Source organism: Loxodonta africana, chromosome 15 (assembly GCF_030014295.1).
Source record: "Loxodonta africana isolate mLoxAfr1 chromosome 15, mLoxAfr1.hap2, whole genome shotgun sequence".
NCBI classification, from domain to species: Eukaryota; Metazoa; Chordata; class Mammalia; order Proboscidea; family Elephantidae; genus Loxodonta; species Loxodonta africana.
In genome coordinates, this window is record NC_087356.1 from 48,562,583 (window position 1) to 48,623,530 (window position 60,948).

The 60,948-nt window shown below is 48.8% G+C and overlaps 2 protein-coding genes across 2 annotated transcripts; one reads left to right on the forward strand and one right to left on the reverse strand.

The window, feature by feature from the left end:
- The first annotated feature begins 8,344 nt into the window (after positions 1-8,344).
- Positions 8,345-17,429, forward strand: B3GAT1 (beta-1,3-glucuronyltransferase 1). The gene is made up of 4 exons (XM_064268341.1): positions 8,345-8,456; positions 14,690-15,195; positions 15,893-16,189; positions 17,036-17,429. The coding sequence occupies exons 1-4, from the start codon at positions 8,345-8,347 to the stop codon at positions 17,120-17,122; spliced, it is 1,002 nt and encodes a 333-aa protein (XP_064124411.1). The 3' UTR covers positions 17,123-17,429.
- A 4,797-nt stretch (positions 17,430-22,226) lies between these two features.
- On the reverse strand, positions 22,227-52,042 carry GLB1L2 (galactosidase beta 1 like 2). Its single transcript, XM_023557007.2, has 20 exons — positions 51,966-52,042; positions 50,782-50,869; positions 50,381-50,613; positions 47,894-47,962; positions 47,115-47,210; positions 45,129-45,237; positions 43,840-43,932; positions 39,683-39,764; positions 35,797-35,867; positions 31,719-31,803; positions 30,273-30,410; positions 29,611-29,691; positions 29,104-29,210; positions 28,240-28,380; positions 27,867-27,938; positions 27,469-27,547; positions 25,230-25,317; positions 24,809-24,920; positions 24,273-24,389; positions 22,227-23,696 (listed from the first exon to the last, which is right to left on the reverse strand). The coding sequence occupies exons 1-20, from the start codon at positions 52,040-52,042 to the stop codon at positions 23,610-23,612; spliced, it is 2,025 nt and encodes a 674-aa protein (XP_023412775.1). The 3' UTR covers positions 22,227-23,609.
- Positions 52,043-60,948: the final 8,906 nt, after the last annotated feature.

The window sequence follows — 60,948 nt, forward strand, 5'->3', positions numbered from 1 at the left end:
TTGACTGCAGTCTGTAAGAGCCCAAGCCAAGCACCAGCTCAGCCGTGCCCGGACCCCTGACCCACAGAAGCTGAGATGATAAGTGTTTGTGGTTTGAAGCTACTAAGCATGTGGTGATTTGTTACACAGTGATAAAAGCTAACCCATTTACTTGTCTTGGGAGCTAGGTAATCTAATCCAAAGGTTGGTTTTTTCTTTTTTTTTTTTCTGGAAAGATACTACCTACCTAGAAAATCAATGAATTATGTTTTTCTGATGCTATTGAGCTGGAACAAAACCAAAGCATCACAATATTCAAGCCTGCACTGAACAAGTATCTCCTTCCCAAGTCTTTGGCTTGGTTTTCCTGCTCAAGAGACAAGATGGGGTGAGATCTAGCCCTCCTGTCAGAAGTAACCAGATGTGAAAGCCAGAGTGTCCAGGCCTGGAGGAGGAAACAGCCATCTGGAGGGACAAGGCTTTTCCTGGGAAGCACCTCAACATCTGGAGCCTCAGGGGCCCCTCCTGGGTGTATTCCAGGCCAAGCAAGATGAGGGAGCTCCACTGGGGCCTCAGTGCCCTGAGTGGGCCTGTGCAGGCTGGGGCAGGACACCAGAGGATGGTGTGAGCAGCGGTGAGGGAGGGAGGCAGTGTAGACAGACGGGATGCTGGACTTGGAGGCCCTAGTCCTGAGTCTGAGTGGCTTTCCATGACTCTGTGACCTTGAGTCCATCACACAACTCCCCCTAAGCCTCAGTGTCCTCGTACGTGAAATAGGGATGAAATCTCCGTCTGCTTCACAGGGCTGCTGTGGAGATCAAAGGAGGGAGTGGACATGACAGGCTTCATAAAAATGAATCCCGCTGCCCTTATGCAGGGATGGCGGTTCAGTAGTAGAATTTTCTCCTTCCATGTGGGAGACCTGGGTTCAGTTCCAGCCAACACACTTCATGCACAGCCACCTCTCACCTGTCAGTGGAGGCTTGCATGTTGTTACAATGCTGAAAAGGTTTCAGTAGAGCTTCTAGACTAAAACTAGGAAGAAAGGCCTGGTGATCTATGCCAAAATTTAGCCAATGAAAACCCTGTGGATTACAACAGTCCACTTCACAGTTGATCACGGGGATGGCACGGGACCTGGCAGGGTTTCATTCTATTTTGCATGGGGTCCCCATGAGTAGGGAGGGACCCATTCAGCAGCTGCTAATAACAACAGTACCGGGGTTTCCAATTCCAACCAACAAATGTCCCTCGAGTCCCTCATTTCCCTTCCGAGTAGAATCTGCTGTGGGACCTACCCTAGGTCACATGGTACAGGGGAGGTGCCTGGACAGAGCCAGCCCCTTGGCCCCAAGCCCTGTGCGCTGTGTCCTCCCCTCCAGCAGGAGAGCACGTTCATGGAGGAGCCCTGTGGGGGCTGGGAGCCAGAGCCAAGTGGGGGGCAGCAGCCAGCAGTGTAGGGGTACAGGCCTGGGTTAGTGAAGTATGTGGATTGACTGGGCTGAAACTGATCAGCTCTGGCACTGGGCTTTTCCTAAGCAGCGGCCGCAGAGTCGATACTAATCCCTTGATTCTATTAGGGCTCCTGTGGATCTCTGGAACAGAGACTGTGCCTCTGCCTCCAGGAGGGGCCCTGCCTGGGACTCGAGGGGAAGCCGGAGCCTTGAACAGCTATTCTCTTTAAACTATTCTCACCCTCTGCCCCCTACCACATGCTTCCTGTGGCCATAATTCTGCCCCAGCCCCAGCCCACAATCACTTGTCTCTGCCGCACCAGTGAGCTGGTCACCATCCTGCATTAGGAGGCTCCTCATCTGCCTCTGCCAACCCCAGAGGGCTCCTCCTGCCCCCCATGATGAGAGCTGCCATTTTTTCCTTCATATGTACAGCAGAAGTTCTGTTAACCAGCCGCTGCTTGGTGGACTTAGCAAATTGACTGGCAGCTTCCATTCCAGCAGCAGGACACTAGCTGATGCCCATAGCAAGCGTGGGTGGCCGGATGTCGGCGGGCTCCCCTCCTGCACGCCTGCACCATGGCTCACACCCGCACCCGGTGCTCACCAAGAGTCAACCATGCTGATTCCCACACCTGTCCATCACAGGCATGTGTGTGATGGTCATCATGTGATAGTGTAGAAACCATTGTAATAGGAGTTGAAAAGAAATAAACATGTGGTTTCTGTGAGTTGAATGCTCTTAAAAGACTCCATAAGGTGAGTCTGGAAAAAGACTAGGTGAAGATGGGTGGGAAAGTCATAAACATTCTAAGAGGGTGCCGTGCTCAGATTGCTCCTCAAGTGTCCTGGCGTTCTCAGATCACTGTAACAAAATCACAGCTGGAAATTGTATCACAGGTGCTGTTGATGTAAGAGTCAATGTGGGGCTTCTGGCAGCAGACTCCCAGCCCAAGGGAAAGCCATGGCTCTACATCCAAAAGCTGGAAGTGCTGGAGATAGCGAGTGATGGGTAGTTCGGACAACAAGGAAAGTATCACATATTGCGCAATAGTGGGGACACACCATCTGTTGAACAGCTGGCTCTTCAACAGTCACTTGTGTTAAGTTGAAATGTTTATCACATGCATGTATCACTCTTAAAGGATTCCTCACTTTAACAGGCTTTTTTGATTAACCAACTAACCATTTCCCTAATTTTATTGGGTAAAAGGACTTCTGTTTTCCTCCAGAGATGATGAGCGGCTTGGATGGTGTCTGAGCATGTTTGTAACCTCGCACTGTCACTCATACATGTACACACACATGCACACACACACAGCTCTGAAATACCATGTACTTATCACAAATCACCCTGTCTTAGGATTACCCCAAGTCTCTCTCCCTTTAGAAGGAAGCCCTGCTCCTGCCCCGACATTGCCCATTGTCTGTAGAATCTAGCACAGTGCTGTACCCAGTACAGATGTTCAATTAATATTTGTCAAATGGAATTAAATAAGCCCCCTCTTCAGGGACTAGGGGCACTGACTGGGTTTCATTGAACACCTGTAGCTCTGAAGAGCACCTTTCCATGCATTCAAACCTGTCCGCCTAGAAGCTGGCCTTGCCCGTAGCCCTGGTTGCCCAGTCTACCCTGCTTTACTCCAGCCTTGAGCACATCAGAGCCTTCCCATCTGGGCCCAGACACCCCTAGTTCTCATTCTCAGCCTGCAGCACCCTAAAACCATTAGACAAATTTCTATAAATAGTTCTGCCCAGTTGTGGCTCATCTCCATGACCCTTAACCCATGACCAAGTTCATGCGAAGCTGGTATGTTGGCCACTTGCCTGGACTCTGGCTGTGAATGACCACCTGAACCTCCACTTTCCTCAGGTAGGATGCTTTCTTATCCTCATGGAGCCCTGACTTTCTTAACCTCTGGTTGCTAAAATGGCAGAAGTAGAAATTTATTAGAACTCAGTCAACCCAGCTGCCGTGTTTTGAGACTAAAAGCTGAGGAGGAAGGTGTGTGCCTGTGGTACCATGAGGAGAGCTGAGCCTGGGGTATCTTTCAGGCTGCTCCCCCCGGAGGCCTCTTGCCTCCCTGTGTCCTCTTCCTGGTTCAAATGCACCCCCACAGCCTCAGGCATTCCGTCTACAATGTAGCCTTTGTCTCTGTCAAAGACGGCTCTCTGAGAACACTCCAGGGAGGGCCTCCTCGTGTCTGCAGCTCTGCGGGAGAAGTAGCGGTGACGGCGATGTCAGCCACAGGCACAAGTAGCCACAGGGTGGGTATTGGTCACAGCTGACCTGGCCCAACATGGACGCATAATTTTCCTCTGGTAACACGTCTCCTTCTACCTTGCCTGCAACCACCTGCTTCCACCTGACTCTCCCTCAAACACCCCATCCTCCCCCCAACACCCCATCCTCCCCCCAAATTCTGTGAAGGGAATCCTACCTGAATGTGGTCAAGTGTCTCCCCCATCCACCAGGGCACAGAAGTAGTCCCAGGCCAGAACAAGTAGAGCCTACAGGGCTGAGCCAGCCACCATGGGCAAGCAACAGCTCTCCTCCCAGCCCGGCCAGTTGGGCAGCAGGCTTTGGAGAGAGGCCAGTGCTGGGCCTCAGGTCTGGGACAGGTGCAGCTGGTCTCCCTGCCCCTCCCAGGCCCTGCTTCCCACGAAGCTGCCCCCTACTGGCCAGCTGGCTTTCTTCATGGCTAGGCTCTCTGTTCTGCTTAATAACCAAGTGGTAATTAGCTCCACATTTTTGCTAGTATGCTTATAATAGCCACCATTAAAGTTATGGGGTTTTCAAGCCGTAATGGCTTCCAGAGTAATTAACGCACAACTGGGTTTATTGCTAAGTTTATTTTTAGAGCTTTTCTCCCTCTGTCCCCCTCCCTTTCACAAGTTGTTTTGACCAGAAAGACTAGATGGAATCTGAATTGTCTCTGCACTGCCCCCTGCACCCTTGCCTCCATCGTTCCCTTCCCCTCCTGCTCCCCTTTCTGCTTCAGCCTCCAGGGGGTGCTGGGACACCTGAGTGGAGACAGCATTCATGCAGGAGGGCTGCTCTGAGCCATCTCCCGTCCAGGGCCAGCGTGTGTCACTGGGTCTACCTGCCACTGATCCAGGTCTGGGGGCTCTGGGCTGGAGACCTCTCATGCCATACTCCTGATGTAAGCGTAGAGCCAAGTGGCTGAGATTTGATTCTGGCCCCATCATTTACTAATTGTTGACCGTGGACAAGTCATTCAACCTCTCTGGCCTCAAGGAGTTCAGCTGGAAGACAGGGGTAACAAAGTGCCTGCCTCACAGGGCTGTTATGAGTATTTAAGGAGCAGATACAGGTAGGTCGCAGGCTTGAGATAAAGAGGATGCTGAGAACTAAACAACATAAAAGCAGGAAATTACCAAGCAAGCTTCGATTTTATGTACTTAATAGGCTTGAAGATCGCCTTTTTCCCTGTGCTGTCTCCATCCTGGAATCCGAACCCTCGGAGACACAGGACTCTTGAGGATGTTCTGCAGAGTCCCTGAGACACAGGAGAGATGTCCCAACCGGGTCTAGCCTCCCTGTCCTTTGCCAAGTGTGGCCTCAGAGCACCCAGCCAAAACGTGGCTGGACTCAGAGTCCTGTGCAGCCCCATCAGTGGCCCTGGAACTGGGGGTGGGGGCTAGTTCTGGGCAATGTGGCTTGAGGTCACTTCATTTCATTACCCTCGGCACATGTGACCCAGATGGGATCCTAGTGTGGGGCACTGAGCCAAGCTCTGCCACCTGCCGAAGCCACAAAAGAGTTTATAGAAGATGACGCATATGTACACACATGCACACATATGTACACACATATATCCACACACAATCCATAGCCATGTGGAGAAGTTAAAGGAGCAGCAGTGGGAATGAACAACTCTCCAAGACAAAACAAGGACACCATCATAAGGACTCAAAATCATAAAAGTTCTAGCTGCCCCACCTGAGGCCCTTGTTTCTAGTGGAAGAGTTTCTGGTTTGCTGCAGCCATCCCGTGTGGTCAGCCATGGCTGGCCTAGTCCCCACACAAGCTCCTTGGGTCCTCTGGCTGTGTAGATATGAGACCAGAGCACTACGCAGTTTCCCAGGTGAAGGAAAGCTGAACAGTCCCCACCACCACAACAGCACAAAAGCAAACTGACCAATATTTAGTATTTGGAAAGGGGGTTCCTGCTGAGCTTAAGCCCCTCCTCGTACTGGCCCAGGGCGGAAACTCTGATTTCCTCTTTTGTCTTGGTGGGCCACAGTCTGCCTCGGGGCATCCCAGCTGTGTGGCTTCTTTTCTGTCTTCCCAACTGAGGTGGCCCTGGAAGCTGCACTTAGGGCCCAGGAGGCCCTACCCCTCCTTTGATGGCATCCTGCCAATAGTGATTGCCATCGATTGTCAGATGTTGTGCTAAGTGATTTACCCCTCACAGCATTCCTGATTGAAAGGCACCATTATAACCATTTGACAGATGAGGAAGTTGAGGCCTACAGAGGCTAAGTAACTTGTCTAAGCTCAATCGCTAGTAAAGCCAGGCTTTGGATCCAGGGTTGTGTGACTTCAAAGCCCAGGCTCTTGATCTCTGACCTGGAGCTGAAGGAATGTAGGAGGTCATCTGGCCCAGACCCCTACCACACTTTAGGGAACACTAAGGCAGAGAAGTGACTTGCTCAGAGACATGGTCATCTCCAGACTCCTGGTCTAGCATTCTTTCCTGTGCAACACACGGCACATTGCCTAGAGATCTCTGTGCCTGTCTCCCTTCATCCTATCCCAAGAAGCTAGAGCTTTCCTGAGTGTGCTACCCGCTAAAAGCCCACTGCCGTTGAGTCAATTCTGACTCCTAGCAACCCTGTAGGTTAGAGTAGAGCTGCCCTGTAGGGTTTCCAAGGCTGTAAATCTTTACAGAAGTAGACTGCCACATTTCTCCTGCATGATAGCTGGTGCATTCGAACCACCGACCTTTGGGTTCACAGCTGAGTGCTTAACCACTGTGCCACCAGGGCTCCTTTCTGTGTATGCTAGCCCCATGTAAACCTACTGAGCCATGGCTAAAGTGCCGGAGCTTTCCTCAGAACTTAATTTGAGCAAACCAAAAAAAAAAAAGAAGGGTGCCCCTAATCAGGTAACTGGCTTCTCATAAGATGTATAATATCTCAAATTGCTCTCCTGTCCCATGGTCCCCAAGTCAGACTCATACAGGTGCACATGCATGCACACATGAACACACATGCAAGCACATGTGCACATGTATGCACACACAGGCACGTACACACGTGCATGTGCATACACACCTACACACACAGGCGCACACACACATACAGACATGCATACACATACACCCCCGAATGGCTGCTCTATCCTGTGCCCCCTCCGTTGGTTTGACCTCTAGGGTGACATTTAGCCCTGCTGACAAGGGCACTCTGGAAAGACAAGGCTTTTGATGGTAAGGGGTGATGCTGGCTGACCTCAGAAACTACAGTGCTCTTTTCAAGGGAGACAAAGCTAGTTCATTCACAAGGTGTCAGAGCAATTTGGAGAGAAGACCAGACAACCAGAGGAAAGTACACTATTTCTAATACTATGGGGCCAAAAGTCCTCTTCAGCAAGGATGGGAGCATACCTTATTTGGGCTGGACAGGCGCGTAGGCTCTGCTGGGACCTGGAGGTGTGAGCACTTCCGGGCAGGCAGTGCTGCCCAGGGCCCTCCTCCCCCCACACTCACTCTGAGCTCAGGGAGCTCAGCATCCAAGTAGAAGAAAGGAGGAGGGGACATAACGTGACACTTTAATGGTGGTCATGAGAGATGGCCTGCCTTGTGGTCGCTCCTCCTGCCCTCTGGACCCTTGTCACATGAGGGAACTCAAGGGGAGATGCCCCTGCAGAGTCTCTGCAGGGCTGAGTGGAAATTCGAATCAGGCCTCATGTTCCTTACAGAGGGGGTACCTATCCTGGGGTCCTGTTGCCGCCACCAGGTTTGACTGCTGTTTCCACATGATGCGGCCACCTTCCAGGGTCAGCTCTTCCTCTTGGTGACCCCAACTCCAGCATCTGGCATGCAGTCCTGCACAGAGCACTGTCCAAGGGGTGCTCATTGTGTTTCCTCCCAGGACCTACCCCTAAGGCATCTCCTTTGTCCTCATAAAACTCACCCTAGCTCTGATCCCGTTATCCAGGCTCTGAAAAAACCAATCTGGACTGAAGGGCTTTATGGGCGTTAGCTTATCTAGTCCTGACAACTACTTTGTAAAGTAGGTACTAATCTTATCCCATTTTACAGATGAGGAAACTGGCACACAGAGTTAATGTAACTTGTCCAAGGGCACACAGCTTGTGGGTGGCAGAATTATGACTTCATCCAGGGCCATGTGTCTCCAAGGTCTGTGTCCTTAGCCCCTGCACCCACTGACTCTCATAGATGTGCCCGTGCCGTGCCCGTGGCATGCCCGTGGTAAGGCAGGCTCGGTCACCCAGCAGGCAGAGAGACAGGGTCCTCAAGATGGACCATCACGGCTCCCTCATGACAGCCCCACTCCTGTGTGTCCCAGCGCAGGCCAGCCCTTCCTGGCATCCCTCACCCATGCCCAGGTCCCTGGCTATGCTCTTCTGCTCTTTCTTGCAGGTGCCCACCTCCCAGGGTTCCTGACCTCGCCTCTGACAGCTACCTCTCCTCAGACTCCAGCCAGGCTGGACTCTCCAAACCTGCTTCCGCAATGGGTGGGTTGTGAGCGCGGGTAAGATCTGCTAGCCAACATTTCGGCTTCTCTGTCCTCTCCGTGCCTGGCCGGTCTGGCCCATTTCTTTTCTTTTCTTCCTTGTGCTGCCGCCACCCCTGCTGCCGCCCCTCTCGTGACCTTGCCGCCACTCAGGTAATGAGGAGCTGTGGGCCCAGCCAGCCTTGGAGATGCCGAAGAGACGGGACATCCTTGCGATCATCCTCATTGTGCTGCCCTGGACACTGCTGATCACTGTCTGGCACCAGAGCACCATCGCACCCCTGCTCACCGTGCACAAGGGTGAGCCCTGCCCCCCATCCCCAGCGGCTAACATCACAGACACTATTACTATAACCCACTAAGCAGTTCTTGGAGTCACTATGAGCTGGAATCCACTTGATGGCAACAGGGGTTTAAGCAGTTAGGAAGAATTTCAAGGATCATTCAAGCCAATGATCTCACCCTTTTTAAGGTCTCAGAGCCCTTTGAGACTCTGGTGAAGGCTTTCACACACAGACACGCAAAGAGGCACACAGGCACAGACACACAGGGACACAGACACACACACAGATATAGCACAGACACACACAGACACACCACAGACACAGAGACACACCATAGATACAGACACACACACACAGACACCACAGATACAGAGAGACACCACAGATACACACACACAGACACACCACATATACACACACAGAGACACACCACAGACACACAGAGAGACATACCACAGACACACAGACATATATGGACACACAGAGATATACCACAGACATACAGAGACACACCACAGACACACACACACAGACACACCAGACACACCACAAACACACACGTAGACACACCACATATACACACACAGAGACCTACCACAGATACATAGAGACACACCACAGACACATACACAGACACACCACACACACACACACAGATACACACCACAGATCCACACAGCAGTACACCACAGACACACAAAGACATACCACAGACACACCACAGACACACACACACAGACACACACACAGAGACACAGCACACACAAAAGGACACACACCCCTTGCATCTGGGATTTTAGGACTGCATGGACTGGGGGCATTCAGCAGTTGGGGGCGGTGGGTGGAAAGGATGGGCAGGAGTTCTGGTTTGTATTATGTTTTAAAAATTTTCAAGAATGATATATTGTTTTGCCTCCTTTCTTGTTTGGGCAACCTGGTCTAGTCCTACCTCAGGAACAGGCCTGGAGAAAGGAAAAGCCCTGCAGAGCCCACAAAGAACTAGAGGAGGCTCTGAGCCCACCAGGCTGCTGTCCCTGTGCACACCTAGGCTCCCTACACCACAGACCTTCCATCTGCCTCTCACCCAGTCTGGCCCCAACCCCTTAGTCTGTAGTATCACCTGCTTCTCTGCTTTCCCCCTACATGCACAGGCTTAGCCCTTAGGGCAGCCATTCCCACATAGAAATGTGCACCATCATACCTGGGACACTTGACAGAATACAGAAGTGAGATCCTCTCCCAGGGGGAGACAGTGGGCCTGGGGAAGGGCCTGCATATCACCTGTCACCCCAAGTGATGCTAACACAGCTGGTATCCAAGAGCCACTGCATTCCCTGCGTTCATCCCACAGTCAGATGGCATGGCCTGTTCACCTCAGGGTGCTCGAGCCTCAGCAAGGCAGCGCCCAGCTAGAGGTGGCTGAGCACCCACCCACTGCTGGGCCTTTAGAGCCTGGGCCTCTCACGTCACTCTCCCTGCCTCCTCCAGCCACCTCTGCACTCTTGTCATTCTATTGTTATCATCACCAGATAAACACATTATTCCACAGGAGGTAGAACTGCCTACTTCTACCCATGTGTATTATCCTGTTGATTACTTTCCTGGCAGACTCCTGAGACAGAGACTGCAGGCTGCACTGCAGGGCACTGCTGTTACTACCCCAGCATGGGACTTGGCATTCTCAGTCTTCCTGCAGCATGCCAACGTGGGCCTGCCAAGGGGAGTCAATGCAGGCTGCAGCGCTATGATTTGGGTAGCCGCACAGACTTCATGACTCCTAGGTCTTAGGGGCACCCAGCCAGGGAAGCAGGGCAGACAGTGGGCAGCTATGGAGTCCTGATCCATGGGGACTTCCACAGGGGGCAGCAGGGTCACACGTTTGAGGTGATTTGGGAGCGGGGAGGCAGAAGGCTGGGTAGAATGGCTCGTTCTCAGGCCTCGGTTTCTAAAACTTTACTGACCACAGGGTAAATTTACCCTACACCCTCATCAGAGCCCCTACAGCCCCTTCCCTTCCTCCCTCAACATTGTTCTCCTTTCACAGTTTGACCCAAAAGTCCTCCCCAAGTCACTGCTGACCAGCTGCTTGTGTGCTAGTCTCCTTCCCCAGCCCCTCAGCCTCACACCTGCCAGCAAGCACCTGTGGCCTGGCAGTGGGCTCTGAGTCAGTGTGCCTGTGTCCTGCAGCCATTCGCCTGTGAGCTCCCTAGAGCAGAAGCAGGTCCTCTTGGGTCATCTGCATCTCTTCCTGGAACCCAGACTGAGGCTTCAAAAGGCACCCCGCATACCCCATATACGAATGATAAGAGTGGTAAAACGCAGGGGAGGCGATAGACTGACTGGTGCAGAGTCCTTCCCGGTATTGTACCTTAAACCCTCTCATGCACATTGCTCATTTTATCCTCCCTAGAAACCCTGGTGGTGTAGTGGTTAAGAGCTACCACGGCTAACCAAAAGGTCGGCAGTTTGAATCCACCAGATGCCCTTTGGAAACTCTACAGGGTAGTTCTACTCACTATGAGTCGGAATTGACTTGACGGCAATGAGTTATTTTTGGTTTGGTAGTCGCATGAGGTCATCAGGAAGTAGGGCTGGCTACTGTCCTTCTATACACAAAGAAATGATAGTAACTGGGAAGGCAGTGTCCTGAGCCCATTAATCCCCATAATAACTCTATAAATTAGATGCTATTATTAGCTCCACTTTATAGCTGCAGAAATTGAGGCAACAGAAGTTAAGTAACTTACTCAAAGTCATATAGCTAGTAAGTGACAGAACCAGGGTCTGAGCCTAGGCATTTGGATTCCAAAGCTGGACAACCTCTAGCTGAGATAGTGAGAATAGGGAGGGTCACATAGTAGGTTAGTGCCTGAGTCTTTCAAACAGAAGAAAGTCACTTCGATTGTTGTAGTTGTTGTTGTCAGGTGCAGTCAAGTCGGTTCTGACTCATAGCGACCCTTTGTACCACAGAACGACACACTGCCTGGTCCTGCACCATCCTTACAATCGTTGTTATGCTTGAGCCCACTGTTGCAGCCACTGTGTAAATCTATCCCATTGAGGGTCTTCCTCTTTTATGCTGACCCTGTACTTTACCAAGCATGATGTCCTTCTCTAGGGACTGATCTCTCCCGACAGCATGTCCAAGGTATGTCAGATGCAGTCTCGCCATCCTTGCTTCTAGGGACCATTCTGGTTGTACTTCTTCCAAGACAGATTTGTTCCTTCTTTTGGCAGTCCATAGCATATTCAATATTCTCTGCCAACACCACAATTCAAAGGCATCAGTTCTTCTTCGGTCTTCCTTGTTCATTGTCCAGCTTGCACATGCACATGATGCAATTTTGAAAATACCGTGGCTTGGGTCAGGTGCACCTTCGTCTTCAAGGTGACATCTTTGCTTTTCAACCCTTTAAAGAGGTCCTTTGCAGCAGATTTGCCCAATGCAATGCGTCTTTTGACTTCTTGACTGCTGCTTTCATGGGTGTTGATTGTGGATCCAAGTAAAATGAAATCCTTGACAACTTCAGCCTTTTCTCTGTCATGATGTGGCTTATTGGTCCAGTTGTGAGGATTTTGGTTTTCTTTGTTGAGGTGTAATCCATACTGAAGGCTGTGGTCTTTGACCTTCATCAGTAAGTGCTTCAAGTCATCTTCACTTTCAGCAAGCGAGGTTGCTTGCTCTATAATAGGTTGTTAATGAGTCTTCCTCCAATCCTGATGCCTTGTTCTTCTTCATATAGTCCAGCTTCTCAGATTATTTGCTCAGTATATAGATTGAATAGGTATCATAAAAGGATACAACCCTTATGCACACCTTTCCTGACTTTAAACCACTCAGTACTCACTTCTTCTGTCCAAACAACTGCCTCTTGATCTATGTGCAGGTTCCTCATGAGCACAATTGACTGTTCTGGAATTCCCATTCTTCACAATGTTATCCATAATTTGTTATGATCCACACAGTCAAATGCCTTTGCATAGTCAATAAAACACAAGTAAACATCCTTCTGGTATTCTCTGCTTTCAGCCAGGATCCATCTGACATCAGCAATGATATCCCTGGTTCCACGTCCTCTTCTGAATCCGGCCTGAATTTCTGGAAGTTCCTTGTTGATATACTGCTGTAGCTGCTTTTGAATGATCTTCAGCAAAATTTTGCTTACGTGTGATATTAATGATATTGTTCGATAAAATTTCCACATTCGGTTGGATTGCATAAATGTGGATCTCTTTCAGTCAGTTGGCCAGGTAGCTATCTTCCAAATTTGTTGGCGTAGACTAGGGAGCACTTCCAGTGCTGCATCCATTTGTTGAAACATCTCAATTGATATTCCATCAATTCCTGGAGCCTTGTTTTTCACCAATGCCTTCAGTGCAGCTTGGACTTCTTCCTTCAGTACCGTTGGTTCCTGATCATATGCTACCTCTTGAAATGGTAGAACATCAACTGCGTCTTTTTGGTATAATGACTGTGTGTATTCCTTCCATCTTCTTTTGATGCGTCCCACATTGTTTAATATTTTCCTCATAGAATCCTTCACTATTGCAACTCAAGGCTTGAATTTTTTCTTCAGTTCTTTCAACTTGAGAAATGCCAAGCATGTTCTTCCCTTTTGATTTTCTATCTCCAGCTTTTTCCACATGTCATAATATTTTACTTCATCTTCTTGAGCCACCCTTTGAAATCTTCAGTTCTTTTCCTTCATCATTTCTTCCTCTTGCTTCAGCTGCTCAATGTTCGAGAGCAAGTTTCAGAGTCTCCTCTGACATCCATCCTGGTCTTTTCTTTCATTCCTGTCTTTTCAGTGACCTCTTGCTTTCTTCATGTATGATGTCCTCGATGTCATTACACAACACTTGGATACAAGGGGTGCATTAAAAACAAGAGTACCATTGGCCCTAGTTTCTCTTCTTGATAGGGCTACTAGGTTTACCGCTGAGGAAAATGTCCAGGATGTAAGGAAAAATGCAGTGGCAGTTGGAGCAGGCTGCTTCAGGAAGAAATATGTCCCCATTTCCCCTCCCCAAGGCTGTGTTTCTATAAGACATGGTCTTCCAGGATAGCTGTGGGGTGAAGATGGTGAAAGGTGGCTGAATAATGGGGCAATTAGGTTCAGGTAGTACAGGTAGGCTCCCAGATTGTGGAATGAAAGTGCAGATCAGGAGAATGTTAGAAAACTAGCAGAAGAGCAAAAACAGGTCTCCACCCTGTCCTTTTGGTTATACCAAAATGCAGAAATAGCTAAAATTGGGAACTACAGATTCAGAATTTGAAATTATCCTAAACACTGACCAGTACAAGCAAAATACACTGGAATAAATGCAGTAGTTAAATATAAAGATCTGCACAAACATTCAAAGACTCATTTACATAAGGCCAGATGGGATGATCCTTCTTGACTAGAGGAGTTGTAAAGAAATATGGAGAGCACTCTCCGCAAGCTCCTTAGAAGTCAACGGAGTGCTGCAGCCACATAAACCCACCCCGAAAGAATGGGCCTGTCAGCTTCTAATGCCAGAAGAAGGTGGGTCCACTCAGGGACAGATTAACCAGTAAGCAAGGTAGTATGCACAGGCTTAATTGTCTTTATTTACTAACCTGTAGTGCACACTCATACTCATGAGTTGGAATCGACTTGTCGGCAAGGGGTTTGGTTTGGTTTGTTCTGTAGTGCACAATTTCACAAGAGTTTCACCACATTTTTGATGTGGCAAAAAACAGGTAAAATTGTTACTGCAGATTAGTAAATAAAGACAATTAAGCCCTGCGTACATTGCTTATTGGGTAATCCATTCCTGGTCCCATTGCTCTCCACTGGCTGGAACCCATGCAGAGTAGCACCATGGGCTCTGGGCACGTGAGAAAGGTACTAGGTTGGTAAGGATCTGGACGCTTTGACACTATACTTCCCATACCCTTAGGAACCAAGGACGCAGTCATGGAATATGGCCAGCTGCATTCAAATAGTTACAGGGCTGTCAACTGTGAGGAGAGGGAAGAGGCCATTTCTGTGTCATTCTTTCTAGAGTCAGAACTTGGAAAATCCCCAGGAGAACTACAGGGGTGTAGATTCCACCTTAGCCCCAGACACTTCAAGCTCCAAGGCAAGGCCTGATGACATGCAAGCAGGGACACAGGGGACAGGGCTGTCGGGGATGGAGGGCTCCCTTTATGTATCCAGGCACGGTCAGAACCCAGGCCCAGCATTCCCTTCTCCACACCATACTGTCTCCCCACTTCCGCAGATGATGGGAGTGACGCCCGGCGCAATGCACCAGGCTCGGACCCCAGGGAATACTGCATGTCCGACCGCGACATCGTGGAGGTAGTCCGGACTGAGTATGTGTACACGCGGCCCCCGCCGTGGTCGGACACACTGCCCACCATCCACGTGGTCACGCCCACTTACAGCCGCCCGGTGCAGAAGGCTGAGCTGACGCGCATGGCCAACACGCTGCTGCACGTGCCCAACCTGCACTGGCTGGTGGTGGAGGACGCGCCCCGGCGCACACCGCTGACAGCGCGCCTGCTGCGTGACACAGGTCTCAACTACACGCATTTGCACGTGGAGACGCCCCGCAACTACAAGCTGCGCGGTGACACTCGGGACCCGCGCATCCCCCGTGGCACCATGCAGCGCAACCTGGCGCTGCGCTGGCTGCGTGAGACCTTCCCCCGCAACTCCAGCCAGCCTGGTGTGGTCTACTTTGCAGACGACGACAACACCTACAGCCTGGAGCTTTTCGAGGAGGTGGGGCAGGTGCTGAGGCCAGTGCGGGAGTGGATCACAGGACAAGAGGGCCCAAGGAGGGGAAGTGACCAGGGGTTTGAGGCTATGGACACAGGAGCTTGTGACAGTGGGGAAGTGGGAGGTTTGCCCACTCAGGATGCAAGGTCTGTGCTCTGGGCAGGACATTGTAGGCTTGGGTAGACAGAAACCAGGGTAAGGAGTGTTGTCAGGCTGGGGGTCAGGGCAGATGAGAGAGATAAAAGGAAGGGATGGAGGAAAGCTCACACTCCTTAGGGAAAAAGATTGGTGTCTAAAGCTCCTAAATCCATATTCCTGTTCTGAGAACTACTGACTGGATAAGGGCTTTGGGTGGGGCCATTCCATATGGCTATTAGAAACCTCTGATGACCAACAGCTTGGGCTTCCTTCCGGTTTATGGGCATGGTAGCCAGGGGTGGGGCAGGGAGTCACTCTGACTCTAAATGGTAAGATGAGAAGGTTGGCAGCAAGAGAGGATTGGGCAACAAGGCCATGTGGAGAAGAGGAGACTGGCTGGACTGAGGGGCTGGTCCCACACAGCCTCGGGCAAGTCCTCTGCAGAGGCGGTCAGGTGTCGGCAGGCAAGGGCAGGACCAGATGCTGTGAGTGTGGGGACTGATACATTTCACCGTACATGGGGGTGGGGCTCACCCTAACCAGGAAGTGCTTTGATTTGTAGATGCGAAGCACCAGGAGGGTGTCTGTGTGGCCAGTCGCCTTCGTGGGTGGCCTCCGATATGAGGCCCCCAGAGTGAACGGAGCAGGAAAGGTGGTTGGCTGGAAGACAGTGTTCGACCCCCACCGACCGTTTGCCATAGACATGGCTGGATTTGCTGTCAACCTTCGGCTTATTCTGCAGCGAAGCCAGGCGTACTTCAAGCTGCGTGGTGTCAAGGGGGGCTACCAGGAAAGCAGTCTCCTTCGAGAACTTGTCACCCTAAGTGACCTGGAACCCAAGGCAGCCAACTGCACCAAGGTAGGTAGGCTCCTCAACAGAACTGGCCACCATAATGCAAGCATGTCCAAGCCTATCAAAACCCACCTTACAGATAAAACCAACCAAACAAACAAACCTGTTACTGTCAGTCAGTTCCAACTCCTAGTGACCCTATAGGACATAGTAGAACTGCCCCAGGGAGTTTCCAAGGAGCAGCTGGTGGATTCAAACTGCTGACCTTCTTGTTAACAGCCGTGCTCTTAGCCACTGCGCCACAAGAGCTCCCCTTATGGATAAGGGAGGAAGAAATAAAGGCCACAACACGGCCTTGCAAATAAGAACCAGCCTAGAGACAGACCTTCCTAAAGTGCCTTCCCAGGAGAACACTTTATCACCTGTAGGGAAGCCATTCCAAAGTCAGCTGGGGAGATGGGGAGGGGGTGGTGATCCATGAGTCATAACCAAGGAGCAAGCCTCCTCCCTTAACCTGGTTGTGCTCCACAATCTCCCTGCCACAGAAACACACATACGCTACTTTTAGTTGGAACTTCTTGGGCTAGAGCCAGGGTTATCACTTGGCTGAGCTGAAGGGTCCTGAAGGCTCTCTCTCTCCCTAGAGAGACCCATCAAGAAACCCAGAGGACAAAATCTTGGGACCTGCTTCTCTATTTTCTGTAGCTCTAGATCTTCATGTTTCCAGCAGATATTTGAATGCATCCCGTACACAAATAGCAGGAATGAGGGGGTAGGCAGAAATAAAGAACAATCAAGAAAACTTGACAGAAAAAAGACCACATGTGGGGAGCGATGCCTGCGGGGTGTAGGAGGGAGAGGCGGGCAGACCCAGGCCAGGGCCTCCTCATTCTGCCATGTCTCTGCACACAGATCCTGGTGTGGCACACACGGACAGAGAAGCCAGTGCTGGTGAACGAGGGAAAGAAAGGCTTCACAGACCCCAGCGTGGAGATCTGACCACAGGGACAGGTATGAGAAGATGAGGGCGGGTGTAAACTGGCAGGACTCAGCACCAGTCTCCCAGAGGCTCTCCTCATGGTCTTTCTATGTGGGAGGACAGGAAAAAGGAGGGCAAGAGATAGGCCAGCTGAAGGCTTTCGCCTGGTGCCTCTGAAATCCAGTAGGTGCCGACTTTCTCCTACACAGCTGGGTCCTTCCGTCCCCAGACACCTTACAAACACCTCCACACAGCAACTTATTGTCATTATTGCTGTGATTCTGGCAATCCCAAGGAACCTCTACTTAAGACTCCCACCCTCCCAGGTTCTGCCATCCCAGGTCTGCGTCTTCCCCTTTGGATTCCTGCCTTTGATTCTATTGCTGGAACAAGGACCATGTACACACTGCTTGCCACCTTAACAAGCATGTCTATGTGTTACCTCAGATCCCAGTCCTGCCACTTTTACCTATTGGACTTAACTCCTCTGGGCACAGCTTCCTCATCTGCAGAATGGGCTGTTGGGAACACTGAGACCAGTGTTACATAACAAGTCCCATGTAAATGTTGCTATTTTTATTTGATTCTTTAAAACTCTCTTGAAGTAGGTCAGAACTTCTGTCTGCATTGTAAAGATGTTCAGAGAAGTTAAACGACTTGTCTAAGACTACACACTGAACGATTCACAAAGCCAGGACTTTTCCACCGGCTTTTTCTATTACTTCACCTTGCCTCTTGAGAGCACCCCTACTGACTCCCTAGTCTAGGTTATGCCCAACAGGGGTGGGAGCTCAGACAGTAGGACATGCTCTGTCCCTCTGGCCCTTTTGTATCACAGCTTTTGTATCACAGTTGCAATTATCCTAACCTCAGGGGACCACAAGCTGTCACTCTATTTTGTCCCCTGAACATAAAACTCACCTTTGCCAGTTCCACTTAGAATGCATCAGTACAAAGTCCCACCCCCTGCCTCCCAACTCCACTGGGCCCCTGGGAAGGGGGCTGAGCCTGGTTGGCTGTTCCTTGCCCTGTTCCTGCGTTCTCATGCCTCACCAGCACTCCTCTTCCTCCACAGAAGCCTCCTTCTCAGACCTTGTTCTTGGCCCGCCACCCTCTCCCACGGCTGATGGTCCCTTCAAGGCTAACTCTTAAGGAAACACCATCACCTTCCTTTCTAAGTTGGGAGCTTGAGAGAGCCCAGCCTAATGCCAGGATGAAGGACAGATAACTTAAAGCACAGAAACCCCAGACTTGTTCTCTTCCATCTGACATGATCAAGGGCCTGCGAGACTACAGGGGCAGCAATGCGGCTGCATGCCTGAAGAGGCCTTGCTCTCACAGCCTGCGAAAGACGCTGCTGCAGCTCCCACCCAAATGATGGGGGCTCAGGGGTGGGTACACCTGGCCCTCCTTGCTCCTGCTCCAGGTCCAGCAGCCACACTGGACCTCAGCCAGGGAACTCTGAAGACAGCAGAGCAACCACTGGGCAAAATGGATGCCCACTCCCACCTCATTCCTCTTCCTGAGAACTGCTCCGCAAGCAGACTTACCTCCTGGTTTTCCTTTGGTTCATGTTTACAGAACTGGCTGTCTGGGATCCCAACAGGCTCTGCCTGGGGGCCTGGGCCTACCGACAGGCTCCGTGTACCTCAGGCTGGGGTGGGAGCAGAAGCCCTTCCTCTTGGCCCCATGTCCCCCAGCCTTCTCTTCCACCACCAGGGAGGAGATGGGCACCAGAACCAGCACAGGTCACTGATGGGACCTGGACCAAGAAACCACATGACCCACTGTCCACAATACTGCCTCCCCACCCCCTGGGCTCTGATAGCCCGTGCCCACCTGAGTGGAGAAGGCCAGGCCCAGCTGAGAAGCTCTCTTGTGGGGCGCTCACAGAACCTCAGACGGGGATGGGGAGTCTCTCCCAGCCTGCAGAAGGGGACGGGGGGAGATCCACAGCTCCCACCCAGTCCCTGGTTAACAGAAGGGTTTGGGGAGAGGGGGCAGACTAGGAGAAAGGAGACTTGAGCACACTGCTTTGGAAATCATTGTTTTAAACACAAACTGTGAAGAAGAGAAAAAGTCACTTCTCCCTGCATGGGGAGCATCCAGAGTAAGCCCACCTCCTCCCCAGCTCCCTGCCCCTTCACCCCCAGAGAAGGCGCAATGACCAAGGTGACCAGTGCCCTCCTCCCCAGCTCCCTGCCCCTTCACCCCCAGAGAAGGCGCAATGACCAAGGTGACCAGTGCCCGAGCCCCACCACCAACTCACTGTCCCCTGCGCTTGCCCTTCCACAGGTCCTGGCCCTCTCACTAGGGTGGCGCCCTCTGGTGGTCATTGCGCTCGTGATCTTGAAAGTTGGAAGCACAATGTTCCTCCCAGGGGAAGAAAAAGGGAAGGGTCCTACTGAGGTGTTAATTTTTTAACTGCTAACAGCCCGCACTGTATTTAAACTCACAAGATAGGTCTGAAGTCCATTTCGGAGCCCACTCTTAGGTGGGTAGAACTCAGCCCGGAAGACTGACTCCTATTTTGAAATTTCATTTCCCACAGTATTCATGGAGCCACCTGATGGGGATCAGACCCTGAGACCCCTGCCCCTTGCAGATTTTCCCTGACCTCTCACACTTCCCACGGCTGCTTTGGAATAGAGCCTTTGGGATCAAACAGACGGCACGGAGAGAGGGAGGAAAGGGGCGCAGGCAGCCACTGAGCCTCCAGCACAGCAGAACCTGCCCTGAATGCCCAGGCAGCTTGGCTGGCCTTAGGCAGCCTTCTTAGCCAAAAACCCAGGGCTTGCTTTCAGGAAACTGATAATGAACAACAAAATGGAACTTTTTTTTTTTAAGACTTTTTTTTCAGATGCTAGTTCATTTGTTTCTCCCTAGTATCATCTTTTAGCTGCATGTGTATTTATTTATAATTATAACCCTGGTGGTCTGCAACCTTCACCTGTGTTGGGAATGAGTTGGGTGTAAATCAGAAGAACTGGGCCCATGACTACAATTTGTTTTCCAAACCCAGTCTGTCTCCTGCTCCTCACCACAGGCCCTACCTTAGAGAAGGGGTGCTGGGGGGAGGAGCCCCAAGAATACAGCCTGGGTGGAGGGGCCCACACACTTGCATCTCTGGTCTCTTCTAACTTAACTATTTAATTTGTTTCAAAATTAAATGTCAAATGCAGTTTTTAACAGTCCTAATCCTCTTCAGCCCTGTCTTATTTTAGTCTCATTTATTAACCATTCAGCAAATATTTATCAGGTGCCTACTATGAACCAGATAAGATTCTAGGAGCTAGCATTAAGGCAACTCTATATGTGTTAGAGTAGAACTGCATTCTATAGGGTTTCCAATGGCTATAATCTGCCAGAAGTATATCACCAGGCCTCTCTTCTGTGATGCCACTGGGTGGATCTGAACCACCAACCTTTAGGTTAGTAGCAGAGCACAAACCACCTGCGCCACCTAGGCACCAGGAGCTAGCACACAGTTGTGAAAATGCAAAGTATTTGCCTTCATGGAGTTTACGCTCCAAAGAGAAGACAGACAATAAAGAAATTTATAGTATTTCAAATGTGACCTGTTTTCGTTCTAAGAAGAAGCAGAGTAGGAGACAGAGTGTAGGGCTTGGATAGGGGCTGATACTCCCTATAGGGCAGTGAGAAAGGCCTTCCTGATGAGGTGACATTTGAGCAGAGTGACAGCCAGACATGAAGCTATGTGGCCTGGCGTGTTCTGGGAAGAGAGTGCTCCCCAAAGGGAAGAGGGCTTGGTGTGTTTAAAGATCAGAACAAAGGCCAATGTGGCTGCAACTGAGTGGGCAGTAAGGGGAGATCTGGTGGGAGGTGAGGTGAGATGGGGTTGGGGGGCGGGGGCAGGCGGTGTTGCCCTGGGAACCAGTGTCATCATTTGGGTTTTTACTAAAAACAGGGAGCCATTGGAGGGTTTGGAGCAGAGGAGTGACATGATCTATCTGACCTTTTAAAAGAGCCAGTCTGCTTCCTGTGCTGACAGTAATGGAGGGCAGGTGGGCAGGGATGGTAGTAGTCCAGACATGAGGTGGTGGGCTGGGCCAGGCGGGGCACCAGGCAGAGAGAAGGGCTGGGTTCTGGGTGCATCTAAAGGTAGAGGCAGAAGGATGTGCTGGTGGATCAGACGTGAGATACGAAAGAATGGAGTCAAAAGTAGTCTGAGAAACAGGAAGAAGAGAATTGCCATTTCCCAGTGTGGGCAGCATGCAGGAGGGATAACACAGGAAATCAGGCGTTTCATTGACGATCAGACGTCTGAAATAGAGGGGTGAGCAGGCAGCTGCAGTGAGCTGGATACAAACGCTGGGGAGCACCAGGGTCAAGGCAGCTTGTGGGCCTGGAGATGGCTTTCAGTGTGTGAGGACCCAGGCCAGGGACACATTGGGGTTAGGAAGTAGGATCATCCAAAAACCGAGATGAGGTCACAGAGTGGGGAAGCTCTGGTGCTCTGGAGTACAATCTCTGCTGCAGGGTGCTTTGACAGAGATGCCGCAGGGGGTTGGCAGATGGGCGGACAGGAGTAATAATTTGGGGCAGGAAGACCTGGCTTTACAAAAGTACCAATGCATCCCTGCTCAGATTTTCATAAAAGAACAATTCAAGGGAATCCTTCACTGTGCAGTGAAAGGACCTGTTGAAAGATTCCTTTATATACCAGCTCCCTGTCACGTTCCCCAACAGAAGCTAATTTACCTAAACCCTTGTAGCAGTACTCTTCGTGGAAAACGAGGCACAGCTGCACTGCCCCCAGCCCTGGTCAGGCCCCAGTAACCCTGGTCTCACCGAAATTTTGGCTGTGTGCTTTCACTTCCAAGGCAGCTCAGGAAGAGTTGGTGAGTTTGGGCAAAATTGGAAAGTTTGCCCCACCTTGCTCCCAGGCATCGTCCAAGACCTTCACTTTGATAGTGAGCCACATTTCTCCACCCATGTGGGACATCTGGGCCAGCTGTGTGACTGGTTGTCCTTGACTCCACTCAGTGCTTGACCCTGGAGGCTACATGCCACATACATTTCCCCAGAGGGGACTCCTTTCTTCAGCAAAACAAGGGTACCAGATCTTTTATTGAGCTGCCGTGGGCACAGGCTTGGGCTAGGTGTCTACTATTGGACTTTGACTATCACTGAAGATCATCTATTTCTGGCGATAGAAGTCAGTGTAGTTTGTACAGAAAAACTCACTGTTGGAGCTAACTCAGCTCTTGACTGTCCGAAAGGTTCCTATCACCCTCCCCACAGCACCTAGAGTAAACCTGTATCTGACCTCTCCTCTCCAGGGTCACCTCCAATCCATAGTAGCACTGCAAGGGGAGGTGAGGTCAGGAGGGCATGGTACAACAGGAGCATGACTCAGCCACTAATGGGGTAGTCAGTTTCTGAATACATGAGCACCAGCTGGGCCAAATGTCTGCCTGACCCAACTGCCTTCTCCTCTGGCTAACAGCAGCACAGACGAGATCAAAGACATCTCACCAAAGAAGGCTTGGCTAATTCTATCACTTTATTGCAATTCAGAACAACGAACCTACACCAGCCCACTGCACTAGATCCCCAGAACGAGCACCTCAAACTTGGAATATGGAGATGATTGTGGAGAAGGCTGTCTCTTCCTCCCAAGCTGTTTGGTTACAGGAGGCAGAAGAGGAGACAGAAGCTGGGAGACAGGCCTGAGTGGGCCTTCGGGCCATGGCTACCCCAACATTCCCAGGGAGGCCCCCTGCCCAGTGCCAGCTGAGTATCCTTGGGGGGGGGTCAGATATGAGGGGCCATTCCTGTTAGGATCTGTATTTCCTCCTCAGTTTATTCTCCTGTATTCTCATTGAGCAAAGCTAGAAAGATTGATCAGGAAAAGAAGTGGCTAGGTATTTCTGTCTCTCTGAGGCCCTGGTTTGTCCTGTCAGAGCAGAGTGGGAACAAGGAGAAAAGGTGTGTACCTCTCAAAGAGCGTGTCCAGAACCCCGGGGAAGATGAAGGGGGTTATGAAGAAGAAACAAAGCAAGCATGAATGTGACATTCTCCCCTCCCCCACCCTCTAACAAATGGCCTCAGGCCCACTATCTCAGGACAGAAAAGGGGCTGCAAGAGGTGTGGCCAAGCCCAGTTGAGAAGACTCCATCAAAAGAACATATTTGTGTTAGCTGTGACTTCCTGTGCCAGGGGCTTATCCCAACTCATCTCCATGTCCTTCTGTGCAGGCCCAGGCGTTCACCACACATGATCTCATTGAAGTCCCCATTACTCTGTCTTCACCCAGAAGATGAGGAGTCAGGACAGCACTCCCACAAACCCCTAGGTGTGAAAGGTCCCCCTCGCCTCACCCCTCTTCTTCAGTCCTTCAAGGTGCAGGGTCTGGAGTGGAGGCAGCTGATTAAGAAGGAGCCACTCAGCTCCGAGGGTGCTACTTGAGGATGCTATCCTGCATGGGAGGGTGTGAAGGAGCAGCCCTCCACCCTCTAGTCAGCAGAGGATGGCTGGGGCCGCTCAGTTAATGTACTGGTTCCTGCCTAGGTGGGGTGTTTCCGTGGACTGTATCACTGGGCCTGCCATCTTCTCCTCGAACACAATGACCTGGGAAAGAGAGTGTGGCTGGGGTATGATGGCAGCTGAGCTCAGTCCTGACAAAGCCAGGCGAAAGAAGCACCAGGGCAGTGGCTTGAGGGTGCGTTAGGCTGCAGGGGTTGAAGAGAAGGGCTGAGGAGCCGGGCTGGAAGGGACAGGGACCGAGAGTTCATCTGCACTGAGGAAGATGGAAGAAGAGCTGGAGATTCTGCCTGCTCACCTGCGCTAACCAGCCTTTAGGGCCAGCAACTAAAGGGCCTAGAGACACATTCTGATACATGAGAGGGCAGCATGAGAAGGGGCCATTCGCAGCAGACTAAGCTTCTGACTAGGGTTTTCCCCACAAACACCAATCCAGAAGAAGCCGAGGCCTCACTTTTAGAAACACATCCCTGTGCCCAGCATAGCTGCGGCCTCCTTTCCTGGTTTGAGAGCCAAAAGGAGAGGATGCAGCCTCAATACATCCCAGGGCCGCAGAGTCACTTGTGCCACTAGGCCTGCCAACCTTCAGACTTCTCCCTTGTGTCTATGGGAAAGCAGGTCTGGGGGTCAGGGCAAAGGAAAGGAGGCTGGACATGTTCTCACCTGATTGATACCTGGGTCCAACCAGGCACCTGGGAGGTAGAGGGTCTCCTGGGGTCCAATGTTCCAGTATCGTCCAAGGTTTAGGCCATTGACAAATACAACCCCCTTTTCCCAGCCCTTCAGGAAGAGTAGGGTAGAGAAGGCATTAGTCAACCACAAAGGCCACCAGATATGTCACACAGGAAGGCAGAGACACAGTCACCTGCCATACGTCTCTCTTTTTCCTGCACACTGAGGGGAGTGCCGCTTTGACAACCATGAGGGGTAACGGTGGGGTTCTACTTCCTGTTCCCATCAGCCCCAAGCCACTGAGGCATGGTGCCCAAGCTGAGACTAGAAGTAGGAACCTGGAGCCCGAGAAGCAGCCCCACCAGGTGCTCTGCATTGAGCTCCCTCCACGCTGGGAGGCCGCAGTTTACAGAGAGGGCAATGTAAAGGCAAGGAGGCTTCTAGCAGATACTACTGAGGGTGCCAAGCACAGGGGGCTTTTGTGGGGGAGATGGGAGAGCCTGGGCAGGGAAGGATGGCTTACAAACCTCCAGCTTCAGAAAGGTGTCAGAAGGGGACGGACCAACTGACAAGCCACCCAAGAAGAAAGCAGGGAATGTAGGTACTTCTGGGAGAGTGTTCCATTTGTTGATGGTGAACCTAAAGGGGGAAGGGGGCACACAAGGGAAGAAGGCACTATCTCAGTCTGGCTCCAGGTCTGTACCTAATTCCAAGGCCCTCAAGTCCCCGATCCTGTAGCCAGGGCACAGGAATGGCAGCAGGTGGTATAATGGAAAGTACCCCATCTGAAAACACTGCTGCTGCCCCTCATCTTGGGAAAGTCACCTTGCTCTCTGGTCTGTTCACACATCTGGAGAAGGGGGCGAGGCTACCGTGTCTCTAAAGGCCTTGCTGGTCCTTCATGCATCTCCCCTATGACCTCACACCCTGGCCCAGGCAGGTACTCACCTCTGAAAGAAGCTCTTTTTCATATCCAGGCTGTAGATTCTGAATTTTTTCAGGGGAGAACCATCTAGATAGAGGTCTCCAATTAAGCCTGTGGTAAGGAGACAAGGGGGCATGAAGAAGGCCAAAGGTGGGGGTAGGGAAGGTGCTAACCAGTTATGGCCAGGGCCATGTGGGGGAAGTTTCTGGGAAGTTTGAGATTTCTCCTAGAGCATATACTGCCTAAGAAGCTCTTCACTTGGCATCAAACCTTCCTTAGAAATCCCAGAGGGCTGAAAATGATTAATACCAGTATTTGCCAGGCTTAGGGTTTACAATGGGAGAGGGAGGCAAGAGAGGGCAGTGACAAAGCCTAGAACCCTTCAAGGAGCATGTCTGGATAGTGAGAGCAGTCTTCTGGCCTCTGTCAAGGAAGCTTCCTTTTTTGAGCTGAGAATTCCAACGCAGAGTAGAATAAGGCCAAAAGGGTAGAAGACCAAGAGATCACAGGGATTCTGGCCTAGCTTCAAGGGTCAGTTCAGGCAGTATCCTGGACTAAACAGACCTAAAAACTTAGCCAGAAATCGTCTACGTGACCTAGGATCAAAGAAACTTTAAAAAAGCATTTAAATTGAGAGCAGATGGCAATGTCACCTGGGTATCAACTCTGAGGAAGTGAGCACACTTGACTGCAGTTAATTAGTGCCTTGGGAAATGATCAGGTAGGTCAGCACCAGAGAAGCTCCCATGATCATCTTGATCAAGGTGATCTTCTTGACCATGGAGGTGCTGAGATGCCAGAGCAGAAATTTGGGTTCTTGGGGCCTGACAACACTCTTAAATAGTAGGACCCAGTGTGGCAGGGGGCATACCATTTTTGGAAAGGAGGTCTGTGACCGTGATCCAGAGGAGCAGAATTCCAGTGAGGGTCCAGGGCACACCTTGACCAGGGCCCTAGGGCAGCATAGACTTGGAACAAGGGTCATGCTGGGAGTCCCTTCCAAGTCCCATGAGAACAAAGGACATGAAACTGGGCCTGAAGAGGTAGCCCCCGAGAGACAAGGCTGAGGCTCAAGAGAGCAACACTGGGGGATTATTTAGGGAAAAGGTGAGCTGAGCCAAGCAGTGCAGGCAGCCACTGTGAGGCCTCCGGAAAGGCCTGCAACCCAGGAAGCTGACCACTGGGCTGCTTTGCTTCTGTGGCAGATGGCCAGAGGTTCTCTGTCTAAAAGACTCTTCTGGGACATTGCTGGAATTTTGAAAAAAGATATACAAGGCTCCTCCATTAGAAAGGCAAAACCCTGAGGTAACTGGGAGGTCCTCAGTCTTTCTTGCCACAGTGAGACTTTGTCGGAGTGTGCTTTTTCTAACTTCTCTGAAATCATCCATATTTTGATAGACATAAAAAGAAGGGAAAGCTAAATTAAAGGATAGAAGATTTGGAAGGCCTGGAAAAAGTACATGAATGGTGGGGTATTCCCAGAGAGGCGTGCCATCTAAAGAGCCTTTTGTTTACTATAGGTCTGGCCTCTTCCTCTCCCCCACAGATGGGATCATCTATGGCTTCCCCAGACAGATCTAGAGGAGAAATTCAGTATAGTGGCCCAAGGACACAGGGTCCCATGCCCTTCTCTTGAGTTCCTGGGAATCCCCTTCCTTGCCACTCACCCTGCTCCCCAAGCAAAGAGCCCCTGCTTAAGCTGACTGCAGCTCAAGGAGAGCCTGTGAGAGTGGCTCAGTGTCCCTGTGTGTCCACCATGAGCAGCTCAAGGAGAGCCCGAGAGAGTGGCTCAGTGTCCCTGTGTGTCCACCATGAGCACAAGGGTTAATGCACAGTGAGGGACAGCGGCCAAAGCCCAGCTGAACTCCTCCGGGCCTGCAAAGCTGACTTCAAGAACAGGTCGACCCAGCCGTACCTCACTGCAACGGACCTGCAGGGGCCCACCTCACTCCACCAAGCCTGCAGAGGCCCACCTCACTCCACCAAGCCTGCAGGGGCCCACCTCACTGCAACGGACCTGCAGGGGCCCACCTCACTCCACCAAGCCTGCAGGGGCCCACCTCACTCCAGCAAGCCTGCAGGGGCCCACCTCACTCCGCCAAGCCTACAGGGGCCCACCTCACTCCGCCAAGCCTGCAGGGGCCCACCTCACTGCAGTGGGCCTCCATGGCCTGCTGGTATGCTGTTTTAGAGAAAAGATAGCCACACATATGCTGTGTACTAGTACTGGCAGCTCTTCTCCCGACACGTGGTATAACCCACCTTTGCGCTGGTCATTGATATTTTCCCCGTAGTTGACACGCCCACGATTCTCCACCAAGATCCTCAGCACAGTGTAACCCTGCCAGGAACATAGTGGCCCATGATGACTGCCTGACTACCCAGCCAAAGGTCACAGCTACATCTGTGGCTTCTTTTTATGGAATCCCAGTTCTCCCCTAGGCTCTGAGGATAGGCATGAAAGAGTCCAGTTGAGCTGAAAGCAACACTCTGGCCCTCTCTCCACTCTGCAGTCTGTGGTTAAAGAGCCTCCTGTCTTCTAGGTCTTCCTCTGTGACTCCCACCAAACTTCTCCATGACTTCACCTCACTCCACTGGGCCTCCTCACCCAGTGGAAAGCAGCTGGTGTAGCCATTACCCAGCTCCCTAGGAAAACAAACCTGGACCAAGGGAATATCAATCTTTTTGTTGTTATAGTCCAAGTATCCTATGGATACTGTATTCACAAACACCTGCCAAAAAGACAGAAAGCATCCACAGGTCAGTAGGAAGGGGGAGATGGGAAGAGGGATCTTTGTTAAACACAGGGAAAGATCAACACTGGGTGTGCATGCACTGAGGAGCGTTTGGCCAGGCACAGAGCGTACATGATTCAACTGCAAGGGCTGCATGGCTGACTGGAATGGGCAGCTGTGGCATACTGGTACAGCAGGTCATGTGAGCTCCCTGGTCAGTTACTGAGGGCAAAGTCAGGGCATATATTAGGGTTGATCACTAAAGGAGGTCACAGGAACTAAGCAAAGACATTCCTACCTGTCCCCGGTCACGCACAAGACCACTGAGGACACCAGATGAGGCGATGGTGGTCTCATACAAAGTGTACCCAAAGGATTGTCCATTCCCATCATTTATCGGCAGGTTCTCCATATTTAGTGGATTCTCAGACTTGACTGGCTATGCATAAAAGAGACAGGGCCAGGCTGAGGAGAAGGAAGCAGGCAGCCTCACCTGGAGCCCTCCTGGGGAGTATGGGGAGTGGAAAGAGCCTCACCTTGGGGGTAGGGTAGCTAACATTTGTTCCATTCTATCCTAACTTTTCACTACACAAACCTAGGGACTTCACGTGTGAAGCCAGTCCATCTGAATGGCTCCAGAATTCTCATTTTGACTTCTCATTACACTAAACCCACAGATCTGCAGAGTCAGGAGGATAAGGGACATGTAACACTAAACGGTGGAACGAAGCTTGCGAGTGCATGCACTTGAACTTTTAAATCACAGTCATTTGTGCACACAGCCCCTCTAAGTTGGCTACAGGAGGTGCCCCCTTCACAAATGGAGGCATGAAACCCAGGGGAGCAGCCCACTCTGCCTCCCCACCCTCCTAATCTGTCCCCGGCAAGGACAGCTCCAGCATCATACTGGGGGCGGGGGGGATGGTTGCCATGGTACCCATATTTTTTTTAAGTTCTTTTCTTCCTTCTCACTTCATACCCTAGCACCAGTGTGTCCTCTACCATGAGCCGTAAAGCCGGAGAACAGACACAAAGCTACTGAGAACCGGATTTCCTACTCCCCAAGAGCACCTCTCTAGCAGGTGTCTTGCTCCAGTCTAACTTCCCTTTCCCTGCTCACTCACCTTTTGACTGCCCCTTGCCCCTGCCAAGCAGTGCTTACCTCCCCCATGTACTTCAGGGCATCCCACAGGGACAGGTAGAAGGCTGGCATCAGTGGCTCATATGCAGTCTTGGGAAGAAGGTCAGGTGGTGGGGGGAGAGAGGCACCTGAAACACAAATAGACCACAGGGCCATCCCAAAAGGACCCGAAACAGTCACTGCCTCCTCCAGCCTCCCCAACCCTCAGCTCCAATCCATGGGCTCCAACTGCTCTTTACCTAAGAGCCAAGAGGGAAAAGACCCCTTCTCAGAACACGCCTAGGAAGGCAATGCTGGGGGGTAGGAGTGGGGAAGGGCTTTCTTAGATCCCTATAAAATACAAAGGCAAAGCCAGCAGGACACAAGCCACATCAAAGATTTTTAGCCTCTCAAGCTTCCTTACCCTCCTCTAGGTCCCTCCTGCGCACAGACCCACTGGGGTTGCAGTGAGACAGGAAGGAAGTAACTGTTTTAGAGTCTCACAGCTAAAGCAAGGCCTGGAACTGGAGCTGGCCCTTTGCTGGGTACCTGAGAAGGAGCCAAAGAATTCTCGAAGCTTGAAGTACTTGGCTGTGTAATCCCCAGCCTCTGTCAGAACTGCGTCATAGTCTGCAAGACACCAGGGACCCCCCACTGGTTACTCATGCCCCCAAGACAGCTCCTACAGCACCAAGAAGAGAAAGAGGGGCTGCGGTAGTGCGGTGGGTCTTTCTCAGCGATTCTGGAGAAAAGGACTTTACCAGGAGCTGTTTAGTCAGGGCACTGTAAATAAGTATTTCTGCCAGTCATCACAATACGACTCTAAATTTCCAGCCACGGGTAGTTAAAAACAAGGTACTTTTCCTACCTTTGGATACTCTCAAGACTCTCAATCTGTAGGGCCAAGGTCACTCCATCTCAGGGGCCCAAGTCAGGAGTCTGACCTCACCTATAGACTTCCCCCCTTCACGATCTAGCGGTCCTTCTTCTAGCTGATTTCCTAAGAGGCCTCTCAGTGGAGCTGGCTCACAGACGCACCAGTGGGTGTGGGGGTCCTTCTGCACTGGACGTCTAGAAGTGGCCATCCAGATAAATCTCCACCTCCTCAGGTGCTTTATCAGCAAATAAAAGGCCAGAAGGCATCCCTGAAAGACTCCCCGTAACAAGCTCCAGACACTCAAATGTTGGGGTGGCCGGGGAGGAGTACTTGCCATAGCTGGTGACGTCAGACTTGTATTCATTAAAATGCATGGCTCCGTTGATGAAGCCAAAGTTGGTTCCTCCGTGAAACATGTAGAGGTTGATGGAAGAGCCAGCATCAATGATGGCAGACACAGTTTTTAAAACCTCTGCAGGGGGAGAGGTAAGGGGTGTGCAGGAGTCAAGGTTCCAGACAAGTCAGAGTCCATGCAGGACCCTCATCCTTCCCCACCCCTCCCCAAACTCAGCTGCGTCATTCTCTCCTTCAGCGTCCACGAAAGCCCCAACCACAGATTAGCGGGGAGAAAGAGAAGAGGCCCCAGAACCATGATCCCCAGGGCCAGGGCCTTCCAGTTGTTCCTGAAATCACAGTCAACTCCCCACTAACTGTGCTGTGGAAGACCTGCAGCCCAAGCTGGCCTCCCACCACCCAGGGGGCTTCCCGTTGTGGCCGTCACCTAGGAAAACACAGAAGAAAACTCATAATTGACAAGTGTAATTCTGACACCTCCCCAATCCTGCCTTAATTAGAAAATGACTAATGACACAAAGCTATGAGAAAGAGAAACACAAATGACTCATAAATACGTATTTTTTAAAAACCTCACTGATCAAAGAAATGCAAACTAAACAATAACCTATCACATTGGAAAATATTAAAAATAATTTTAAATCTCAATGTTAATCAATCTGTGGGAAATGGGTACTTTCATTCAGTACTGGTGGGTAAAAACTGCTACAATCTTTCTGAAGGGCAGTATAGTAAATATATGTAAAAACTGCAGCCGATCTAGCAGTTCTATTTCCAGGGACTAATCGTAGATAAGTGATATGACAGGTATACAAAACCAGGTGTTCAGATGTGCACGCTGAAGTGGTGTTTAAGTTAACAAGAAAACACTGGAAGCAACCTAAGTGTTCCATCGAGAGGAGGTGGAGTAAATAAATTATAGCACCGTCATCAGTGCCAGGGTTCTTTGCAGCCTTTAACACAATGATGTAAATCTATACTTAAGGGTTCAGAAAGCTATCATAATGTGTCATTAACTGGCACAAGCAGGCCCTAAACAGTCAAGTGTGCAAACAATCTCCGTTTCCATTTGCGCGTGAACACAGGGCTAGAGACAGGGATATACAGAAAGCTGCCTCGAGGATACACATCAAACTTTCTCGGGCTTTTCACTTCATTATACTTTCTCTGTATGTTATGATTGTGTGCAGTAGACATGCATTATGTTTCTCATTACAAAAACACACTAAAGCAATTTAAAAGTTCTACTTTTAACTCACTTCGAATGGCAATACAGATGACTGGAAGGTCAAGAGCTGACTATTACACACAAATAACCAAGGAGCCTTGCACGCTACACCCAATTTCCACCAGGTAGCAGGTTATCTGAAACGTACTCTTCTTAAGTCAACACGCATTCTGGATGCAGGTGCAACAGGGCACTTACCAGAAGAATCCAGGATGTTGTGAGGGCCGCCCCAGGAGTCAAACCAGCCTGTCCAGTACTCCATCACCATCTTGGGCTGAATTCCCTGGACACAAGATGCCAAGTTACACAGACAGATAGGCCCCTTCCTGGAGCGGTCTCAGGACTCTGTCCCCCAGCTCTTCCCTGGACACACACCCCTGCCACAGGGGCACCGAAAGCAGAGCAGAGATGAGGGCCACGTGTATCTGCAGCTGCTGGCCCCCAGTATGGCTTCCTCCCCTGCGTGTGTCAGGTAGAGGAGGCATCTAGCTTGATACAGGAGGCTTTGATGATTTAGTGTGGCTTTAGTGTTGTACATGGTGCTAGCAAGAAAGCACTGGCCCAGGACACTCTGCTAACCCAGAACTGAAACCATTCCCGAAGCCCATTTTTTAGACAAAGATTAGACAGACCTATAAAACAAAAAATTAATACATGTGAGGAACGTGCTTCTTGATTCAATCAAATATACGTGGCTAAATGGGTATCTCCTGTCCAAAGGCAGGACAATAAGGCAGGAAGGACAGGAACTGAATGAATGGACATAGGGAACTACGGGTAGGAAAGGGGAGCATGCTGTCACATTGTGGGGATTACAGTCAATGTCACAAAACAATGTGTGTATAAACTTTTGAATCAGACATTAACCTGAGCTGTAAACTTTCACCTAAAGCACAGTAAGAAAAAAAAAGAAAGCTTTGGTATTTGCCCAATTAAGTTTTCATTAGAATTCACTGCTTGCTCTGTACATCTTTTTCCCACTTAGATTTGCTTTCTGAATCAAGCCAAGAAAGGAGAAAGGCGTATCCAGGATCAGTCATTATCTGCGAGGCACGCTGTGGACACGCACCCCTCAGGTGCTGCTCTCCCTCAGCTGGAAGAGCCAGAGGGCTGCAGAGAGAGTGGGCCCTCTGCAGTCTGCTCTGGTCTAAGGAAAAGCTGGGTATAACTGGGCAGAGAACAGGGCGTTACAGCTCAGCTACTCCAAGTGCAAGTTCTCCAGCCGGAGTATCTGGATTTATAGCTGGGCAAAAAATTTTCAGTATTGTTTTGGAATTCTGACCTTGGAACACAATTTTACTGAGGATGCATAAATCATTTCCAAGACCATGTCCTACTCTGGATGTTTGCAAGAAGCACCAAAGTACCTGGTGGAAGGTGGAAGGACTGATATGCTGGTATCTCAGGTTCTATGCTAGACATCCTTACTCATTCCTTTTGTGACTGTGTATCAAGTACCTGCTGTGTTAGTGACAGCCTTACACTCAGAGGGCAGCTGCATACAGACCAACAAAACCCTAGTAAGTTGATCCAGTGTGATGGGCAAACAAACCTACAGTCTGTTTAGAAGAAGGTACCTGCCATACCCAGGTAAAGTCCTCAGTAGTCACAGTCATTTCTTTAGCAAGACTTGTGGCTTGGGTTTTCTGCTCACGCTGTCTACATCCCAGGAAAGGGACATACCAAACCACTTTTAAGACACTAAAACAGGGAAGTAGATTCTAAGTCCCACATCTCAGTAGTCCCTACTGCCAGGAATGGGTTTCTGGGCCTGAAGGTGTCAGGGCCACAGGGAGGTGGCATCTGCCAGTAGCCCAGGTCACTGTACTGCACAATTAAGATGGAGCCCTGGAACCAGTCAGACTGGGCTGTAATCCCTCATCTTCCACTTCCTGGGGTAGCCTGGGCAGACTGCTTGACCCACCCTCGGTGCCTGTTGCCTTCAACTGCGAAACAGAAATGATGGCATCCAGCTCAGGCGGTTTGAGGAGAACTAAAGGAGATAATGCACACAAAGCACTTGGCACACAGGAAGTGCTGGAGAAACATCAGTACTAATTATCCTCATTACTGGGCATGGCCATCACATGGACAGTGACTCATAAGGTTTACTGGACGTTCCAGAGTAAAGCAGAGTTGGGGCCTATACTGCTTGTCCATTCAAAACCACTTCTGTCAAGTCCATTTCTACTCATTGTGACCCTGTAGGACAGGGTAGAACTGCCCCACAAGGTTTACAAGGCTAAAAATCTTTACAGAAGCAGACTGCCACATCTTTCTCCTGCAAAGAGCTGGTGGGTTCAAACTGCCGACCTTTTGGTTAGCAGCTGAGCACTTTAACAACTGTACCACCAGGGCTCCTTTCGTGCATTCAAGGAGCCCTTAATTTAAACAAGTATCCAAGTCCCATTCCTTGAGGAAAAGTTTATCTTTTACACCACAGTAAGCTCTGAACTGAGGACAAGAAACAGAGGACATTTTAGCAATGCCATTTTGTCAACAATATGTCAACAACATAGCCTAGGATGGCAAAGGTGTGGCTACTTCTCCAAAGGCAAAAAGAGCCAATGTTAAGCGTTCACTTACATCAGCTACTACCTTAAGCGATTTTCAAATATTATTTCTGTGACTCCTCAAACAAACCTACAAGTGGGTAGTATTATTATCCCCACTTTATCAAAGAGGGAAGAGAAGTGGAGAGGTTTAGTGACTTGCCCAATCATGCATCTAGTGGCAGAGTAGGTGTAGGGAAAGCTCACGGCATCCTGTGCTTCTCTTTGACGGCGCCCGTGTACAGTTCTACTGAGTTATTTGCAGGCTCTGAACCGGTTGGGAATGGTTCTATAATTGCCAACATAAACAAAGACAGTGTATGCATTGCACAACAACCAAATCTGTTGCCCATTGGATTTCGACCCAAATAGGAAACAAACAGTGTTGCTCCAATCAAAGATGGCAGCCAACCCTGCCACTTTGAATGTGTGACACTCTCCACAGTCTGCCAGTAACCCAATCTCACACATCAGGCTGCTGAAACTTTCGGGATCCGTGCAGGAGACTGGATTATTGGCAGGGCTGTGGAGAGTGACACACATTCCAAGCAGTGCAGTTGGTCAGCCATCTTTGAGCAAGGCGTCACTGTCTAATCGTTCATTTAATAGGTCTCTTTCACAGTCGATTATAACTCCATAAGTGCAGAAACCCTGTGGTCTTATTCACTGTGGTATCACAGGACCTAGCGCCATCCCAGGCACAGAACAGGAACTCAGTAAATACTGGAGAAAGGAAGAAAAGAAAGTCACTCAGTCTGAACTCACCTGTATCCATTCTCTCTCCCATGATCTGCCTGACAAAAGTCAGCCTGGCATCAAGTCCCAGATTCTATCCCATCTCATTCTTGAAACCTCCTGCCCACTCTGGTTGCCCCTCCAAACTCCAGTGGCAGCCCCACCATATGCACTCGTGGCCCTCGTCCTACACTGCCTGGCATGCTGTAGTGATTTCACATAGGTGTGTCTTATGACATTACCTCTGCTCTAAAATTATAATCAGGTGCGGAAAATGGCCCCCAGCATTGCCCTAGGTGTCTGGTGTGTCACGGTTGATAAAACACTCCAGCAGCTCCACGCTAGGTCCAGGGTTGACATCTACACGCAACAAGTGGATACGGAGACTGTATGGGGATGTTCACAGCCTCAGTGAGGTAGATGTGGCCTCTTACTTCTAGAAACAGACTCTGAATGGACTGGAGGTGCTTTGGCCCAGATCACATCTCTTCTTAGGAAACATACAGACTCAAGAGAAATCATTCAGAAAGGGATTTAGCTATAAATACCCAACAGTCTGGTGGATGCTGAGACACAGCCAGGAACTCCTCTTTCCTTCTGACCTGAAATGGACCAGGCCTCCTGTCTCACTGATGACAATAATAGTTCTTAGGACCCAAGGGGCCTTACAGGTTAAGGTCAGAAACAGTATAGTACAGGGAGGGAAGTGTTTGTCCCCTCAGCCCCTGGGGAGCAACCTGAGCAAGTCCAGAAAAGTCCATTCCTGAGCCCTTCAAACAGCACCATTTTTTCAAGAGGCAAGTAATCATGTTCAGCCTACATGGCAACAACTCAAGGCAGCTTTAAGCTGCTTCCCTCCCCAGGGACACAGCAGAAAAGGCTGGGAGAACCTGACCATCCTTTTCCCAATCTGTGGGCTTCGTTCATCTTGGTGAGAACTTTTGCATTCATACCAAGCACAGCAGGCACTGCCTGTGAGTTAAACTTACCTGCGCATTTAAGAGAAACGTGGTTAGTAAGTGTAGCTCTTGTTGTGACTGTAAGTTAATGGTGGCCAGTACTGTGAAGGGAAAGGAGAAACAAAACATTGTCTTAAACCCAGAGGACTTTCTGAATTACCCTAATCACTCTCAAACTTCTAGCACAATTGATGAACTAATCATGATGCTGATTCCCAGGTTGGTACAAGTCAGCTCTCTGGGGTCAGAGATGCATATTCTTATCTTGGAAACCCCACCTGTCAGCCCAGACCTTACACAGCAGTCATTTCCTGAGATCTGATCTCAACTGCAGCTCCTGCAAGTGGAGTGTGGTTCCTGCTCAGTAGTCTTCTGTAGGCCCAGAGTCTCATCTGTTCTTTGCACCCAAGCATCTAGCATAAGGCAACAATCTAAATGAGTAAACCTCTGAAGATTCTCTTTGCATTTCTTAAATGAGGGATCCCATTTGTTTATTACTCCACACTGTTCATTTTAAATAGCTTCCCATCAGTGAAAAGTGAGCTCCAGAAGACATGCTGGGCTTGGCCTGAGAGCACGCTGTCAGGCCTCCTGCCTCTTTTGTTCAGCCTGCCATCAGCCCAGCATGCACCAGCCTGGCCTGGGCTCCAGGAGCAGAGAGGGCAAGTTGTGGGTGAGCAGCTGGCATCCCAGCTACCCCACTGCTCTTCTACAGGACATAAGTCCCTGATGACCAACAACTAAAAACCAACAAGCAGTAGCTGAGGCTCAGGAGGTGAAATAACAACTAATTAGCAGCACAGTCAGGATGCAACCCAGGCCCATCAGACACCCAACCTCTTGTCCTACAAGGTTACCATCCTCCAGCTGCCTTCCCGAGGGAACCACAACCCAGTGGGTATGCCTCTGCATCCAGACACCTCCTCGCCTTAAGTCAGAAATCCATGACAACAGAGGCTTGTCTGAAACTAACTGGGCAGAAATCCCAAAGTCAGCAGGATCATGATGGCTAACTGAACACAAGCATTGATCAACTATCCTTCCTGACACCTCACTAACATAAAGTACAAGAATGAAAAGGTATAAGGCCACAAGGAACAACAGCTGTTAAGAGGACATCAGCAGAGATGAAATTCCAAGAAAAATCTTGAAAGACTGAGAAAGGGCAGAGCAGTGTTAAGTGGCCTAGGAGAATGGAAGAAGTCGCACCCAACTCCCCTCTATGAGGTACCTGCACCAGGGAGGATATGAGATGGGTGGCCAGGCCCTCCTCCCCAGAGGGAAAATGGGACCAGGGCAGCTCTAGGCTGGGAGACATAAGGCACACAAAACGTGGAAGTGACATATACGAGGAAAGACTGGAAGCAGGGGGATGGGGGCTATCTGAACAGTGGGGTGCCAGCCTATTCCTCCACCTGCTCCCAGGACATCTATAGCAAGAGACCAAAGGACTCTTCTCTAAAGAAACGGAACCGCATAAAAGACTTTGTCTCTGCACACAAACATCTGGGTTTCCCCCATGAAGAAGCCACCTCCACCCAATCACCCCACAAAGAAACACACCTGCCAACAAGCCTTCTCCTCACACAAAAGTTCCTAGGTGGCTTTTTAGTGCCTCATTCTTAAACATGACTGCTGGGTCAAGAGTCAGATAACTAAGAAAATAACCTCACGGGGGGACTAAACTGAGCAGATAAAGGGGAAACAGGGTAAAGAGAATCAGTGAAAGGAACAAATAAAATGTTTAAAAAAGTAAAATATTTTCAGCGATAAGAGAATATCCATTAAGAAGTATGCTATGAGAAAAGAAACATTCAAGAAAAATGTGATCCAGGAAATAGCAGAAGAATTGGAAGACAAAATTGAGGAAACATCTCCCCACCTCCCAGAAAGAAGAACTAAAGGGCAAAGAGGTAGAAAACAGAAAAGAGACTTAGAGAATCAATATGGAAGCGTAATAAATAATAGGAATGTCCAGAGAATTAGAGAAAAAGAAAATGCAAAGACAGCCTTTCCCACCACTGATGACTATAGCTTTCCACAGAAGTGCCAGTGAAGAGGAAAAAAGTCTGACTCCAAAGGACATTATTGTGAAATATCAGAATACCAAGGATAAAAACAAAATTCTAAAAGGATCAGGAATTGGAATGCCATTGTACTTCAGCAGCAACAGAAGCAGCAAATATGGACCAATGCCTTCAAAATTCCAGGAGACAACAGGGATTCTACACAAGAAAGACACGGACTAAGTCTTGGGATAAAAGCTGTATAGCAGACTGCCATATGGAGCAGAGACACAGCAGTGAGGCCTCCAGAAAGTAAACACAGACCCGATGTATGATCTGATGTTTACAGACATTTGGAAATTACCAGTGATAGGTGTTTGCCAGATCTTTGGTAAAGCATTTGTTTAAGAGAGACAGAGAAAAAAGAGAAGAAAGGAAAAGGAAAAGTGGCATCATTACATTGAAAACTCCAGGATTCACCTGTATTGTACAGAAGCATTACCCTGATAAACTTCTTGGTTCAGCAGTGAATATTATTTACTGATCAATTGCACAGACACTATTGATTTAAATCTTAATTGTGAAACAGCTCTACTGGAAGGACAGCAGTGGGGTGAGACTGGCAAAAAAAAAAAAACTAAACCCTCAGCTAGCGTAAGAAGTCAATAGATAGGATTTTACACTGACAAATACACAGCACTGCATGTATGTTACTTAGAAAAGTGAAAGGAAATACCAGAAGAAAAAGCAAAAAAGTTTAAAGTGGTAGTTTCTGAGGAGTGGGACTAGGAGGCAGGGCAATGCTGTATGTTTTATAAGCACGGTTCTATTATTTTACTTTTAGGCCGTGAGAGTGTATTACTTTAATTACTGCTTGACTTCAGGTTATCATCTGGCGCGGCAGGTGGCAGGCAGTGCAGTGGGCCAGGCGATGAGATGAAAAAGGGAAGAGACTGAGAATTCAAGAGAATACTGGAGGACCCCAGCATCCACAGGAGGTCTTCAGTAGATAGCACCCAAAGGGGCCTCTCTTACAAAGCACTCTGCTGACCTCTCCCAGAGCCCCAGCCACGGGGATGCAGTGCCACCATGTGGGAAGGACAGGAAGCGCCCCTGCCCCGACCTCAGGGCCCCCCGTCATGGGGATGCAGTGCCACCTTGTGAGAAGGCCGGGAAGCGCCCCGGCCCCCACCTGAGGGCCCCAGCCACGGGGATGCAGTGCCACCTTGTGGGGAGGACGGGAAGCGCCCTTGCCCCAAGGGAAGCCAGGTTCCTTCTCCCCTCTGCTCAGCCTCATCAGGGAGACTAGGGATCTGGTCCTCTGACTGGCTCTGCCTGGGGACAAGGGCCTTTCTTTTCATTCATTCAACAGTCATTTACTGCGTGCCAGCCACGTACCAGGTACTGTTCAAAGGAACACAGACAAAGGTTCTGACTTTCAAGTAGTTCAGTCTAGTGGAGGAAGGCACAAAGGGAACAAAACAAGGAGTAGCTGAGCTGGTGCAGTGCTGAGCAGGCACAGGTACTGGGGCCAAAGGAGGGCCCGAAGCTCCTGATGGGGCCCCTCACTCACTGGCTCATCCCTTCACCAACAGACTGTGTCCAGGCAGGAGGCACAGCCAGAATGGAACAGACAAACCTAAGCCCTGTGAGCCCACCTGCTGCCCCTTGTCCTTAGGTCTGCAGAGCACTGCTTGTGTCCTGAGTATAAACAGTGGTCAGCAGACAGGAGAGACCAGGTACAGAGCTGGGTAATGCATGTCCGCCTCTGATGTGGACTCTCTGATCCTTATAAGACAGAAGCTTTGGGGCCTGTGCCGTGTAAACTGGGGAAGAGCAGGCATCAGGGTGCCCAGCTGTGCCCACGCCTACCCAGGTGATGGTTCCCTTGCAGGGCCCCCATGCAGTACCTCCGTGGATGACTCCCTTGCTCAGGCCGTCCTTGTTGTCTGAGGTCAGGAGCAGCTCCACAATGCCTCGATCCTCTAAGGCCTGTGGGGAAAAGGAGATGTGTCAAAGTCTGTCCTGACTCCTCAAAGTGTCTGCGGTGTCATGCAACTGGGTAGGGCAGCTTGATGGGGAAGAGGGAGACACTGGAGATAACCACGTACTTCTCTGCAGAGAACTGAGAGAAGGCAATCCTGTCTGCCTGCCACATTTGGCAAAGCTCCGGCAAGCCCAAATTCCAGTCACAGCTGGAGCATGGCTGTCCCATACTGGGGGACCCCTGGCCACTCCCAATCTGGGTGCAGTGCCTCGTCTAGCCAGTCTGCTGTTCCTGACAGGCCTGCTCAGAGGCCAGCCCTGCAGGGCCACTACCACACTGTCACCTGGCATTGTCCGCTGGGCTCCATAGTGGAGCCAGCAGCCAGCACCTTCCCCCACCCAGTCCAGTTTGGTCTCTGGTCAACAGTAGGGACAAGGCTCGACTAGCAAGTCACCTGTCCATGGTGCTCTGTACCCGCCTGATGCTGCCAAAGGCAAGAGGTGGGAGCACGCATTATGCTTGAAGGATGGTGGCCACTGGCCACTGGGGAGAGCTGTCAGCACCTGTGGAACATTTATTGTGGTGCTGGGTCTTTTGCTCAGCACTTGGCAATAAGCCATCCTCCTCAATCTCCACAACAGATACCTTCGTTTTACAGATGAAGGACCTCAGGAAGGCAGGCTGGCGTGTTACAGGCTACGGAGCTAATGACAGATATGGTCCTGACCCAGAGGCTACTGCCTACAGAGGCCATGCACTGGGGCCGGGGCCTTTTGGCTCAGGAACCCAGCAGGGGGTTCTTCCTAAACTGTCCCTGCAGGTATTAGAATAGGACTGCTTCCTTCAGCTAAACATATTAGGAAATAGGGGAGCCAGAGAGAGAATCTAGTAGGTGAATGTCACTTGTACGTAACCCCAGCTGCCAGTAAGGAGAGAACAGACGGCTGTCTCCCTCAGGGACAATTTAACTGTGCGAGTTTAAGCCATGAGAACAGGTGAGGTTTTCATCAAAAGCCTCGAATCTACCACCTCCCATTATCCACCAGGCATGCACTCATACTTAACACACATTTCCTTAGGCTCCTACCATACACGTGTAGCACGGAGTGGGTTGAAAGGGCATAAACACGGGTAATCACCATCTTCACTATTTATATGTGGGTCTTCACAGGCATTTATTTATTGACTCCACATTAGTGGAGTAAGGGATAATTACTATTTACTGAGCAGCAGCAATAAACCAAGTACTGGGATGGCACCCACTTCCCACAGGAGCCTTAGAAAAAGGTGCTCTTGTCTCCACCTTGAACATGATGACACTCAGGTCATCCTATGCTGTGCCTACAGCCATCCAGCACCACAGGAAAAGGCCACAGCAGCTCAGGAGGGGTCCCTCAAGGACCTCTGGGTGGTAGGGGCTGGGTGCTGAGGCTGCTATTGCCCCGGCCTCACACACCCAGACACCAGGGAGCCAGGACTGCGCAGAAGATGTCCCCAAAGGAGCTGCAAGCTCTCTTCCTCCTTTTCTGCAATTGAGCAAGTAAACAGCGGCTGAAGATCCAGGGCCCCAGAGATCATCAGCGAGAACTAGGTGTGGCAGAGAAGCACTCCCACCTGGGCCTGGCTGGGACTGCCCTGCTAATCAAAGACGAAGAGAGAGCTGCAAGTGTGTGCTCACCCAGGCCTGGTGGCTGGGACTGGGCCTTCGGAGCAGACCCTCCCCTACCAGCTTCAGCAGTGCCACCCTTCCTGGCCGTATCCTTGCTCCCTAGAAAGAGTGCTTTCCAAAGGTGAGGAGAAGGGAGGGAGAGTAGATAGGAACCTACAGGTTTCCGGATGGAAAATAAATCTGTATGTGACACAGAAGAGATGCTGCCCAGTTAGTGAAGGCCAAATCCAAGGCACCCTTAAGTTGGGTGCAACCTCTGAGGTTAATTAACATTTTTGCAACTCATACTATGACTAACCCTCCAAGTCCTCCAAAACCAATTTGAGACTCTGTCCAAGTTTGATTTATTGACAACTCCCATAATACTCACAATTCAAAGGGGCAGGTACTTAGTAGTCCCACTTCACAGGAGAGAAAACAGAGGCTCAGAAAACCTGTCGTTTGTTCCAGGTCACAGTTACTTAGTGACTGGAATCAGATTTGAATATCAAGCCTATTCTTTTCAGTACTCCTCTTTTTTTCTGTCTCTGCCCTCCGCTGGTGTGACCAATTTGTCATATTAAATCAGCACTTCTCAACCTCAGTGTCATATTGGACCCAGATGTGTGAAAACCACTCAGAGGTCCTGATTTCACTGCCACATTACATGGCCGGGCACAGGGAGTTTTAAAACCCTGATGATGCAGTGTGTGGCCAGGATGGGACCACTGCTTCAGACACGAGTGCCCCACCAGGAAGCCTCCTCTAAGCTCACCACTCAACTGAGTCAGACACGCCTCTTAGCTCAGCAGCACCTGTGGGCGTTCAGTGTGACTACTAGTCAGAATTCACCCATGCAGAAGAATTGCAACCCCAATTTAGACTCATCAGTGAAGAGCAAACAAGGGACAACCCTGCTGAAATGAAACAATGAAGAAAGGATTCATTAATGAATAAGTGGTGCTGGGAAACGTGGTGTCAGTGTGAGAAGATGATTAGACCCACAGCCCCACCACAGCCCACAATGCATTCCAGACAGCTTAAAGCCAAGCACCACACAGTAAGCCTCTGGTCCTCCAGACCTGAACTGGTGCCTGGTCGAAACGTGAGACGGGACAATTTCTGACAACTGAAGCAAAACAGAAAAATCACTGGAAACCAAGAGGACCAGTTTGAAAGATAAAACTAAAAAAAAAATTGGACGTGTTTGCTGAATCTACAACAGTGTCTGGCACATAATAGCTGCTCAAAAAATATGTATCAAATGAGTAAATGAATGAATAAATAGGTAAAACAAATTAAAACAAAAACAAGTCAATATAAAAAATGTTGACAATTCACATATTGGTAGATATTTGATATCAAAAATGTTTAAGGTCCAAGATCCTAAACTGAGATACTGAGATCAAAAAAGTATAGGTAATTGATAAAAGTTTAGGAAGCTACAGCAAAGCATCAAAGGATATGAAAGGGCATAAAAAAGCCAACAAGAATTAAAAATAATAACCCACTCTTGACATAAAAGTTACAACCACTTAAAAAAAAAAACCAAACCCATTGCCATCAAGTCGATTCTGAGTCATGGAGACGCTAGATGACAGAGTTGAACTGCCCCACAGGGCTTCCTTGGAGCAGCTGGTGGATCCGAACTGCTGAGCTTTTGGTTAGCAGCCAAGCTCTTAACCACTATGCCACCAGGGCTTCAGACCACTTAGGGTACTTCCTATCACCCATTAAATTGGCATATATTCACAAATATAACAAAAATGTTAACAGACTATGAGGAAATAAGAAGACATAATTCTCATAGCTCTATAAATTTGTGTAATTTTTCAGAGAAATTAGACAAAATATGGAGACAGTAAAAAAATCATAACCTTTGACTTAGTAATATCACTTTTATGACTTCTTAAAAACTTACTTGCTCAATAACATTAATAACCTATATTTTACAGCTAAGAATACATTTATATGTCTCTTCTCAACTTCCATTATTAAACTCATTAGATAGACAATAGCTTTATAATGTGAAAGTACTGTGTAAAAACGCGAAATCAATGTTCCTTTTATTACCGTTTTTGTGACTCTTGAGAGTTCTTCCACTGCTTTCTATCTGCCTTTTTCCACTTAGCAGACTAAGTTACTCTGCCTTCCACCCATTTCTAGTATTAGACTGTGCATATTTGTGTTGGTGAATACTAATAACAGTGTGATTTCCCTCTTTTGGCCAAAATAACTAAAATCATGGAGGGCAAACGTGGGACAAAGCTAAGGCTTGAACAGAGTCCTGGCTCCTCCGAAGGCTCAGCCCATTCTGTCTTAGGAAGAGCCCTGAGAAAAGAGATCAAGTCTAAGGAAGGTCAAAGGTCTCTGTGTTGTGGAGAAACAGGAGGAGAGAAAAGCGGTCAGACACAGAGGGGATTTGCTCCTACCTTCTTGACGTAAGGCATGTAGGCTGGGTCTTTGTTATAGGAGCCATATTCATTCTCCACCTGCACGGCAATAATGGGTCCCCCAAGCTTGTACTGGGGAGAAGAGAGACAATCAGCTGAGTTGCTCTTTACAGGAAACTGGGTTACCTAAATTCACCATCCCTATTACTAATTACTAACAAAATGTTCCACTTGAAACAATAGTCTCCAAAGGTCTGGCACGCAGTTTCTGTGTTTAAGGATGCTTCTGGGCCATATTCCTCACATGGCCTCCCCTGCTGCTCCTATCCAGCCTCTACCACCCGGCTTCCTCACATGGCCTCCCCTGCTGCTCCCACTCGGCCTCTACCACCCCGCCTCCTACCAAAAGCTGCGAATCATCTGTGTTTAAACAACTCCAGTAATCCCACCTTGCCAGAAAATATTTAGGCTAGTAACTTCCTAGCTTCTTTCTTCTCACATGATCAGGGTTGCCGGAATTAAAAAATACAAATGCAGGACACCCAGTTAAATTTGAATTTCAGATAACAATAACTATTTTTAGCCTAAGTATGTCCTATGATTTGAGACATACCTATATAAAAATAATTATTCTTTCCTTAGCTAAAATTCAAATCTAACTGCATGTCCTGTGTTTTATCTGGCAACTCTACCCACAATCAGGGTGAACATTTTAAACCATTGACTCAAGAGCAACTTTTTGTTGATGTACTAATTTTTTAATGTGACTCTTCTTAGTTTTACATAAGCAACTGTTAATTACTCCCAATCCTGTTTTTGTATTGCTTACAGTTATTCCATGAGCTGTTACGATACTTCTCCCCAAAACTTCATTTTACCACGTAGGTTTTAGGTACTAAATAACATGTACGCAGCATCTTTTTGGCTGCAGAGTTCCCAGACTCACTGCGTCTGGGACTCACTGCTGTCTTAGAGGCAAGTGCTTGTCCATATGTACTCCTTCTCTGTGACAGCTGAGCACATGGTGCCACAGGACAGGCACAATTACCCCCATCCCCCACAGCTGCTTGGGCCCGACGCAAAGCAGTGCAAGCCCTGAGGCCACCTGTCCTCTCAGCCATACAATGCCTGAGACAACAGCGCCACACACAGGTCTCTTAAACAGCGGTCAGCTACAAAACATCAGGCCAACACTCAATCAGGCAGTGAGGAAGAGTGTGCTCCTGTATCAACAAGCATGTGAGCGTCCTGGCCTGAGGGCTAGCCCAGGACCATCTACTACCAACAGGGAAACAGGCAAAGAAGAAAGGAGCCGGTCTGCTTTTTACCTGGAGTGGGACCACCCTGGCTATCAGGTGATCAAAGTAAAGGTCCACGGCCTCGGTGAAGCCCTTGTATGTGGTTCTCAGCTTCATGTTAGGGTCTTGGAGTAGCCAGCTTGGAGCAAGACGCAGGACTGTTAGTTTCACTATCCGTGGCTTGACTGGGACAGGCTTCAAATTCATCCCCAAACCCCCCAATATTTCTGTCCAGCCAGGAAATGATGGGATTGTTCAAAACCTGCCAGAGTGTGAAGCCACGCAGCTCATGGTCTCCACTCCCCACTGCATCCCTATTAAAGGACACCAGTCCCAGCAGGTACTTCCCACTTCATGGCTATATGGCAGGGCTGCGGGTCAGAGTGAGAAAAGCTCTTCACTGGGCCCAGCCCAAAAGGTTCCATTCCAACCCAGTTTTCAGCATTTTCTCTGTAATATTCTTACAAAGGGGTGACGCCAAAGGGCCAGGGACCACTGGGGATGGAGGAGAACACAGACTCGGCTGCCCTCCCCATCTCCTGGGAAAACAGGTCTCAGACTGGGACTAAGAAAGGTGACTGGCTCTGCCCCTCTACTCTAGACCAGAAGCCAGAGCCGGAAGGAAGGAGGCATCTGCACAGCCCCAAAGGCTCTGCAGGGCTTAGCCCAGAAAGGAGCAGCGAACAAGATGAGCTTTTTACAACCTAAGTGTTGTGGCCACAGAACGCCAGATGAACAGAGAGCACCAGGGATCAGTTTCAAAGCTGGAGTCATGGTATTGTCCCTTCTAGTTGAAATTCTCAGGAAACACTTATATTTTCTAACAAAAGTTTAATGCTTCCCTTGCCTTGGTCTGGAAGTCCTGAACAGGGTCAGAAAGTTATCAATGTACGCTAGGTAAAAAACAGATGAGGGGTGAGGAGATTCCTCCAGGTTAGCATCTCCATGTCTACCTCCCATAAGGCTGTTTCTCATCCACTCAGTTTCAGCACTCCACCTGCTACGCAGTGCTCCCAGCTGCCTCCCTAGGTGGGTGTCCCCTGTACCTGCTTAAAGGCGGAGACCAGGGCCTGGGCCCACAGGTAGTGAAGGGTGGGGCCTCCATGTTAGTGACATACTTTAAATCCTGTCCTGCCGCTGTGCTTGGCCCAGCTGAGCTCAAGGAAGCCTCTGACTGAGAGACGCTAGTTTCTAATCCATAAGGCGGGGGCCCTCTCTGGCTACTCTGAGAGCAGCACGGAGCTGAGGCGACCTGGGTGGAGGAGGACAGAGCCCGCGTGCCCCTTGGGGAAGGGCTGCGTCGTGTTGGAAACAGAAAACAAGCAGTACTGTGCATCTGTGCTGCGAGCGGCCACTCCCAGGAGAGCTGACAACACAGGGCTGCTTTCTGCCCTCCTGGGGCGGCCAGGCAGCGTGAGGAAGGGGAAGACTTCCGTACTAACAAGGGACTCGGTTACCAGGAAATCATGACAATCGTTAGAACAACTAGGGATGACTCATCCAGATTTCTATTCCAATGGTAGATTATTGCACTGAACTCAGCTGATAGCACACATAAGACAGTAAATTAAAGCCTGAGATTTGAGGATACAACAATAATTTGTTTTCTTATATTTACTTACAAAATGCTCAGACTTTTAAAAATTTCTAGTAACCTTCCTGAGAAACAGGCAAGGCAGGCTGTATTTTTCCTATTTTATGGATAGAGAAAGGGAGGTTCCAGCAAAGTTAAATGACTTCACTGGGGTTAGAACTAAACAGTAGAACCCTGATGAAGTTGGGGACGGCCAATTCTTCCACCTGCTGCTTGCCACATAGAAAAAGAAAAGACAGAAATTTTAAGGTAATTTTCACATTATTTAAAATGATCGTTTGTGGGCTCCACTTGTTCTGAAAAGGAAATACAGTACAGAATGGAATCCTGTACTTTAAAAATACAATGGACCTATTTTTGTGATTAGCATTTTGCACGAGAACACAAGACCACAGCGTGAGGTCTGTCCCAGCCCTGCTCACCTGGGCAAGCCCCCAAGGTCAATCTCACTGCAGATATAGGGCCCTGGACGCAGAATCACCCACAGTCCAAGCTCCGCAGCCATCCAGATAAAGGCCCTAGGGAGGGAGACAGCGTCGGTGACTCTCCTGACAGAAATGAGGCTGACGGGGGTGGGGGTGGGGGTGCTGTAGGGAGTGTGAGCCAGAGGAGGGAGGGAGGATGCTCAGCGCAGTGCACAGAATGCAGAGCTTGGAGTGTAGAGATGGAGCTGTTGGCTCCTCGCCTTGCCTCACTCTTTCTAACCTCTAACCAGGAGAATGAGGTTAGTGAAGCAAAGGCTGCAGCCCTCCCACCAGCAGAGCAAGGAATCCCAAGGTAGAGGTATCCCTGGGAGTGGGGTTTTCACCGTCTGCACAGACCCAAGGGGAGCTAAGACAGAAGGATCTCAGAGAGGGTGCTAGCAGGGTCCTAACAGCAAAACTGACCCCTAAAAGCAGCCCCTGTCCCAGCCAGGTGATGGGCCCACACTGCACCCAGGCCTCCTCCCAGGGCCTTGGGCAGCCTCTGTGGGTGCAGGGAGAAGTCTGGGCACAGAGGTTGGAGGCCCTGCCTCACCAGGGGTAACAAGTGCCCACTGGAGAGTGACTGGTCCTGGGTGTAACACCTTTCTGAGTGTCACAAGAATGTGGCTTCAGACTCTGTCTCTCCCAGTAATGATCCACTGTTCCTAAGCAATCCCAGGTGCCACCTCTCTGCGTCCCACCCAGGGTCTGGCAACAGAAACAACATCAACACTTACTCCAGATCCAGATTCCCAGAGAAGTCAAATTTGCCTCTTTCCGGCTCATGGAGGTTCCAGGGAACATAGCTGTAACAGGAATACAGGCAAGAGCTTTCCATTCATTCCACTTCATTTCCCAGATTACCTTCTTTATCCCTAAAACCCACTCTCGCAGTTGAAGATGTGTTTCTTAGGTACATTGTCTTAATGCCTTTGGGATTAGAACCAAGAACTGATGGAAGAAATCTAGGGGCCTTGGCCACAAGTGCCAGTTTGTTATCCTGTGGTAGTTTTGTGTGCTGTTGTGATGCTGGAAGCTATACCACTGGTATTTCAAACACCAGCAGGGTCACACATGCTGGACAGTTTTCAGCAGAGCTTCTAGACTAAGACACACTAGGAAGGAAGCCCTGACAATCTACTTCCCAAAATTAGTCAATGAAAACCTCATGGATCACAATAGAACAGTGTCCGATAGCACCGGAAGATGAGCCCCTTAGGCTGAAAGGCACCGCACAATGGACTCAAGCATTTTATTCTGTTATAGATAAAGCCACCATGAGTTAGAGCCAACTCAATGACAGCTAACAACAAGAGGCCTTAGAGAGCCCAGGGCAAGTCCCTGAGGGACTAACGTCGAATTACCCGAGGAGAAGGGGTGGGATGTCAATGACATTTGGGTAAAGCACAGACATGCTGTGTTAGAGGTCCCACTCCACAATCATAGGCGAGCTCTCTTTCCAAGAAGTAACTTTATTGGAAAGGAAGTTAAAAGTAGGCAAAGAGCCCCAATATAGTCTTTAAACTTTAAACCAAAGGTATCCCCTGAAGTCTTCTTGAAACCACAATAGTTCAGTTTAACTAGTAAAGAATGTCTGCATTGAGCATTATGCTCTTTTAAGGACTATCTGTACAGGGTCAAATTGAGAAAAGCAACTCAAAAGATTAGATAAGAGCCTTAGGGGGCAGGGAGTTTATGTTACTGGTGGAGGAACAACTCAGAAAACGAGGGTAAGAACGGTTACACAACTTGAAAAACGTAATCACCAAATCGTACATGTAGACACTTGAATTGGTGTATTTTTGCTGTGTATATCCTCAAAAACTAAAAATAAAACAAATTATTAAAAAAAAAAAAAACGGGAAGAGGAGAGCCCAATTATCAGCCCTATTTTTACTGAAGCATACATGGCTCCAAAAGATAGAACAAAATGGAGGTTCTAACTCTAAAGAAAGTGTAAGGTCTGGAAGGGGCCTGACTCAGGAGGCAGGAGGTATGAGTTCACACCTGATAGCAGTGCTGACAGCTGCCACCTCCGCTCCCATCCCACCCTGCAGCCTCCAGTGGACCCTCTCCAAATGCAGAGAGCCTGCACAGGTCAAGGGAGACAAGGCTTTCTTGCTTTCAATTCAAACTCAAGAGTTTCATGTTTAAGCAAATATAGATTGTCCCCACAATAGTCCTACAATATTCCTTCAGGAGTCCTATAAGGTGTTACTGCAACCCCAGCATCAGATTTACATATGCAAAGAAATGGATCCTTAAAAGCTGTCTTTCTGGGAGGTTACCCACAGTTTATTTCAACAATGTTGTCACAGTTCAAACACCCTGTAACACTTTTGGGGAATTGTCTTCAAGGCTAATTCACAAGTCACCCAAGAAAATCTATCTTCTTGATTTATAATCACATATTTTTGCCTGAAAATGGAATAACCCAGCCTAAAAAAAAAAAAAAATAGCCCACTTTATTTCATAGACTTGGATCCGAATATCTGTTCGCAATTTTGAAAAAAAAAAAAAAAAATCCACAAAAAGACCAAGATTTTTCACAACTGATAGTAAATTTTAAATGACTCACACATTCAACCTTTATTTGAGTGCCTACCATGTGCCAATCACTCTGCCAGGTGCTAGAATGATAGGCCACAGCATTCTTAAGATAATTCCAAAAGAGGAATACTAAAAAATAGCTTCTTGTGGTAGCTAATTTGAAGATCACACTCACTTGCTGTATAAATTGAGGAGTTTCAAAAAATGAATCACGATACCGTATTCACCTACTACGTACTTCCTCACTCCCTTCACTACACTCCCATGTTTCTGTTTCTCTAGAACTTACCTGTATTTCACCTCGTACCATCCCCATTAATCTGGAGTTTTAGTGAGGGTAAGGAGAGAGGGAGACTCTCTTACCCATTAGACCTCAGCTGCCAACATTTGGTTAGCAGCCATAGTTCTTAACTACTATGCCACCAGGGTTTCCAGGCAGAAGGTTTAGGCTAATTCCAACTCCAATACTTTTCCTCACAAAACTCAGCCAAGGCTTCACTTACAGGGGTACTCAGGTTTAGGATCTGACAGGGTTCATCCCTCCTAGACACAAGGGAGAATCCCAGGCTGGGCCTGCACTGAAAAAGCCCCGGACTCTGGGCCTGGGATGCAGATGGCCGGAGTCCCTGTTTGGTAAGTAGGGTTGGTGGAATGGGACCAAGGCCAGCACTCACGTGGTGAGGGTGTTCAAGCCACAGGCCTTCAGCTTCAGCAAGCGGTCCCTCCAGTACTGCCTGGGCACCCGGAAGTAGTGCACAGAGCCCCCGAAGATCCAGAAGGTAGAGCTCTCCAGCATGAAGTTCTGGCCTTTCGCCTGTAGCCCTAACTGGCGATGTCTTAGCCATGGAGGGATCAGATTATGCCAATCCAACCTGGAAAGGGTGAGACAGTCATAAGCCAGGAAGCTCTCCCATCAGCAGTGAGAGGGCCCAGAGAAGACATGGGCCTCCTCTTCTCCCTTGCAGGCCCCAAGCCAGTCTTCTTAAAGGGGCCTGCTTCTAGGGTGTTCTGGAAAAGCTCCCCACCCTCCAACATAGCCAAACCTTGGGCAGAGTCTTTCTTCAGCACCACTCACGGGTCTGGGCCCCACTGCAGGGGAAGAGGAAGCTGACGTTGCAGTCAGGAACAAGACAAACACAATTTTCAACATGAAGGTGTGGGTGCTAAAAGGAGAGAGGATGAAGTGAGGTCACGCTGACATTGGAAGAGGGTCCTCAGGAAGCTGAGCGGCTGCCTTTTGGCTTCAGGGACAGGAGAGCAGGTGGCAAACAGGTGCCAATAGTGGCCAACTCTTTAGGCCGCTGCCTAAATACTAAGGCAGCATCTACTTCAATAGTACCTCTGAACCACCTCATGGTCACAGCTGTCCAACTCAAGGTACAGATACCTGGAAAAGGATATCTGGGCTAGAAGCAGCATCAACCAAATCTCCAGGTCTTAGTTATTTTCTGAAGATCAAGTGTCAGCCAAGAAATAACCCAGCATGACAGATAGCTCTACCTGGGAACACTGTGGAAAGTTCTAGTCCATTGAAAAAGCAGCTCTTGGTATCCCTTGGGTTGAGCAAGAGAATCCCCCTCAAGAGGATCTCAGTGACGTATTTCTCCTAAAATTCCGCTCCCTCCCCCTTTTTTTCTTCAGTGGGTATAAGCTAGTTACAGAAGAGACTAAGCCACTGCCCACAGGCAGTGATTGGAGGAAAGCCCAGAAAAAGAAGTTGGGAGCATGGAGGTTTCCAGCCAGAAAATTTAGCAAAGGGGGGACAGAAAACAAGAACACAAGTGAATCTGAGACAAAAGCCAATTTGAGTGGGTATTTTTTTTCTTCCTCAGCTAGTTTATTGACAGCTCCTGACACTAGAGGGCTTAAGGCCTGGCCAGGATCCTCTGCTGAAAATAGTTCCCTACACTGCTTACAGTTTTGAATACATTTTGTGGCACTGGCTGGAATTATACCACTGGGGGACCATTTTGTTGAAGGTCCAACTGCCATTCCCTCAATCAATATGGATGCACACCGAGACTGGTCTCCTAGAAGAAACAGACATGTGCGACCCAGATGTGGCTAAGGACAGCAATTCTGACCTAGGACTCAACAATGTCTGCATCTTCTAGAATCTCACTCCCATACTACCAATGCATTCCTCCAAGCAAGACCTGTTACGGTCCCTGTGAGGAGTTCTGTTGCACAACTACTGCAGTTCAGTGACACAGAGCTGATACAGAAATGTGTACAAGGAATGCCTGGGGACAGTTTTACAGGCCTGCGACCTGCACAGTCGCCCAGGGCCCTGCACTCAGAGAACCCACAGTTGTTTCATACTGTACTGTCGTCATCGTGAAATTCTTGATACTTTTTAAACAAGGGGTCCTGCATATTCATTTTGCACTAAGCCCCATAAATGATGTCGCCAGTCCTAGAGATGACCAAGGACAGTGGTCAAAACATACAGATAATTGCTGAATGAAGAAATTATCTAAATCATCCAGGTGGTGTCAGCAAAGGCCTCAGACAGAAGATGACATGTGCACTGGTATTGAAGGCGGGGAATACAAGAAAGAACATCAAACAGAGGAAACTTGGGGCAAAAGCACAGAAATATGAAAGCATAGTCTATTCAAGGACTGGCAAGCAAGCTCAGTGTGGTGGAGCGTCATGAGAATAGGAAGACTGAGCAAATCCAAGTCTGAGAAGAGTGGAGGATGAACTAGTTGAGAATGAAAAAAAAACAACAACAACAAGAGAACCGGAGACAAGCAGACCAGGGCTGAGGTCGTGTGACGCCCACTCTAGCCACGGGCTGTGCTTTCCCACAGTCTGAGACCAGCGCAGAAACTGAGGGCAAGCACTTACATACTTTTATACCAAGGAGAGTAATTCCGTATCTGTTGAATTTAATAAAAAATTAGGCACGTATTTTGTACGTCTTTATATTTCATTTTTCTAGTAATTTATTTGTGGTATATTTTTATAAGTAATGGATTAGAAATCAAAAATAAATCAATAAAAAGTAGCAAAAATTGGCTCTCCACCACAGACAGACTGAGAGGTGGTGCTGTAGACCAGAAACAATGGCCTGGCCTTGGCGTTGTGATAATAGAGGTGGGAGGACAAAGATATCGACCAAATTAAATTTACTTGTCTTGGTAACCAAATGGATGCAGGGGATGTGGGGGAGACTAGCGTACTGTGAACTCATGTAATCAACTGAAGTCAGCTACACTAAAAGGAGGTTTGGGTTTGGTCACAATGGTTCTGAAAGTTGGCAGCATATTTGAATCACTTCTCACTAGGGAACTATTAAAAGCTACCAATGCCCAGGGCTCACCCCTGACCGATTAAACACTGCCAGAAGTGGGACACAGTCTAGGTATTTTTGAAAGCTTCCCAGTAGATTCTGAAGTGCAAGGCTGAGAGCCACCAGACTAGGAAGAGTCTAGGATGGGACATACGCCACGAGGGCAGAAGGTGCCACAGATATCCACTGACAACCTGGGGATTTTGTCTAGGGCCACTCATGAGCAAAGAAAATTATTTTTTACCTACTCCTTCCTACTTCTCTGAGCCCTAGTGGTGCAGTGGTTAAGATCGCAGCTGCTAACCCAAAGGTCGGCCGTTTGAATCCACCAATCACTCCTTGGAAATCCTAGAACGCAGTTCTATTCTGTCCTCTAGGCTCGCTATGAGTTGGAATCCACTCAATGGCAATGGGTTTTCCTACCTCTCACAGCCCCTAGGGCCCAAAACTCACACTGAGGCAACAGAACTATAGTTCTGCTGCACTATAGATGAAAGAGTCATTTGTGGGGAACCTGGGAACGTAATCCCCACTTTTTCCTTTCTTTAAGTTCCGTGTTCTGACAAGTAGCTTACAAATGATACTTGAGAGCACAAGTCCTCCAGAGCACCACCTGTAAGGAAGTGAAAACAGCATATACAAGAGGAAGGTTTGGATGTGAATTTTGGTTCTGATCCTTAGTAGCACTGTCATTGGGGGCTAGTGACACTAGCTCTCTGAGCATGAGTTTCCTCTTCTGTAAAACAGGGTTAATACCTGCCCTGACTGCTGAGAAAGGCTGCTGTGAGGGTGAGACATAAACGAAATACTCTGTGATGTGCTGTGAAAGAGTCTTATCACTATCTGATATACATGTGTTTTACCATGCTTTTGCATATTAGAGAGAACAGCCCCATTGGGTCTTTTATGGCCTCAGTGTGGAATAGTGCCAACCTTTCCATTCTCTCCTCTTTTTATTTAGTGTCTAATTTATTTTATGTGCTAGGCTGTGCCAAGCCATCTTACTACAATTTCTAAAATCTTACAATGAAAGATTCTGTCCACTGGGACCCTATCAGTTCAAGTCCCCCTATACCATGCCAGGGGGAGACAGACTATGGCCTCAGGCCAAATCCAGCCTGCTGTCTGCTTTGTAAGGCCTGTAAGTTTAAGGTGTTTTTTTACATTTTTAAATGACTGGGGGGAGGGGAATCAAAAGAATAATATTGTGTCACATAAAAATTATATGAAATATAAAGTTAGAATTTCAGTGTCCTTAAGCGGTTTTATTGGCACCCAGACTCTCATTCTTCTACGAATCATCTACAGCTGCTTTCCTGCTACAGCAGCACAGTCGAGTAGCTGAGGCAGAGAACTTCCGGCCCACAGTGTCCACAGTACCATCCTCCGGCTCTTTATGGGAAAAGTTTTCCACCCTGTCTTAGAGGATGAGACTCTGGACTGCTGAAAGCGGCCTCAGAGTCCCCTCTGCAGCCAATGTCTAGGGCCTGGGGCCTTCTGCTAGCTACCCTCTTCCTCTTGCTCTTCCCACCTGGTTCGTTCCTCTGGCTACAAGTTCCTGACTACTCAGGTTTTGACTGAAGTTTCTCACATTTCAGTCATGGGAGAGTTTGTCTCTCTTGGTTTGACCATAGCTGCCCTCATCCTCCAGCCCGTCCTGTCTCTGTGTCTCTGTCTCTCTCTCTGTTTTTAAAAATGATAATAAAATAAGCAATCAGCCCACCAGGTGGCAATCCTCATTCACTGGCCAGAACCTCAAAAGAACAATCTGCAACCCTGGACCAAAGCACAGGTCCCTGCTTCTAAGTTGTGTGGGAGCGTGCTTCTGGAAGGCTGAGCACCTCTCCCTCCCCACCTATCTCAGTGTAGGGGGGGACTCAGCCCCACCCTCATTTTCAAGTCCTCCCTGCCAGCAGCAAACACTCCCTAATTAGTTCCCTTGTTGATGACTAATAATTAGGAAACCCGCGTCTGGGCTTACTTCTCCAGGTGTTAGAAATCCAGAAACTCAGGCTTTACCTGCAGCCTCCTGACTCAAAGGCTGTGCTTCACTGGCTCCAAGGTTAAGTTTGAGAAGCACTGGTCTGCATCTTCCCCTCTGAGATATGCATATAGAAAAACCCATTGCCATTGAGTCGATTCTGACTCATAGTAACCCTATAGGACAGAGTAGAACTGCCCCATACAGTTTCCAAGGAGTGCCCGGTGGATTCAAGCTGCTGACCTTTTGGTTAGCAGCCAAGCTCTTAACCACTACGCCACATTTATCGTCTCTTAATGGAGAACTAACCCCATAGGGTTTCTGAAGTTGTAATCTTTATGGACGCAGACTGCCACATCTTGTTCCCACGGTGGGTTCAAACCTCTGACATTCCGGCTGGCAGCTGAGCGCTTAACGACTATGCCACCAGGGCTCCGTAGTCTGTTTATACCCAACGATTCTCTAGATATTTTTCTTTAATATTTCTTCTCAGTGCTTATCAAGAGGTACAAGATAAACATTGCAAACAAAAAAAGCTAGCTGTTATCAAATTCCAAATTCTGGAGAATTCAACTGTTTCCTTCTTAGAAACGGCCTGGGAGATGCCTAGAGAAGCTGTCAATGCATTAATATAAGAGAAGACATCACTGCAATGAGGTGATAAATGCTGAGTTTCTGCAAAGGATTCCCTGTGAAAAAGAGTTCACATTTGTCACCGTGAGAAAATGATACACGTTAGAGCTTCATAAGTAACAAGACACCATGCAGATGGCTGTTAATTTAACAGTGACCACTAACATTAATGATTATAATATTAATAGCAACCCCAAGAATTCCTGTACTTAGTAATAACAAAATGAAGGAAATACGCACTGTGTGGCTACATGTGTTTGGAGGAACAGTCAGAGAGCCTTCACTTCTAGATTATGGATCAAGTGGCTAACCAAACCTGGGGAAACGGCCTCGCTTCCATTGCTCTTCCTAGTGAGTGGTTTATTCATCATGAATTAAAGAATTCATGTTCTTTGTGAGATGTAACCAGGGCATCTGCTTCTTTCTAGCTGGAGCTGATATTAACACTTTCTTCTGGGGTTTCTGTTCCTTTGTACGTGTGCTTTATTTTAGGGTCAGTGACTCCTCTCTGTCCCAGAATAAATGCACAGCAGACCATGGTCAATGACCTGAGCTTTGCCCCTGGGTTTGCTCTGCTCGGTCATACTCTGCTCCTGCACCTAGACGGCATGGAGCCATATTCAGTCTGTGGTCAGGGTCCTGGAGGGACACATCCATTTCAGGTTGTCTGGTAAGGACCCCCACGACATAACAGCCCCTCCACAAACCCTCCTTAGGCCACTGGAAATAGGGCATGCCGTGCACACATTACAGGCTGTATAACACAGACATGCCAAAACAGGTTATAAAAACCAAATAGAGGAGAAAGAAAAAAAAAAAACTAGGTTGGAATGGAAACATGGAGTCTCTGGGTGGTGCAAATGGTTAACAAGGTTTTGGCTGGAGTGCACCCAGAGGTGCCCAGAAGAAAGGCCTGATGATCTACTTCCAAAAAATCAGCCACAGAAAAGCCCATGGTACACAGTTCTACTCTGACACACACGGGGTCAACATGAGTCAGAGTCAACTCCATGGCAGCTAGTACTGGTACTGGTCCTGGAAACAGTGTTTGATGAGATGATGATACACATTAGAGCTTCATGAACGACAGGACTTTACTTAGGTCTTGAGTTTCACTATACACTGTGCTGAGGAATTCTCTCAGGCTTGGGCTGGTTGCGACTGTGAAGGAGGAGTGGGTAGACGGACTAAGCCTTCTAATACTTTATTCCTGATCACTGAAGTGAATTATAGGGTACAAGGTAGGCTCCATGCGGGCTGGATGTCATTGGACATGGTAAACACGCTGGATGGATATGTTTCAATGGAGAAGGGTGGAGAAGTAGGTGACAAAGTTACAACCTCTTTCACTTGGAATAGACCCATGAATTCATTCTCAAGTGTCAGAGAGGGTCTTACAGCCCGGCTGGGGTGGGAGAAGTACCAGACCCAGCCACCTCCTTGAATGAGCTCCTTTAAGGAGCTGTGCTAATCAAGACAGACCTTGAAATGTTTCTTACCATACCAGAGGGCATTCCTTTGTCACCTGTAAATCCTGGAAACATTGGTCAGTAACCATGGTCATGGTGGGGATGGGCAGCCCAGCTGGGGGCCAGAAACACCTGTTCTACTGTGCAGAGTCTGACCCAGATATGGACAGGCCAACTTGACAGGGCAGAGGCAGTATCTTGAACTGACAAAACTCATTCATTTTAGGCTAGCCAAGGCTATGGACAAGCCGGGTACACAAGGTAGGAATCTGCAGTAATAGTCCTTCGATTCCAAGAACGCAAGTCCTTAATGATCTCAGGGGCCTGTTATTTTAGCACTGGTCATAATTTGTACTGCTTATCTGAAAGGATGGCTTACCAATCCAATTTTCAGATGCACCATAGCCCTACTGAGCCCCACTAAGCGGAGAGTCAACTGAATCCAGGTCCAGGGTATCATATTAGTATACTGACCAAAAAAACACCCACCTCCTCATTTGTCCAAGTGGTCATGCCAGAGACTGTTATTTAGATACTAGATATGTTAATAATAGATACTAGATATGTTAATAATAGATACTAGATATGTTAATGGAAACCCTGGTGGTGTGGTGATTAAGTGCTACGGATGCTAACCAAAGGGTTGGCAGTTCGAATCCGCCAGGCGCTCCTTGGAAACTCTATGGGGCAGTTCTACTCTGTCCTATAGGGTCGCTATGAGTCGGAATTGACAGCACTGGGTTTTTTGGGCTTAATTTAGATATGTTAAAATAACCAAGACATCATCTCACGTATAAATTTCCTCACTTGGTTCTAAAATGCAAACGTCTATTAATCACTCTCTAGGTTCAGATGAGGTTACAGGCTCCTCTGAGGTGTAATTTCACTGGACATCCTATTCTACACTAGTCCATGGGAGATATTTCAGTCCCACCAGGCTTCAGTTCTTTTCTCTCCTCCCTCTGCAGGGGAGTTGGAGGGTCTAATGAAGTAACTGCTCACTCCTTGGCACAAGTCGATGTCCCAAATGCCACAACCCCAAAATATTGCCTCTTGGATCAACCCTTGGGCCCCAAGAGCTTCAGCCTCAGGGAAATGAACTCTGCCTTGTGCTGGACCCCCTTTCTGGGTATGCTCCTTGGCCCAGGCCTAATGCTTCAGGCCCCTACTTTACTGGGAGAAGCATTAAACATTCCCAAAGGGCTCAGGCCTTCCACTCTGAAAGCAGAGGTGCAGAGTCCCGAGCAAGAGGTCAACGGCACTATCGCAATCCTAGCACCTCTACCTTTCCCTCTGAAAAGGCCTTTAGGTAAACCATGAACTGATTGAGCACCTAGGTGCCTATGAGGCCAGCCAAATGGGTGTCTATGTGACCCTGGGGCAATGCTGGTGGTTCAGATGGCAACATTTTTTAGACACTGCAGTAAGTATGTGCATGAATAAGGGTTCACTAGGCCAAAACCCTGAGATGTCATTGTGAAATAACAAAAGCCCTTCACTAATAATCAACCACACAGCAAAAACAAAAGTGACTGTCCTAAGCTTTGTGATACTGTACCTTTACCTTGGGAAATAGAAAAAGTACTGAATTTCAGCCTAGAGAAAAGTGAAAACTCTGTTAGATAACTCAAAAGGACTCTATTGATGACAAGATCCTGATCTTGGAGATGCTTGTAGAGTCCAAATGAAATGATTTCATGAAATAGTGAACAAAATGGGATGTAACATAGAAGATAGGCTAGCTCTTACAGACAAGACTCTATATTGCTCTCACAGGCTAAACAGAACTTCCTCCCTCAGACTAGAGTTGAGCTCAGAACCTCTTCTGCACAGATCCAATAGAAATGGAACGCACTATTTTGGAAATGTCTATCAAGATTTAAAATAAATATAGCTTATGATCAGAAATTCTACTTATAGAAATATATCCTTTAGATATTCAACACAATTTTGTTAGTCATAGCTAAAATATTGCAAACAATCAATGCCCATCAATAGGGGGCTGTTTAAATAAATACTGCATCTGGTGGACAAATTGGGGAGCATGTATAACTATTTTCCTGTAAAAAAGCACACGATTTGATGGCAACAGGTTTGGTTTGGTTTAGAGTTTAGTGTCGCAGTGATTGAAGTGATTGCTAACTGAAAGGTCAGCGGTTCGAACTCACTAACCACTCTGCAGGAGAAATATGTAGCAGTCTGCTTCCATAAAGATTCCAGGCTGGAAACTCTATGAGGCAGTTCTACTCTGTCCTGTAGGGTCACTATGAGTTGGAATAAACTCGACAGCAACAGGTTTTGGCTTTTTTTGGTATTTTTTTGCATATGCATAGAATATCCCTGGAAGAAACCATTATCAGTAATCGTCTCTAGCGCCCAAGGGGAGTGGAAGTTTCTCTTTATTATATTCCCCTTTTACTGTTCAAATTTTTAATCATGTTCATATATTGTTGTTGTCAGCTGCCAGCAGGTTGTCCTCCAACTCATGGCAACCCCACGCACAACAGAACGAAACACTGTCCTGTCCTGTGCCATCCCCATGACTGGCCACAGATCAGACCACTGTGATCAAAAATATTTTAAGGAAAAATAGTTTGTTCTTGAAAGGAACAGCCCCGCTAACTCAGTTTGCTGAGAGTGTTACAGTACAGAAGCAAAGAATACCAAGAGTCCCCACTGGGCAGGCACCAGTCAAGAAAAATCTGCTTCATTACATGAGCCTCTAAAAATACCCCTGTCTTTCTATCACAGGAAACCCTGGTGGTGTAGTTGTTAAGAGTTACGGCTGCTAATCAAAAGATTGGCAGTTCAAATCCACCAGGCACTCCTTGGAAACTCTATGGGGCAGTTCTACTCTGTCCTATAGCATCACTATGAGTCAGAATCGACTCGACAGCAGTGGGTTTCTATCCCAGGAGAAGCCCCACATGATGGAAACTCATTTTCAATATGGTCTTTAACATCAGGGGAAAAAGGCTTAAGCAAAAGAGAAACTTCAGTGGAGAAGCAGAAGCAAATAGCCTCACACCAAAACCACCCTGCTGGATAATAAGCACTGGGCTGGACTTCACGTCCTGAGGTTCTGAAAACTCTTTCTCTTCACAAGAGCAGTCAGGTGAGATATTGGAACTCTGAGTCATCTCATCAGAGATGAAGTGCTTTTATTTCACTTGCTACTTCCTTGACCTAAGGTGAGGAGAACCCTTTGGCCAACTTTCTGATATTTCTGCTGCCTAGGCTACGTGGCTTTCTGCCTGCAATCTTCTGGTAATCACAAAAGTACCAGTAATGTCAGTGTTCTTGTGGCAAGACAAGTCCCGTCTCCTTCAGGTGTTGGCTAGCCTGGTTGTGTAAGAATCGAAGCACAGGGTGGAGAGGTGCAGACAGCCTGTGTCTTCCTGACTGGGAGTCACTGCCCAGACAGCCTGCTTCCCACCTGCACCACAGAGGTGATTAACTGCTCAAAGAGGCACTTCCCAGATGCTGAAAACTTCACCACCAGATCAAAGGGACAGAGTTCAAAGAGATGGAATATTCCAGAGAATATGACTAAGGCTTCAAACAGAGCACGGTCCTAGAAAAGGCAAAGCTCATAAATCAATTCCCTCACAGAAACTCAGGAAGAGGCACAATTGTCCACATACGGGGAAGAAAGGACTGGCCATGACTGGATCAAAGAGAGTGACCTACATTGCTAAGTTGGGCGCTGTTGCTGAGGAGGAGTTTGGTAGGTTCTCCTCCTGTTCTTCCTACAGTCAGTGCTCGGGATCCGGGCCTCGGATGGTGCCAGTGCAGGGCAGCGAGTGCAGCAGAGCTGAGCAGGAAATGAACTTATCTTTTATGGGACATGCACCTGGGCTG

Excerpts from the sequence above, each read along its gene's own strand:
- GLB1L2 (XM_023557007.2), bottom strand. The coding sequence starts at position 52,042 with ATGACGACAGTACAGTATGAAACAACTGTGGGTTCTCTGAGTGCAGGG. Across the intron at positions 50,870-51,965 it reads ACTGTGCAGGTCGCAGGCCT|CACCCACACCTTCATGTTGA; the intron begins GTAAAACTGTCC and ends CTCTCCTTTTAG. Across the intron at positions 29,211-29,610 it reads ATTCTTTGGCTCCTTCTCAG|GTGCCTCTCTCCCCCCACCA; the intron begins GTACCCAGCAAA and ends TTTGTGTTTCAG.
- B3GAT1 (XM_064268341.1), top strand. The coding sequence starts at position 8,345 with ATGCCGAAGAGACGGGACATCCTTGCGATCATCCTCATTGTGCTGCCC. Across the intron at positions 8,457-14,689 it reads CCTGCTCACCGTGCACAAGG|ATGATGGGAGTGACGCCCGG; the intron begins GTGAGCCCTGCC and ends CCACTTCCGCAG. Across the intron at positions 15,196-15,892 it reads GCCTGGAGCTTTTCGAGGAG|ATGCGAAGCACCAGGAGGGT; the intron begins GTGGGGCAGGTG and ends TTTGATTTGTAG.